Here is a 72,089-nt window from a genome sequence, read left to right as displayed (position 1 = left end):
GAAAAATACATCACTGCCAATAATGAATCAAAGTAATGCGAGTATAAAGGCTGGGGAAAGGTTGGGAGGAGGAGGGAGGTGAGAAGACAGGATGAAATCAGTAGGATGGAAGTTGTGGAAGCAATGAAGAAAGTCAAAATGGGGAAAGCCCCAGGAATTGATGGCATGTATGGTGAAATGCTTGAAGCATGGGGCTGAGATAGTACGGTAGTAGAATGGATGTGGAAGATATGCAAATTAGCCTGGGAGGAAGGTAGAGTCCCAGAGGATTGGAAGTCAGGTATAATTATTCCCTTGTACAAAGGAAAGGGGGAAAAAGAAGTGTGTGGTAATCATAAGGCATTTGTCTTCTTAGTTTAATAGGAAATGTATACGGTAGGATCCTTCCTGACAGAGTTTGGGAAATAACAGAGGAATTAGTTGGAGAAGAACAGGGAGGCTTTAGGAAGGGAAGACGTTGTTTAGATCTGATACCATATTCATTCTTACATCTTTAGTGGAAAAGATTCCAGAGAAGGAAAAGAAGTTGTATGCAGCCTTCATGGATTTGGAGAAAGCATATGACAGGGTGGATAGACAAGAATTGCGGAAAGTATTAAGAATATACGGAGTAGATGGGAAGCTGCTGAATGCTATGAAGACTATGTATGAGGGTACTAAAGCCGCGGTGCATGTGGATAGTGATCTGAGTGAGTTTTTCTATTTGAAGGTTGGGTTGAAACAGGGATGTGTCATGTCTCCATGATTGTTCAATCTGTGTATGGATGGGGTTATAAAAGAGATACAAGGAAGAGCAGTGGATGCTGGAGTGGTCCTAATGAGAGAGGGTAGTGTTTGGAAACTCCCTGTACTGTTGTTTGCATTTGATATTATGTTGCTAAGTGAAGACGAAGGGGAGCTGCAAGGCTTGGTGGATGAGTTTGGGAGAGTGTGTACGAAACAACAGAATCTAAAGGTGAATGTAGGGAAGAATAAAGTTAAGGTCTTCGAGAAAGGTGAAGTCAGTGAATGTACAGTGAGGCTGGATGATGAGGAAATGGAAAATGTGAGTACGTTTAAGTACTTGGGTAGTGTGATGAGTAAGGATGGAAGTTTGGAGGGTGAAGTGCCTGAAAGGGTATGGTACAACAAGGAAGAAAGGTTGCTGGTTCCTTGAAGGCAGTGATAAGAAACAGAGAAGTGAGCATGGAAGTGAGAAAGATACTACATGACAGTATTGTGATACCAACTCTAAAGTATGGAAGTGAAGCTTGGACCTTGTTGGAGGGACACAAGTCAAGAGTGAGAGCAGTGGAAATGTTATTTGAGAGGAGTCTGTAGACTCACAAGGAGAGACAGACTGACAAATGAGGATGTGAAGGAGCACTGTGGTGTGGATGTGGATGTGATAGGAAGCATTAGGAGAAACACACTGAGGTGGTTTGGCCATGTGGAGAGGATGGAGAGTGAGAGACTGATGAGGAGAGTGTATGTGAGTGAGGTCGAGGGGGAGAGAGGGAGGGGAAGGCCAAGGATGAGATGGAGGGATGGAGTGGAGAGGTATATGAGAGAGGGGTGTGTGAACTGGGAGCAGAGCAGTGACAGGGTGACGCGAAGGCGATTTGTTTGTGGCTATCCTGTATAAGGGATTACGGCGTCTGGCAATAGATATGAAGATTGTAATATCCAATTATTTAGTATCATATTATTTTGAGTACATGGTGCATAATAGTTTAATGACAAGCTTGAAAAAAAAAGAAAGTTGCACGAGTATGGGCAACAGCCTAATAGATTGGCCTCCAATGCACTGATATCAGTCCAGTTTTGTGGTATTGGTATTGGTCAAAATTTTGGTATCAGTACATCTCTAGCTGGTACTTTCATAATGGGAGATATTATTAGTGCAGTACAGTACATGAGGATTAAAAATGAACAAGCCCATTTTGTTATATAACGGAAATATAAAACACATACAGTACCAGTACTTTCCTTTGGACACCCAGTACTAAATTTTCAAGATTAATCTTTTTAACCCTTTAGGATGAAACTTTTCGCTGAGATGTCTATTAAATGAATGGTATTACACCATTCAAATTCAGCTAAGTCATGCAATTTCCCCATACTGTATACAGTATACAAATCAAAGGGTAGTGGTGAGGTTATAACAGTAGTAGCCTAATGAAGGGTTGCCAAGTATAACCTTAAAAAAAAAAATAAAAATAAATTAAAAATATATTAATAATCATGTTACTGCACAAGTCATGCATTCCCCTTGTACATCACCCTATAAAGATGGACCTTTAAAAAAAAAAACTATCATAGTTATTACAGTGGAAACTCCTAAATCATGCATACATAATATGCGGGAAATTACACGAAATTCATGGACGCAGCCATGAAAAGTGACTTTTCCAATGCCTCGTGTAATATGTGCCACCATTACCTCAAGTCCACGCATCTACCCGGGCGTAAACCAATTGTGGTTAAGCATGGCAATTACTAAACCAATCATATTCAAGCACAGCACTTACTATATGCCAATCAAAACACTTCCCTCCCACATGGGTTGTTAGTGTTCGTTGGTAACCAGTTTGATGTGGGTTTTGGGATAAGGGAGGCAACTTTTCCGAGATGACAAACCCATAAGTAATTTTCCCCATTAGATTATTTCTAAATCGCACAATTCTCAGATTGCAGCAGGTGCTCAGTACCATAAAGCCACGATTTAGGAGATTTCACTGAATACAATATAAACAGCTGTTATCACATCAAAAACCAAAAATATGAGTATAGGTGGCAACTTTGTATATATTGTTGCAACACAAAGGATGGTGGGCTTTTCTCAATGTGCTCCCCAACATGCCTCAACTTACAACCATTGAAACATAAATAAGGATCAAACTGCCAATTGTTAAAATAATATATACTGTCCTGTATACCAAAGATTCAGCAAAAGATGATAATCCAGAACCCCAACCAGACTTCAGAATGTAAATTAATCTAAATGTTTTACCAAAAATCACTGGAAAATGTAGTGATTACAGTAAAGCTCTCATTATTACCCCTTTGTAATATGAAAATCTGGTCAAAAACCAAATGAGACAGTATGAAGTAATACTGTGCTTCTGGAAAGACACCATCAACTTACAATTACCAGTGTGGATAATGGCGATACTCTTTATGTAATTATATACCTTGTCCTGTAAAATGAAAAAAGTAATACCCAGGATGATGTGCATGTACTGTATTAGGTTGTTAGGTTATCAACCAACTTTGTCTGGAAAGGGGCAGTAAAGAACAAAACACCATCTTAATAACAACAGCAAACATCTAACCTATCCTTAAAAACAAAACTTCAATGAACCGAAGTTGGATTTTTTTTTTCTTACCTTGCAATTGTGATAATAGTGACGTTAATCCCTTCAACACCCCGTGCTACCTACAGGCGATTTAATTCACCTTATGAACTTCTCAAACTGGGGGAGTTAATGGGCTATAGCCTTCGATAAACCACTATCAGAGGCCTGTACTAATTCGAATAAAATCGTCTTGTGGTTGCAAGTCAAAACCGCCCAATTACAGGGGTTAAAAAGGGCCATAGGTCAGCAATATTTTCCCGGCCTTTCCAAAATACAAGTATAAACCGATCATGTGTGTGTCCGTACTGTAACACGATGTTTACACCTTACTTTCGTTGCAGTTATGATCTGCTGACACAAGTTTCCATGTCTCAGAATTAGGTTACTCACTGTTAGATGACAATATTACTCAGGTATTTCGATGCATAGCCTATACAATGTAATAACAATTTGATTACACCTGAAAATTCCTTCAAAATGTGACATTCGACTGTGGTGCACCATTGGAGATACCAGACCCAAAACTGATAGATAATCACTTAAAACAAAAGGGTAGATCACAAACCCATAGAGGAGAGCCACAGAATTCGGCCAACGCTCCTCTCACTTCCGACTGCATGATGCAACTGCCCGAAGATGAAGAGAGGAGGACTCGGGAGCCTGGGGATGTTTATCGTTCGGCTGGCAGTACAATTGTTAACTTGCCAATTTAGCAGATTTAAGCCACATCTATAGGATTTTTTTTTTCCGAAATTCAATAATATCCTATAAATTTTAACTTATTTCTTTACAATCTTCTAGAGATTTTTGTCCTCAGCGCTTCCTACCATCTACTGAGAGGAAATTTTGACGAATATTTTGGGGTTTGGCATCTCTACTTGCCAGACGACTCCGGCATCCTCTCAAGTTTGCATCATACATTTGCCAGACAAACTACTGTTAAACAAATACAAGGTATGAACTATTTCTCTATGTATATGTATATAATATCCTCAAAGGAAAAAGCAATTCAGTGCCTTTTCTTGACGTTTTTCATGCCTGTCTTCACGTTGCGAAACAACGATGACCTTGCTTCAGCTGAGCATTACTGGGAGACTCTGAGCTGAAAGGGTTCGTGTGGTGGTGTAATGACAGTAATACATAACAGTCGTGAGATGGTGCAACTATAATTTCCATTAATTCTTACCCTTAGTGAATGGCGGTGCAACACATCCAAGCACCGTTGAGATATATACCAAGAAAGATTTAACTTAGGGACAATAACAGAGCTCTACTCGTACAATCGTGATCGACGTCAACACGGAATGGTTTGCTCCTCTTCGCTTTTTTTTTTTTTTTTTTTTTTTTTTTTTTTTTTTTTTTGTCAGGAGGGCGCTTAAAGCAGATGTTGCTATTACTGCATTTACCTTAACTTCCTTTACGTCCCGCAATTCTCTTATACTCCATGAAGGACACCTGAAAGGATTTTTCTTATATGAACAGCTGTATTTTGTTTTCGGGGCAAGGTAATCATGACGCAACAGTTTTCTACTGCATGACTAAGCATTGCACCATTTCCCATTTTAAGCTGGCTGGACTGATATTCTAAACTCATTTACATTCTTCAATACTCCCATGAGAATCTAAAAATTCTGCTTTAGTCCGTGAACTTACAGAAATACTTGTGCTAATCCACTGGCGTTTATCAAAACCAATTGTGTTGCAATTGCTCAACATGAAGTTAACCCACGCCAAGGACGATGTGACCACTGTCAACGACATACATTCCACCAAAAAAGTAGGCTACCTGCAATGAGGCGATCGATGTTTTCTCATATGAACGTTGTTGCCATTCGCGAATCTTTACCTACTTCAGATATTTTTAAATGAAGTGTAATTCATAAATTGTTTAAGTTTTTGTCATGGTGTGTTGATCATAGGGGCATTTGTCTTCTTAGTATAATAGGAAAAGTGTATGGTAGGATACTTATTGACAGAGTTAGAGAAAGAACAGAGAAATTAGTTGGAGAAGAACAGGGAGGCTTTAGGAAGGGAAGAGGTTGTGTAGATCAGATATTCATTCTTAGATCTTTGGTGGAAAAGTTTCTAGAGAAGGGAAAGAAGTTGTATGCGGCTTTCGTGGATTTGGAGAAAGCATATGACAGGGTGGACAGACAAGGATTGTGGAAAGTGTTAAGAATATATGGAGTAGATGGGAAGTTGTTGAATGCTGTGAAGAGTATGTACGATGGTGCGAAGGCTGCAGTGCGTGTGGATGGTGAACTAAGTGAATTTTTCTCTTTGAAAGTTGGGTTGAAGCAGGGATGTGTCATGTCTCCATGGTTGTTCAATCTGTACATGGATGGGGTAATAAAAGAGGTACAAGGTAGGGTAGTGGATGTTGGAGTGGCCCTGGTGAGAGAGGATAGTGTTTGGAAACTCCCTGTACTGTTGTTTGCAGATGATACTGTGTTGTTGAGTGAAGACGAAGGGGAGCTGCAAGGCTTGGTGGATGAGTTTGGGAGAGTGTGTAAGAAACGGAATCTAAAGGTGAGTGTAGGGAAGAGTAAAGTGATGGTCTTTGAGAGAGATGAAGTCAGTGAATGTACAGCGAGGTTGGATTATGAGGAATTGGAAAATGTGAGTACGTTTAAGTACTTGGGTAGTGTGATGAGTACGGATGGAGGTCTGGAGAGTGAAGTGCTTGAAAGGGTACAGCAGGGAAGAAAGGTTGCTGGTTCTTTGAAAGCAGTGATAAGAAACATGGAAGTGAGCATGGAAGTGAAAAAGTTACTACATGACAGTATTGTGATACCAACTCTAACGTACGGAAGTGAAGCTTGGACGTTGTTGGAAGGACACAAGTCAAGAGTGAGAGCAGTGGAAATGAGTTATTTAAGAGGAGCCTGTGGAGTCACATGGAGAGACAGGCTGACGAATGAGGATATAAAGGAGCGTTGTGGTGTGGATGTGGATGTGATAGGAAGCGTTATGAGGAACACACTGAGGTGGTTTGGCCATGTGGAGAGGATGGAGGGTGAAAGACTGACGAAGAGAGTGTATGTGAGTGAGGAGGAGGGGGGAAGAAGGAGGGGGAGGCCGAGGATGAGATGGAGGGATGGGGTGGAGAGGTATATGAGAGAGGGGGGTGTGAGTTGGGAGCAGGGCAGTGAGATGGCGGGGGACAGGGCGACTTGGAGGCGATTTGTTTGTGGCCACCCCAAACGGGATTGAGGCGTCTGGCAAGATAGATAGATAGATAGATAGTGTTGATAAAAGAAGGAAACATACACATACATGATGAGTTACTGGAGAGTATTTTAAACTACCGTATTCGTCCACTGTTTCAAAATGCAAAGACATTTTTCCTCTCTCACTTGAGTTAGTGTTATACCCAAGAAACTCTTTTGCGTTACTACTTTGGGAGGTAGCCATAACGTGGATTAACGTGCTCCAACCGGATGCGACCCATAACGGTTTACACTCGAGCAATGGTTGGTTTGGGGTAGCCTATACCATGCCCAGGACCGTAATTTCCGGGGGGGGGGGCTAGGGGGGCTACAGCCCCCCCAATGTTTTCTGTATATGTCAAAACTTCAACTAATTTTGAGGGTTCGGTAAAAACTCACGAACTTCATCAAGTTTGTAAGGAAAGTATGATGCTATATGTCGAATATTATCAAAAACCTTGTTGCGTAACTTGGTGGTGTTATGATGTTTTTCAATGTTTACGTTGTGTGGCAATGCTGTTCTTGTCATTCGCCAAGTGTTGTGGAAACTTCTCTGTAGCTTTTTGGCTTGTGTTTCTTTTTTACCCTATCTATCTATCTATCTATTGCCAGACGCCTCAATCCCGTTTGGGGTGGCCACAAACAAATCGCCTCGAAGTCGCCCTGTCCCCCGCCATTTCACTCCCCTGCTCCCAACTCACACCCCCCCTCTCTCATTTTTTACCCTAATGTGTTTAAAATTATGTTTCTGTATTTTGTTATCGTAACTCTTGCTTGAAGTGGGGTTGGTGGAGGATTAGTGCCCCTCCCTGTAAAACAATTAACTCTAAGCCATTGGCCACCCCGTTTGGGATACATGGCGTCTGGCAATGAATGAATGAACTCTGCAGAATGAGAGACATAGCCTACTTGAGAACTATGACCCACAACCGGCTAAACTGGCTATTTTACCATCTCCAAAAGAATAAAGGCAAGGCGGTACATTTCTACCTGAATCCTACCGCAGGCATGAAAGAACAGTCTTGATAAGGGAGCAGCATATTGCAACAAAAATATAAAACGCCCAAATTATTAAACTTAATCACAGTTTGAGTTGAAAGTTCAGCTTGACAAAGTGAAGCAGTTTATTTAAGCACCCAACTCCATCACTAAACATACATGCCTCATTAAGCATCAACTTTTAAGTGGAATCAAACTGAATAAGATCTGATAGTCTACAAATTTAAGCATTTCGGTTAAAATTTAAGTTTGTCGTATGAAGCGCTCCAGTCGGATTGACTCTGTGCAGGTTTATATCCAAGGGGTGGTTGGGGTTTATTGCTCATGTAATGCCGCTCAGGGATGAGTGAGGCTGGTCGCTCTCATCTTAAATGTCAGGACCAACTTGCATAGCCCCGGGCTCGTACGCTCCTCATGGGGCAACACAGTATTGGATGATGGATGGATGGATGGAGTATGGAGGTATATACAATGGGTCTAGAGGCTCCAGCCCCCCCCCCCCAAATCTGTTGAAAATTACGGGCCTGATACTGCTCACATCACGCCACTCTGGGATGGCGCTGGTTACATCGTTTTAAATGCTGGAACCCAGTAGCGTGTTCCCGGTCTCCTATGCTCAGTTGTTGGGGTAAGGAAAAAATAACATGTAATAGGCGTTCACACTGAAAATGTGGAACGTGTTCGAGCGAGCGAGCAAGCAAGTCTCCAACCTCTGTCTCTTTGCCGCACTGTTGCCTCTATCTCTTTTCTATCGCAACTTTAATGGTCACTGCTCCTTTGAACTGTCTGCTTGCATCCCTCCACCTCTACGACGGGCGCGTAGCACCCGTCTAGCAACAAACTCTCATCCCTTTCCTGTCCAACTCTCTAATGCAAGAGTTAACCGTTACTCCCAGCCCTTCCTTTATGCAACAGGTCAACTCTGAAACTGTCTCCCTCTGTCTGTATTTCCTGCTGGCTATGATCTCCAATCTTTCAAACGCAGTGTGTCCAGGCATCTTGAAATGATCGGATCTTGAATTTGGCTCTCTCTTGTATTTTGTTTTTCTCTTGGAAGGAACAGTTATTGCGGGCTCGTGGCTTTTGGTTCCTTCTTCCTAGCATTAAAAAAAAAAAAAAAAAAAAAAGGCAGTGCTAAATATTCTCATGTGGCTCATCATCTTCCTCTGATTTCCTTACCTGGAAATACTAACAAAAACTTATTAGATTACACCAAAAATATTCCCTCACACTTCCTAAAACCAGTACTCCTCTTGTATTAATTTTAGGTCTAGGGCCAAACAGAAGGTAATATTTTAGAAAAGGCAAAACCTGGTTGCTCTCAGCAATCATCGGAAAATATTGCTGCGCTACGCAATCTTAGTGTTACGCTAGGTGCTAAGGGTCAGCTTCCCAGCCCTTGAACGCCTAGTGTGCAGCTGGGTTCCCTTTCTAGACCGGAGCTTAAACAAATAAGAGAGAGACAGGACACAAAAACTCAAGGCAACAACCTTACACGTGTATTGACTAATTCTATATCTGGAACAGGTAGATGTCACAACAACTGGAATCTGGGTAATTATAAGTCATGTACTAGTATCGTAGTATCGCACACGATACTATTTAGACAATAGTTCAGGGTAGAAGGTGAATGGCACAACAAATTGTGTTTATAGTATTTCGGGCAGGGGAATAGATCACTGTCACTTGGAAATATAAACTGTATTTAGGCTGGGCAATTATTTCACTGGTCTTGCAGTGCAGAGGAATTACACTATGAAGGCCGAGTCTGATGTTCACTGAAATCACTGCACTCTTATTAGATCTCTCTTCTTACTCTCACTATGTCACTGTTTGCCCAAATCACAATTATTTCACGTTACTAGGCCTTGGACTTAAGTTTTCTTAGATAATACACTGCCCGATATTCCAATCACTATTACACTGTCAATGCACTCTTCACTGTCACTCACTGTCGGTGGGGCGGCGGCGTGGTTAGTGGGGGGCGGCGGGAGGACTCACAGCCCGACTCCTGATGGGGGCTGAGTCTCGCCTGTGGCCTCTGTATCCAGCGGCCACGGGATCACTCGTAGGGGCGTCCTCTCTCGTCCGGAGCTGGGGGCGGCGAAGGGCCCTGCATTGCCAGGGCTGGGAGTTGGAGTGCGGCCCTCAGGGCTGGGGAAGAACAGCCTCCTGAAGCGCTCACTTAGGCGTCTAACGGAGGACTAGGGTCGTCTGCGTCGGGGTGGGGAGAGGCCTCACCATGGGTCCTGGGGGCAGCCTCGGGGGCCCAGTGGCTGTGGCCTCCTGCTGTCGGGTATGCCGTCAGGAGTGAACTGCGGTGTCGGTCGTCATCGGAGTCCATCAGATAGGGTCGCTCTGGAGCCAGCTGGGCGGAGTACAACCCTGGGGATAGCACAGGGCCTCTTCACAGGTCCTCAGGACTGGGCCCCTCCTCCTGGAGGATGTCACGTCGGGGTGTGGCAGCACCTGACGGAGGAGCGGCTGCTGGCCGTCTCCTGCTATAGGGCCCAGCTGCTGGCCGTGACCTTTTAGGGGCACGGCTTCCAGCCGTCTCCCGAAGGAGGGGTGAGCGGCTACTGGCCGTCTCAGAGGCACCTTCGGAGCGGCTACCAGCCGTCTCCTGAGGGAGGGGTGAGCGGCTGCCGGCCGTCTCAGAGGCACCTTCGGAGTGGCTACCGGCCGTCTCCTGACGAAGGCAGGAGCGGCTACTGGCCGTCTCCTGAAAAAGGCGTAAGCGGCTGCAGGCCGTCCCGAAAAGGGTGCGGCTACCGGCCATGACTGGGGTGCTGCCTGGAGCTAGAGTAATAGCTCCACCCCGATCCTGTGGAGGGTCGGCTCGCCCGCAAGGTAGTTGCGGTTTCCTGCTATGGTGGCGCCGGTCATAGGGGCGAGCGGCCCGGGCGGACTTACGTCCCTCTCGCTCTAAGCTGGACCGCGCGCTGTCTGCCTCTCTGTAGGCTCCTTGTGGGGGTGTCGTTTAGCCCCTGGAGCCTATACCCGGCATTTTACTAAGACCATTACCACTAATTGCGCAGCCGGCTGTTCCGCTAATCTGCCATATAAAAAATCGTTGGGAATTACAGGTTGTCTATGAAATGAAAAAAATTGAGGATTTTTATGCGATTTCCTAATTGGTGACTATTTTTCATGTAACTTCAAAATTAGCCGATATCCAAAAAAGTTCGCTACTGTACTACAGTTTTCCTCCCGAACCCTGTCCCCATTTCTTGCTGATACGATAAATCATTCGCCCGGGTAGCCTACATATGTCGGGGGTTCAAATTGTGACTAAATTTGATGTTCTGGCTCGCTTCCCTCGCTCGAACACTAATACAAACCTAGAGAGAACCTGTAGTCAATACAGATGGGAGATGGAAAGTCCACTTTACAGGACGACAGTCAATACAAATTCTCCAGTCATTTAATGACTGGGCTTGATAATGACCTACTTCCGTTTCTCAATATTGACTGGGAAAGAATGTCCCTGTCTGCAATAATAATTTTACGAAAAAAAAAAATGCCCATTCAAGTTTTACGTTATTTAGGACAGCCCAAATTACTAATAAAAAAAAAAAAAACCGTTTGCACTAATATGACGGAATCCAGGAATATTTTAGGTGTTGTCCGTATTTCGTAGCGCAGCCTAGCACACGTAACTGTACGTTTATTTATTTTTATAAAAATAATCCAGTGAAGAGTACGTGTAGACTGTCAGATAGCAGGCCAGGGATACTGTGCCACCGTGCCTGGAGGACAGGTTAATAATTCTGATCAAGAAATTCAACTGTTCATAGGCGACTAAAAAAAAAAAAAAATGAACAACTAAAAGAAACTGTCAATTTATACAACTGAAGGACAGACAAATTTAACGACAATGCATTGCTAACCTCACAATGCTTTTTTTTTTTTTTTTTTTTTGGCCAGATAATGACAATTTATGAACATGATAAGTCTACATTTATGTAATGCTACCTTCAGACGACTACGCTGAGTGACATGCCGTGTTTTTCTGCAAACCAGAGATAACCAACCATATACGAAGCATTATAGTTTAGTGTTACGACACTGCAACCATACAGAACAGAGGATAGTTGAGGTTTAACTTACTGCCCGCATAATGTACCTCAAGGGAAAGTGATTTACCACACCTTAAATGGACTGAAAAGCCTAGACACTGTTCCTTATGGTCATGCTGGAACCGGGAGATTTATTGTGCGTTGCGGGGACAGCCGTCACTGTTACCGATGTATATCCCCCTCCATTCATTAATTTCATACTCCCTGTCACACCCACAGCCACACAAGCAGACTGAAACATCCCTGCAATACATAAACCACCAACAGGTGAGTTTCTAGTGGAGCGCTATTTCAGGATCACCCTATAGCCTATATACCCAAAAGATACCTACCTCCTTGCTGTAGGGTGTCCACATACCGGGGAACTGGACTGTCTCCCAGTGTCATGTGGAGCGAACCATGATATTGTGGCTGACCCTAGCAATACAGTACAGCGGGTATTACATTTTTTCGGCCCCAATACCCCCTGGTTCAACTCCATGTCAACCTGATACCCTCTCTAATATTATTACCGTTTCACTTTCAATTCCCTGTAATTAAAGGGAGAAAAGAGAATGGCTACGAACAAAGATGAATTCTACGGACTCTTATTCAATAACATTCACACAGAAATTATTCTTAGTGTATGAATTTATTAGCGTACACGAAGTTTTTTTTTTTTTTCAGGATGCCTTTATGGATACCCCCAAGACCCCAGTTCGACATCCCCTGGGGTATCGAGGCACTATTTTAACGCTCTGCGGTTCCCTCCCCCCCCCCCTCCCAGCAGCCAACAGAACCCTTTTGCGGTCCTCCCCCCTCCCCTGCAGCCAACAGAACCCTTCTGCGGTCCCCCCCCCCTGCAGCCAGCAGAACACTTTTGCGATCCCCCCCCCCCAGCAGCCAGCAGAACCCTTCTGCGATCCCCCTCCTGCAGCCAGCAGAACCCTTCTGCGGTCCCCCTCCCCTCCCCTGCAGCCAGCAGAACCCTTCTGCGGTCCCACTCCCCTCCCCTGCAGTCAACAGAACCCTTCTGCGGTCCCCCCCGACAGCCAGCAGAACCTTTCTACGGTCCCAGCCCCCCCTCTGCAGCCAGCAGAACCCTTCTGCTGTCCCACCCCCCCTGCACCCAGCAGAACCCTTCTGCGGTCCCATCCACCCCTGCAGCCAGCAGAACCATTCTGCGGTCACTCCCCCCACCCCTGCAGCAAGCAGAACCCTTCTGCGGTCCCCCTCCCCCCAGCAGCCTCCAGAACCCTTATGCGGTCCCCCTCCCCCCTGCAGCCGGCAGATCCCTTGTTCCCCCCCCCTCTCCCTCCCTCCTGCACTGCCGCGCGCTCGAGTTTCTTCCGATCATTTTTTCACCCTGAAAGATTTGGATTGGAGGATTTGTTCTTATACCGTTGGAAAGGTGAGACTGTAAAATATGATGAAAGAAAAAAGAAAATGATACTGCATAAAGTAAAATAGTTATGACGTGTATAAGCTGAGAGCGCATATGAATCTTTTCACCACTTTTTTTCTAAGCTTTTTTTGGTCACAGTTTCGAATTTTCCCATGAATGACAATAGTATCACCAAACTGGAAATTCAATCAGGGGGAGTATTCTTGACAAACCCCCCTACCGGGGGTAGGGGGGTTTGTCAAGAATACTCCCCCAGTATCCCTGCTTGTCGTAAAAGGCGACTAAAAGGGTTGGCGGAGGGTTAGTGCCCCTCCCCGGAAAACAACTAACTAAAAAAACAAACAATAAGCCTCGGACAAGGACTGACCAAACGTTGACGACCAAGGACCGGACAAAGGACATTGCAATTGGAACGTGGAATGTAAGGGGAGCAAATGATGAGGTGAAAGAGAGAGAGATTGTTCAGGTGCTTGAGGATGCGAAAGTGGATGTATGTGGAATAACTGAAACAAAATGGAGAGGAGAAAGTGTGAGAGAATGGGAGTATGGATGGGGTATATGTGCAGGAGTAGGTGAGAATGAGAGGACAAAGGAAGGAGTATGTATAGTTGTGAGTAAAAGATGGAAGAGGAGCATAAGACAGTATGGATCAGTTGGATCAAGGATTGTGTGGGTAAAGTTGAAAGTTGGAATACAAATGTGGGCGATTGTGTGTGTGTATGCGCCAACGCAAGATCGTGCTAGAAGAGTGAGAGAAGAGTTCTGGACAAATGTAGAAGTGTGCATGGAAAAGTTTGGAAGGAATGAGAGAGTGTTTTTGATTGGTGATATGAATGGTAAAGTTGGGAATGTGAAGGTGGATGGAATAGTTGGTGAGTGGGGTGTGCCTGCTGAGATAGATGAGAATGGGAGTGCGTTAGTGGACATTTGTGCTGGGAGGGGGTTGGTGATAGCCAATACCCTCTTCAGGCATAAAATGATCCACAGGTATTCATGGCGAGTGATGAGAAGGGTGGGTGGTGAATTGAGTGAAAGGAAGGCAATGATTGATTATGTGTGTGTGGATGAAAGGATGCGAAGATGTATATTGGATGCAAGAGTTTATAGAGGTTGGGGGAGTGGACTTTCTGACCACTACTTGGTGGTGGCCAGAGTTAAAGTTCAAGTAAGATGGAGGAATAGAAGAAGGGAAAAACGAGAGGAAGGAGTAGTTGCAAGGAGAGTGGAAAGGTTACAAGAGGATGAGAAAAAGGCAGAGTATAAGAGAGAAGTGGAGGAACGATTGGGCAAATATGAGTTGGAGCAGATGGGGGACGTGGAAGGTGTGTGTAGAATATTTACAGAAGAAATATGTGCAGCATGTGATGTGGTGTGTGGAAGGAAGAGAAGACGGAGGGGGGGTGCAAGGAACAGCGTGGTGGACTGAAGAGGTGAAACGGGCTGTGGCACAAAAGAAGAAAGCATACAATGAATGGATGAGAAATAGGGGCGTGGAAGAAGTTGAGAGGCGGAAGAGAGAGTTATATGTAGAAAGAAAGAGAGAGGTGAAAAGATTAGTAAGAGAGAGTAAGAAGAGAGTGGATGAGGAATTTGGAAGGAATTTGAGTGTAAAGTGGAGGGACTGTAAGAAAATGTTCTGGAAAGAGGTGAAAAGAGTAAGACAGGGTGGAAGTGGAGTTAGCAGGGGAGTGAAAGATAAAAATGGTAGATTACTAATGGAGAGGGGAGAAAAAGTGAGCAGATGGAGAGAATACTTTAAGGAGTTGTTGAACGTGGAGGATGGAAGTAATGCGAGTATAAGTGGCTGGGGAATGGCTGGAAGGAGGAGGGAGGAGAGAAGACAGGAAGAAATCAGTAGGATAGAAGTTGTGGAAGCAATGAAGAAAGTTAAATCAGGGAAAGCCCCAGGAATTGATGGAGTGTGTGGTGAAATGCTGAAGCATGGGGGAGAGATATTAGTAGAATGGATGTGGAAGATGTGCAGGTTGGCCTGGGAGGAAGGTAGAGTCCCGGAGGATTGGAAGTCAGGTATAATTATTCCCTTGTACAAAGGAAAAGGGGAAAAAGAAGTGTGTGGTAATCATAGGGGCATTTGTCTTCTTAGTATAATAGGAAAAGTATATGGTAGGATACTTATTGACAGAGTTAGAGAAAGAACAGAGAAATTAGTTGGAGAAGAACAGGGAGGCTTTAGGAAGGGAAGAGGTTGTGTAGATCAGATATTCATTCTCAGATCTTTAGTGGAAAAGTTTCTAGAGAAGGGAAAGAAGTTGTATGCGGCTTTCATGGATTTGGAGAAAGCATATGACAGGGTGGATAGACTAGGATTGTGGAAAGTGTTAAGAATATATGGAATAGATGGGAAGTTGTTGAATGCTGTGAAGAGTATGTACGATGGTGCGAAGGCTGCAGTGCGTGTGGATGGTGAACTAAGTGAATTTTTCTCTTTGAAAGTTGGGTTGAAACAGGGATGTGTCATGTCTCCATGGTTGTTCAATCTGTACATGGATGGGGTAATAAAGGAGGTACAAGGTAGGGTGGTGGATGTTGGAGTGGCCCTGGTGAGAGAGGATAGTGTTTGGAAACTCCCTGTACTGTTGTTTGCAGATGATACCGTGTTGTTGAGTGAAGACGAAGGGGAGCTGCAAGGCTTGGTGGATGAGTTTGAGAGAGTGTGTAAGAAACGGAATCTAAAGGTGAATGTAGGGAAGAGTAAAGTGATGGTCTTTGAGAGAGGTGAAGTCAGTGAATGTACAGCGAGGTTGGATGGTGAGGAATTGGAAAATGTGAGTACGTTTAAGTACTTGGGTAGTCTGATGAGTAAGGATGGAGGTTTGGAGGGTGAAGTGCTTGAAAGGGTACAGCAGGGAAGAAAGGTTGCTGGTTCTTTGAAAGCAGTGATATGGAACAGGTAAGTGAGCATGGAAGTGAAAAAGTTACTACATGACAGTATTGTGATACCAACTCTAACGTACGGAAGTGAAGCTTGGACGTTGTTGGAAGGACACAAGTCAAGAGTGAGAGCCGTGGAAATGAGTTATTTAAGAGGAGCCTGTGGAGTCACATGGAGAGACAGGCTGACGAATGAGGATATAAAGGAGCGTTGTGATGTTGATGTGGATGTGATTGGAAGCGTTTTGAGGAACACACTGAGGTGGTTTGGCCATGTGGAGAGGATGGAGGGTGAAAGACTGACGAAGAGAGTGTATGTGAGTGAGGTGGAGGGGGAAAGAGGGAGGGGGAGGCCGAGGATGAGATGGAGAGATGGGGTGGAGAGGTATATGAGAGAGGGGGGTGTGAGTTGGGAGCAGGGGAGTGAAATGGCAGGGGACCAGGCGACTTGGAAGCGATTTGTTTGTGGCCACCCCAAACGGGATTGAGGCGTCTGGCAATAGATAGATAGATAGATAGTAGTGGTAGGTGGTGGCGACCATCATCCACTCACTTGATGTAGTGCTGACTACTTCTTCCTTAGCCTTTATCATTCTTTTTCTGTGCCTGCCCTCCTCTCTTCCTATTTCTCCCATCTTTCCTGTCGCTTTTTATTGCTTTTCTTTCCTTTACAGGTGGCTCTACATTGAGTGACAAGCCAAATGGTTTCCTGTAAGCCAAGAAACCATTTACAACGCTGGGTGGTAACCATTTAACCAAACCATACGTGATCCCTACGTGTCAACAAGTAGGTTGGTGGAGGGTTAGTGCCCCTCCCCGTAAAACAAATAACTCAGAGTCAAATGGCCATCCCTTTCGGGCTTATGGCGTCTGGCAATAGACAGATAAATAATATCAGACCAAATTTCAAGACGCTAGACGCAATTCCTGATTTATGGTGCATATTTCTTCGTTTGGAGGCGGATCCTCATCCAAAGAGCGGGTTGGACATGTTCAGGCCAAGACCTTGGTTCAGGCTGAACGCGGATCCGCGTCCAAATGCTGTACCGCAAAAGTGTTTAAGAACACCTGCGTTAAGAAATTCATACTAACTCAGGATGGAAAGCACAAACTTCGTTCCACCCTTCCCAGATGACAGGTTACTGCACCGAGTCTCCCCATCACAAAGGGAGGAGGCAGAATGTACTATTGACAAGGATAATTACTTAAGCAATGAATAATAAAATTACAGATTAATGAAGGAAATATGTCGACACCTTACTGTTATGATAATTATATATATATATATATATATATATATATATATATATATATATATATATATATATATATATATATATGAATAACATAATACAAGGGCAGACATGAATGAAGAAAAGAATCAACGCGCGCGCGCGCACACACACAAACCTATGTACCTATCTATATGAACTAAGCGCTCATTTCCCTCTAAATGCTTAATAATATTGCAACGAAGATATCTTACCAATCACCGGATAAAGCAAGTCATCTGCAACCCCTCGTGCAGTACTACATTGGTTATAAATTTGTGTGTGTGTGTGTGTGTGTGTGTGTGTGTGTGTGTGTGTGTGCAGCTACTCTGGTTATATTTGCTTCATTTGTCTGTCGAGCGACCTGGTTATGTGGAAGTCGTTTTTTTTTTTTTTTCTATTTCACAGGAATATACTTGCTTCTAGCGCTGATAGTAACATATAAAATGATATTCAGTTTTTATATACTTTTCCTTAATAAACTAAAGGTATTTTGATTGCTAGTATCAATCTCCTGCAATTCATCATAAAAAAAAAAATAATAATAATAAACAGACGGCATAACATTTTAACAATATTCCTCACGGTATAATCCCCCTCTTTACACCATGGTATTCCTGTTCACTGACACCAAGTCGAGATGTTTGCGTCCTCTCTATTCAGTTTTCTACATTCGTAATTACCAAGCACATCTTTTGTTGCTCTATTCATGCTATCCTCAGACGATTGTACTAACCACTGTCTAAAGACAGTGGTTAGTACAATCCTTTATTTTTGCTTAGGGAAGACTTTTCGAGTTGAAGAGGTTTAATATAGCCTTATTTAAAACCTTCATTACTTGCGGTCCTTCGTAACTTGAAAAAAATTGCATGGTGGCGGTTTGATTATTCTGAAAGACGTCCACGGGCTGGTGTGGTTAATGCTTATGCAGCTTGCACCACTAGTCTTCCTCCTTCCCTAACGCAGGTGTGACCATTTGTGGCGATGACTAATTCCACGAAAGAGGTTGTGTGTGTGTGTGTGTGTGTGTGTGTGTGTGTGTGTGTGTGTGTGTGTGTGTATTCAGTGGAGAAATCTGAGTGAGCGACTGACTATGTGTATGTGAGTGAGGTGGAGGGGAGAGGCAGTGGCGACTTTAGGGGGTAGCCTGGCGTGGCCACGGCCACCCCTGTGGCCATCCCAGATGTGACAGGTAGTTAGCCAAGTTCATCAACACAATAAGGTGGAACAAAAAGCAGGACATTTAACATCAATTTCTGCTTCCTGTTCGTTAGCCAGTTCCTGTACCAAACAGATATTTGTTCAAATACAGTGGTTGCCGCTAAATAAGCGGCCCCGTAGACCTCTAAACTTGATTGTTCTTGCATTTGGCACTTCTGCCAATGATCTGACGATTTTATTGTTACGGTGAGCGAGTTCCGTAGAGGGAGATCCCACGTGCCACACGATAGTTTGACGGTATCATCACTGGTGCAATTTCTAGCTTAAAAGTTTACATAACATTACTGTACACACTTTCTTTGGAGTTACGGTTTGTTTGGTTTAGGTTATAACTGTTTCCTTACAGTTTTCATATTTTAATTTTTACTTGAGGTCAGCATGGCATTTAATGTACCGGTATTCTAAATTGTAAAAAACAAAAATCTGGCCCTGCATACAAACATTACAATGGATTCTAACATGAGTTTTGAAGTTCATTTATGATTCATCTGTGCATGGGCTGAAGGAATTGCGATGCACTGAACATCTGTATTTACATATTTTGATCACCTGCCATTCATCAAGGTTCGGTATACCATGGCCACTGCACACCAACTCTGTGTCCAATCTTGGCCACCCCAGTCAAAATGTTCTGAATACACCACTGGGGAGAGGGGGAAGGGAAGGCCGAGAGGAGGATGAGATGAGGTGAAGAGGTGTGAGTTGGAGAGAAGGTAGCCTGACAGCGAAGGACAGGGTGACGTGGAGGCGATTAGTCTGTGCCCAGGCCTTGCGAGTTTGAGGTTTGGCTATACACAGACAGATAAATAGACAGACAAAAAGACAGACAGGTAGATAAGATAAACAAGTCCCAAGATCCTAGCATTATACGTTTTTTTTTTTTTTTTTTTTCATTTACTAGCCCAAAATTTTTGTGTATTCTGTATTAAATAGCCAACCCACAAGCACATGGTACACCGAGTCACCATTATGGCCTTTCTGTTGTAATATGGCGCAATCCTCCCACGTGCCTTCACTTCCCTTTCTCCCCGTCCCAACCTCACCGCTCATTTGACGATATATAATTCTTGTCAGGTTCGTATGACTCGGCAAATTACAATCGTCTTACGTTAGTAGAAGTTACGTTGATGCAGAGCAAGGTTTCCAGAGTAAGCTAGTAGTGCTTTTCCGACCATATGAGAGCTAGTGGTACCGATATTAATACGGTGGCTTCTATGACTCACTCAGCTGAATAAACTCGTCTGACGTTAGCAGGAATAAAATACTAGTGTTGCCACTACCATGAGAGGGACAACAATGTCTTTAAGATGCCTAGATAATGTTATCTGAATAAATTATTAGCTGACTCAAAAATGTCTTTTTAAATCAGCTTAGTTTTTCTTATATAAATGTCATCGGAATTACCAAAGATTAACTTGCATACTGCTACTGTGTTGGTGAGCAAATACTCAAGCTATAAAAATTCAAAATTAAATTAATGTCTTAGGTAGCAATGACTACCAAATATATCAGGTAAATTGTAACTCTCTGTATCTGCTTCAGTATTACCGTAATAAAATACCACCAGCTCATGAAATACGGTAATTCAAAATCTGATGTAGGTTACTCCAAATATGTCACCATGGCAACCAATGCCGCAACAAGGGGAAGATATGGCGGAGATCGAGAGGTTACTGTCCCCATCGGCACTCTCTGGGGGATGCGCTCCCACTTGGTGGCAAGTTAATACTTTCCAGGTCACGCTTTCTTTTTCAAGGGCCAATGAAGATGTCCTGAACCATTCTCTGACCTGCTTCCCATATAGTTCTGCAACATATATGGCCTCTCTTCTAACACCCTGTGCAACACCACATTTCCTCCTCTAAGCTTCACTTTTTTTCTTTCTTTTTTTCATCCCAGCTGTTTGAGAATAAACAGCAACCTCGTCTATATGCTTCCACACATCTTACCAGTCAAAAGCTGCAAGTACGTCTCCAACTACTCTCATGTTCCTTCAGTATAAATCTTTTGGATTCTCCACACTATCATAGCTAGCTTGCCAGTTTCTTGCTATAATTGTTTCTTGCTTCTCCCATAATTATACAATCAAAAATAATTTGAATATCTTCATTATTAGGCACAAAGCACTTTCAGTTCTTTAAAAGAGCTATAAATTCTACAAAAGCTAACTGCTCACACCACCAAATGTCTCTTCTCTCCATCGAAATATGAAAATAAGACGAAGGACACCTCTGATAGCCGCACCCACCCCTGCAGCATTGTAAGGGGATTTTTTTTTTTTTTTTTCGGAAGGATCACAGAGCGTCAATCACTGGCTACCCTGGTTTAAGAGTACGTGCTGCGAGCACTTGTTGATATTACCATGAAACCTTTTTGCTATTGAGCAATTACCATGAAATCTCTTGCTACTGAGCAAACTCTGACTGAAACGAGGAACAATGGAATTAAAAAATCATGCCCCATACTTTTGTCAAGGGAAATTCTCCGTGAAACCCCTTCATATGAGGGCGGCGCTGTCATCGACTGATACATGATTTTTCTACCTCACCGATGGTGGCAACTGACCAACAAAACTTGTCTGTAATGTATTTTTCGGCTTTGCTTGCAACGCAAAAGATGAGCAATACATAAGTCTCAATACACATATACAGGACCATAGCATAATAACTATCATCCAGTAACTCAAACAAAAGAAATAATAATATAATGGACTCGATACATATTAAACTGGCTCATCGTAATTCTGACACTGCCATCCCCCACAACATTAACGAATACTACTCAACAATGCGTACCATAACGTACGTGAAATGTAAAGTGATGAGAAATAAGAAAGTAGATAGCTATACGAACCTGTTCTTGTAGGCTACGGAGCAGAGCAACTGATTACAATCTAACAACATAATGAAGAACAGATTCGATATTTTTGCCTCCCAGAGCACAAACAACGAGTAATTTATTAAACGCTTAAGTATTTCATCGTCATCTTTAAAAATTCCTTCATCCCTCTCATTTTTATTGAACTTACACAACAAAACATGTTCATATAAAGGAAACACTTTATGGTTTGGCAGAGTTCACCTAAGCTGAAGAGGCTCCAGTTATATTTATACAGGAATATTTTCTAAAGTAAAGCTCCACTGGGCTCCGGTCAGCCTGGATGAATTTGGATATTAGGAGTCTGTCAACAGATATGACTAGATTAGGGCAAGTTCGTGCAGATTGCGTTAATGTGGAGGCTGATAACATGGTAGGCAAACATAAATAGTGGTTCGGCCATATGTATGAACAAAGGAGATACTTTCTAGGACATATAATTATAATGCACGGAGAAGATAAAGGAGATACTGCCTAGGCTGTATGATTATAATGAGGAAGAGATAAAGAGGATACTACCTAGGATGTATGATTATAATGAAGAGGAGATAAAGGAGATACTGCCTAGGATGTGCGAGTATGATAAATAGAGGAGATAAAGGAGGTATTGCCTAGCATATATAAGTATGATAAATTGAGGGGATATTACCTTGGATGTATGGTTATGAGGTGGAAAGAAAAGGAGAATATAAAACACGATGAGGGATGGACAATTATATGGGATTTAGTGTGAAGTTTGTAATCTTGCCGCGGCCACTGCAGATCAAAGATACTGCGCAACACATATATGGGCAGATAAACTGTGTGTGTGTGGGGGGGGGGGGTTAGTCCAAACTGGGATAAGTGTACTGCAAGGGGCATGCAGCACTGTTTAGAGGTGGACGGGAATGGTTACTTTCTTAAGGCCTGTTTGAATTTTACAAAACAATAAGCAAATCTCAGTCTACGAAAGCTGCAACAGAAGAGGAAAGGAGAGCACGAGGGTGAAGGGGCTGCAGGTGTGAGTGACGGGGGAGAGATGGGCTTATTGATCGGTGCTCCACTCTAAAATTTGATCAGAGAGTCTAGTGATTCAACGCTTCAGTCGGATGGGGCCAATAAAGGTTTACATTTGCTGAAGTATATGGAGGCTTATCATCGAACCCTTCCAAATCGGTGTCTCTCCGAAACTGTATAAAACTGTTTAATGGGTGCAAGGACGGAACTATACTCCATTTCACGTAGTCTGGCACCATTAGTGATGTCCTAAGCACCTGTAGCACTGATCAAGGTCCTCAGTAATGGACATAGCTTTTTGTATTACCTTTATATATTGGTTCTCAAAGTAATAAATACAGGTTCACCTAGTGCAGAGCATTGACATTATCACTGCAGGCACTGAGGACATCACTGATTGTGCCAGACTTCGTGAAACGGAGCATAGTGCGCGTTTGTTTGTTTTTTAATCTGCTAGACTGTTCTCACAACTTTATAATTTAATCGCGTTAAATGAAAATCGATAAACCTCGTTACTAGGTATGAATCAGTCTCCTTGGTTACTAGTCAGATCTGTCCTCTAGCCTTAAGTACACGTGGCTGTCAACTGACCTGAAAGGAGTTAGGGATCTTTGTTGTGTTAGTGTGTCTGCACGACAAAAGGCATCAGCAGATTACATGAACCATTTCAGTCCCATGACGTACTGTTGTCCTTGCTATCTGCGGACTATCTTATTTACCTATGGACAGACTTCGAACTATATGACTTAAATAGAGCATTCCTTAACCCCTCGCTCTGAAGGTGCTAACCTAAACTGAGGAAACTGATAGGGTTGCAGCAGGAATAAGCCTCGTGTACTGTAAACTCGTTTTCGGTGTCGCAACTTCACCTTGGATAAAGAGTTTGGGGCAGGGAATGAATTGTGAGGAAAGAACTAGCACCAAGTCTAGAGAGGCTGGGTGGAACTAAGGCAGCAAAGAATGGATGGCAATTAAATTACATGCAGAACACGCAAAGCAGAAAGAAAAGCAATAACATTAGAAATAGAAAAGGTAGGAGAATCACCAAGGAAATCAGCACGCAACGAGGGAGGGGTACTAGTGACAGGAAGAGAAAGCAGAGCGACGTTCGCGAAGTATGAACAAGCAGTTAGTCCAGGAGAGTGTGAGGTGAACCTTGCGGGTATATACAATTTTTTTGTTGTTGTTTCTAGTCCTCCTGGGTGTCCTAATGAAGAATCTGACGGATGCCACTTTGGCACCCTTGGGCGTTTGTTTTTATTAACAGAAATTCAAAATGGCGGCCGGACCATATTTATCACTGTGGTACTGTGCAGAAGATCAAGAGGATACCTGCTTTAAATACTATGTACAAGCTGTCACTGCTATTATAATAACGTGTATGAGTTTTATTCAACATCATACACATTCATCATGACAATACATGGACATAGTATGGGCAAAAAGCTACCAAAAGGTATAAAAATAGCATATAACAACAACAAAATGTATGATGCCAGCAGTGACTAATATTCATCAGTAAGTTCTCTAGACTACCCTTCACCAAAATATTTAAAATAAAGCTCTCTACACTTCACCACAATATGTATGCTTTAAGCATTTACATCCATAGCTCAAAACAGAGATCTATTCATACAGATCATCCTCACTTTCTGATTCAAAAGGATCATCGAACATCTGCTTAATTGCATGTTCATTGTTGCACTTGTCCTCTGTTTGGCAGCTGCAGAATGTGGTGCAAGACATCTTTGCACTCTTACAGCTGCACTGCTTACGACTACATGGTGTGCTGCTTGTGCATCCACATGCGATAACTTTCATAAGGTCTGAAGGTGCTTCAGGCCTATACATTGTTACTGGATAGGGGACCCCATCTCTGTTATGCCACCCATAGTCTTCTGCATTCACATCTGGGGGTTGCTGCTCATCAGCAGCTTTCCACAACATTGCCTGAAGGTGGGCTCGCTTCATGTGGTGAGTGAGTGCCTCGTCTGGTGGCGGAAGGGAGCGGAGATTGGAGCATTTTTCTCTCTTTGTGGTGAAGAGCATGTGGCGAACTTCAGCCACGGTTGTGCAGATCTTGGTACCATACAAGAGGCAAAACAGACGACGACCAGTCTCCATCAAGACTTCTTCAGAAGTGTTTGGTTGACCCACTGGAGTAAGATCAAGGTTGTCATGCTTCATCATGACATTAATGGCAGATACTTTGCCTTTCCCAAAGGGATATGAGACTGTGTCACACCCGGTAATCACATGCAAGGGCAAAAGCTGCAAGCTTTTATTTCCTAGCTTTCTTGCTGTAGCAGTTATATCGATAACTGTTCCATCAAATTTCCTCATTGTGACCCCCTGGGAGAGGTGGTGTTTCCAACAAAAGTACACCAACAGCACAAACACATCTGTGTCCTCACTCAGTACCTGAATGTGTTCCCTGCTTTCCTCTCTTGCCAAAAGAAGAGTGTAGCTGATGATGCTGATATCGGCCTCTTCATGTCCAAATTCTTCATCCTCCTGACCAATCATCTTCACATTCACATCATCATCATCATGTGCTGAACAAAGAAGGCCAATGAGTTGCTTTTTGTTGTTGACATTCTTCATGAGCACATTCCTAGCTGGCAGAGGAGTGGTCATTGTCATTTTGATGTCAGGGGGCAGAGCTCCAGATGTACGTCTCTCACGTTCATGGGACTTAATGGATCCCTCCTGGTACCGGTCAAAGATAACGTACACCTTATGACTTCGAGATACTGATTTGCTGAAGTTAGCTGCCAGCTGTTCCATTGTTGCATTCTTTGGCCAGGAGACGTGGTACAGCACTGCATTACCATCAATGATTTCAACCTCGGGCTGACTGGTTGAATGCTTCAATACTGCAAGATGGCTGACAAGAGAGGATTTGTTGCCTTTCCTCATTTCACCATATTCATCGAATAGACTGAATGGGATGGGTGCCAGTTCATAACTGAGGACATCCTTTAAGTCAAGGCCCCTGTGAGCACTTGTCACGAGCATTCTTGCATACAACCTTTCTGTGTCATACACTATCTTGTCTCCGACTGTGGCTCCTTTCTTCACTGTCACCATAGTGACCACCCCTTTTTTCACTGGTTCATAGAAACTACAAGAAAACTAAAGCACTACAATATACATTTAGACATACAAAGACAAGATATAAGACCTTGACATCTTCAATGACTTAATTTCAAGCAGATGAAACTAGGAGCAGTGTCTGAATATTACAACGGCTGACCAAATCGCTTATAAAGGAGGGGGTACTTATTTGCCACTATAAAAAATTTTGCCCAAGGGTGCCAGAGTGGCATCCGTCGGAGTCTTGTTCAGGACATGTGGGAGAGCAATAAACAACCAAAAAACCTTGTATATACCCTAAAGCAAGGTTCAGCTAAAAAAAAACCACCCGTCTCCTGGACTAAGTCAAGAAAAAGGTGTCTGATAGTTAAGGGGCAGTTATGGTGTGAACAAGGTGGCGGGGGGGCCACCACTCATTAAGTAACCGTGAGTGTGGGGGTATGACCCAAGCGAAGACGAGCAAGGACAGTCTCCCATAGACGATTGGGGTGAGTGTAAACAGACCAAGGAAGAACAGAAGATTTAACGAGATGAAGCTTACTGGTGACCTGGGAGTCCCAGGAAGTTTGCCAGAGGTCACGGAAGAGGCGATTAAAAAGAGGAAAACAATCAGGAACAGGAAAGGGTTGAGAAGACGTGAAAGACAGAGCGGCAGAACGAGCCAGAGAGTCTGCATGTTCATTACCTGCAATCCCATCATGACCAGGGACCCGGGAAAATTGAATTGGGTTCTTACGCACAGAAAAACGGAAGTCACTCTTGAATTTGGATAACGGGACGAGAAGAGATGAACGCACACCGTGGGAATCGAAGAAGATAACAAAAGAAGAAGAGGAACGAAACAGCCTTCAGAGCGAAGAAAATAGCATAAAGTTCCGCTGTGAGAACAACAGCAACAGAAGGAAGGAAACTGGAAAAAGAAGCCTCAGGGGAGACGACAGCAAAACCAACGAGAAGAGATTTGGAACCATCAGTAAAGATGGGAGTCGCAAAAGAGTGAGAAGACATGTGATCGAGAAAAACGAAGCGAAGAGCGACAGGAAAGAAGAGAACGAAAACAAGGGAGAACGGGTGAACTGACCACTGGAGGTGGTAGAAGCCAAAGGGGGACACAGAACGAAGAGGAAGAAAAGGTGGAAAGGTGAACCAAATGGAAGAACAGGGACGCAGAGGGAGAAAGAAAGGAGATGAGAGGCAAACTGAAAAGAACGGCGGAGGGAGGGAGCCATTTGTTAGAAGGAAACTGAAGCAGACGTGCATAAGACTTAACTGTAAGGAAAGAACGATGAGAGGAGGGAGGGGGGTATCAGCACCCTATGGGACAGGAAGGGGAGCCTTGGACATGACCACCCTTAAATATGGGTCCGACTGAGGTTGCGTAACATCGATCACAATGGGATGCTGTTCTCCCTGAGCTTTACATTCTCAAAAAGAGGGCGAATAGTTCTGAAATACCGTACCAAACGACCTATTCCAGTGACTACTTTTAAAAACTTTGCGTAGAGGCGGTGTTTGTATTGTAACCAATTAGGTTAAACTTTGTTATGCCTGTAGGTTACTGCAGCCTGAATTTTTGGGACAAAAAAAAATTAGAACTTAGGAACAAGTCGTTTACTTCATCGAACACTTACTTCAGCTTGACGAAATAATGTCTTCTGCTTATCATCACTAAAAACCTGGAACAAATTATAACCACCTATTTTTCTTTTCACTTGGCGCGCGCGCACACACACACACACACACACACAACACATCCGTCACCCATATATTGATGTGGGCAATAACGCACCTCTATGCAGTCCTGCAGCCACCAGACAGACCTTTTGTGTATCAAAGCTTTCATAGCACCAGCCCTGGCTCCACCTGATGTGCCAAAAAGTTTCACCACATACTGCAGTTTCAAATATACCTATCCGACAGAGTCAATCCGAATGCTGTCACGTTAAAAAGGTGTGCCAAGTCCCTGGTCATGCGCTTCTCCACACAAATTTCATCCTGCCAGCTCAATCTCTTGTCAGTCCCCTAGCCTCACCAACTTCCATACTTCTCTTCCCCACACTCAACCACCATATCCTTCCACCTTCTCCTTGGCCTACCTCGCCTCCTTCCTACTTCAGATTCACTTAGATATACCTTTTCCACCACTCTATTCTCATCCACTCTCCACATGACCATACCATCTCAGTACACTCTTCGATTCTGGTGTCCACAAACTTCCTCACTCTGCATCTTTCACAAGTCACATTATTTCGTGTCCTATCCACTCTCTGTACTCCACATACATTCCTCAACAGTCTCATCTCCACTGCTCTTATTCCTGACTTTTCATTTTCATGCCACACCACAGTCTCACACACCTATGTTAAAGTTGGCACTAACACTCCTTCATGTGAGCCTCGCACAGCTGCAACACTCAAACCTTTGTTTCTTATCATGGACTTCATAGTACCAGCTACTTTCCTTCCTTGTGACTCTACTTTCCACTCTTTTGCACATTTTCCTCTCTTTTCCATTACTGTACTCAGGTATCTGAACTCTATTCACTGTAACATCACACAGGGTCACCTTCTATCTCAATAACCACCACTTTACTCTTTTCTACATTTACTCTCAAGGCATGACACTCACAGATATCTAAAAAAAACTCTGCATTGTTCTACCAAGCTCTTGTCTGGTATTCGCATGTAGATGGTAGGGGGATGAATATAGTTTTGAATGGTGAGTTGCTTGAGGAGGTAAAGTGTTTTAAATATTTGGGGTCACATGTTGCTGTGGATGGAAGAATAGATGCACAAGTGAAGTTTAGAATGAATGAAGTAGGTAAGGTGCCGGGAGGAATGAAAAAGTGTTTAGATGTCGTTCGCTTAGAATGGATGTAAAAAGAAGGCTGTATGAGGGTGTTGTGGTACCGACTGCGTTATATGGGGCTGAAACAATGGAATATGGGTGTAGCAGAGAGGAAAAGTTTGAATGTAATGAAGACGAGGTGTCTGAGGAGTATGTGTGGAGTGACGCGTATGGATCGAGTGCGAAATGCGAAGTGCGAAGGAGAATTGGAGTTGTTCGGGATATGGCTGGTAGAGTTGAGCAGAGGGTGTTGCGATGGTTTGGGCATATGGAGAGAATGGATAATGAGCGATTGGTGAAAAAGATAACTTGATCTGATGTGAGAGGCGTAAGGCTGATAGGGAGACCACGAATAGGATGGATGGACAGTGTAAAGAGAGCGCTGGATGCGAGAGGGATGTCTGTTGAGCAAGAAAGAGTGGCTGTGCGTGACAGAAATAAATGGAGAGAAATTGTGAATGAATAAATGACGAAGCAGTCCTGAGGGGATATTCTCCTGCATTTCATCTGATCAGCTAGTCAGGTCAGGTGCGGGTAAGGGGATGGGTCTATTATGATGTGGCAGTGGTAAACCAGCTCTGCTGTCGGGCCCTGCTGCAGATGTCACTGATTGCACTGCGCAGTTGACCCTTGTGTGGTGTGGATCTGTCTCTTCTCCCCTTTGGGGTTAAGATGCAAATGAATGTGTTTGAATGGATGAGTAAATGGGGAGTGTGTCGTCCTGTCTCGGCTACCTCCCTTTCCTTGGGGGAAGCAGCCTAGGTGTATATATATATATATATATATATATATATATATATATATATATATATATATATATATATATATATATATATATACATATATATATATATATATATATATATATATATATATATATATGTATATATATATATATATATATATATATATATATATATATATATATATATTCGTTTTCGTTTTTAAAGGTTCCAACATGCTTGCATGTGTCGGCCTTGGTCACCTAATGGCGGCTCTCCATGCTGCACGATCCATTGCAGCCTCCCTGTTCAGTCCCTTAACCCTGAGGTCACACTTAATGACCTCGTCCCATGTCTTTCTCGGTCTACCCCTCATAACCCCACCTCCAATATTAACAATTCTCACCTTCCTCACCCAATTATCATCCCCCATCCTCTCCACATGTCCAAACCATCTCAATCTACCTCTCCTCATCACAACACCATTACACTCCATGCACATCCTACCTCTCAACGCTTCCATCGTAAACCCAGCCCCTCCAGGCCTTGGACGCAGGGGCGCACTGCACATCCACCTAATCATTGTCATTTCTGTACGTCTGAGCAGGCGAATATCTTCCTACTTCACTGCCCAGGTCTCACTTCCATACAGCATACAATCTCCACCTGCTCACCCCGACACGCCGTACACATAAAATCAGCATTATCTCGCAGTCTACCTCTGATACCACTACATCTCTTATGCACCCGTTTATCACAAACACCGCACAAGATGGAATTACTTCCCACGCCCTTGTGGCAAAGTGCACATGGCCACTCTCCCTCGTCTTTGACAGTACCGCCACCAACCCTAGATATCATAACTTTTGTTTTATCTGCATTTACCCTTAAGCCCTTGTGCCCTATACCATCTCTCCACTTCCTAAACCTTTCCTCCGCCTCCCTTTCGTTCTCTGCAATCACACCAAATCATCAGTGTACAACAACTCCCACGGGAGTCCGTTTCTAGTCACGTGAAAGGGCTTCAAGTACCATGATAAACAGCACGGGACTCAAGACTGACCCCTGATGCACACCAACATTCACGGAAAACTCATCACTCAAATCTCCATTCACTCTTACCTGGGTGTGAGCACCCACATACATAGCCATAACCACCCTAACCAGCCATTCCTCCAAGCCAAGCTTTCTCATTGCCCACTTCTCCACCTCTCTAGGGACTCTGTCAAAGGCCTTTTCCAAATCAACAAAAACAAAATAAAGATCCCTTCTCCTACCAATATATTTTTCCTGAAGCTGTCGAACAATGAATATAGCATCAGTGGTCCCCCTACCTGGAATAAACCCAAACTGCATCTCATCAATATTCACTCTTTCTCTAATCATACCTTCTAAAACTCTCTCTATTACCTTCATTATATGATCTAAAAGCTTTATACCTTTATAATTTCCTCTTTCCAGGGCATCACCCTTCCCTTTATACACATTTACAATTACACTCTTCAGCCAATCATCTGGGACAACACACTCATAAATAATCCTATTTATCAGGTCAGTGACTAACCTCACCCCTATATCGCCTGAGGCCTTCAACACTTCGGCAGTCAACCCAGACACACCGGCTGTCTTCCCCACCTTCATCCTGCCTATTGCCTCACTCACAGTAGCAGCATCAATCAAAGGCCAAGGGCCAGACACTGGATCTGCTGACTCCAAACCTTCCCTGTCCCAGTCAAACTCCTCTATTCAACAACCGGTTATAATGCTCTCTCCATGCATCTTTAATATCCTCACTGTTCACCACTATCCTTCCTTCATCATTCTTCACACACTGCTCACCTACATCCCGATTATCCCTCTTCACCTGACCTGCCACCCTAAATATCATATTTTTCCTTTCCCCATGATTTACGTTATCAAGTAATAGTCTCTGTGACTCAGACTTTGCCCTGTATACCTCTCTTTTAGCCCTCCGCTTGGCAGCCAAATATTCCTCTTTGCTACTACCCTTCCTCCATTCCCGGAAAAGCCTTCTTTTCTCCTTAACTGCAGCTTCTACACCCTCATCCTACCACCAAGTTACTTTATGTCTTGGTGGTCCTCTTGTTCAACCGCATGTTACATCAGTAACTCTCAAGAAATTGTTCTTGAGGGCTCTGTACTGTTCATTAACGCCACTGTCTACAGCTCCCTGTTCAGCCACCACTCTCCTCAACTCGCTATAGAAGGCATCCCTTACTACTTGGTTTTTCAGCTTCCATATTTTCCTCCTAGGTACATCAGTCCTATTTTTCATCACTTGTTCTTTAAGCACCATATCACAAATCAATAGTTTGTGCTGCTGCACACACTCCTCACGTCCTAGAACTTTAACATCCCTCACTAACCTCCTATCGGCCCTCCTAACCAGAAAATAATCTATCTGACTACTACTTCCCCCAGACTCATATGTAATTAACCTACTGTCTCTTTTCCTAAAATATGTGTTGCACACAATCATGTCCGTTGCCTCCCCAAACTCGAGTATCCTTTCCCCTTCTGCATTCCTTATACCATACGAACATCCCCCATGCACTCCTTCATAACATTGTGCTGCTTCATCTACATGACCATTTAAGACCCCTCCCAAAACCACTATCTCATCATCCCGCATACCACCCACTACACGTATTGTGAGGAGTAGACTGTAGCACCAGTCGAGCAGGGCAGTACTCCCGAGGTGGATGGAAAGCTGATGACAGGGAGTGCTGGAGCTCCCGTTTCATCAGCCCTCAGGACTAGTTCCTGACCATCCCCCTTTGCTGAACTTTTTCAGTGTCTCAGTTAAACAGAGAGTAGGCCAGCATGCTCTCCAGTACAAATTTCGCTAACTATCTACACCAAACTACATGCACAGTACACACTACACTTCCTATTCAAAAATTTAACTAAAATGGCGTCTCTTTACCAAGCCTCGGGGTCCCCAGGGGGTGGGGGACCATAAATGCCCCCACCATCCGCCCCTCTCCCGGTGATGACTCGAGGTGCCTGGAACCACTGTCTGACTCTCTTCTTCTTCATTTCTGCAACATTCGCGGCCTTTCCTCTAACTTTTGCTCTGTTGAGCACCACCTCTCCTCCTCTAAACCTCACCTTCTTTTTCTAACGGAGACTCAGCTGTCTGAGGCAACTGACAGCAAACCCTTTTCTGTATCCTCCTACTTTCTCTATACTCATTTCAAAGCCAAAGGTGGCTGTTGTGTATATATACGCAACGACTAATCTTGCTCTCGTGTTCCTGAACTCGATTCTTCTGAATTCTCTAAACTCTGGCTTCAGCTTTCCTGTCATTCTCTGACTAAATATGTCTGTGCTGTTTACTTATCCCCTAATTCTACTGACTATCAAAAATTCTTCGACTATCTTACTTCTACGATGGAACACATTCTATCCATTTCTCCTTTCTCTGAAATCTCCATTCTAGGAGATTTCAATGTTCACCACCACCTTTGGCTCTCCTCTCCTTTCACGGATCCACCTGGTGAACAAGCCTACATCTTTTCTATCCTTAATGACCTAGAGCAGCTTGTACAGCACCCTACCAGTATCCCTGACCGCCTTGGAGAGAGCTCCAACATACTTGACCTCTTCCTCACAACTAATCCTTCTGCTTACTCTGTTAATCTTTTCTCTCCGTTGGGCTCCTCCAATCACAACCTTATTACCTTAACCTGTTCTATCACTCCGGTACGACCTGTGGACCCTCCAGGGAAATGTCGTCTGTGGCATTTTGGAGCCACGGACTGAGAGGCCCTCAGGCAGTACTTCTTTGATTTTCCCTGGAATGATTATTGCTTCCATGGCCGTGAGCCATCTGAGTGTGCCTTGCGAATTACGGAGGTTATTCTCTCAGGCATGGAAGCATACATTCCTTTCTCATATCCTTTGACTAACGCAAGAAAGCCTTGGTTTAATCACGCTTGTTCTAATGCTGTCCGCAACAAGGAGAGGGCCTACAAAAGGTACCGAAGCCAACCCACCCCTGAATCACATCATCTTTACGTTTCTGCCCGGAATCGTGCTAAGTCTGTTCTTCGCTCTACTAAAAATAATTTCATCCATACTAAATGCTCTCAACTCTCCAACTCGAATTCTTCCCGCTCCTTCTGGCACCTTGCCAAAAATCTTTCTAACAACTTTACCTCATCATCCTTCCCTCCTCTTTTCTACTCTGATGGTTCTGTAGTTATTTCTTCTACTGATAAAGCAGATCTCTTTGCACAGACTTTCTCCTCCAATTCCACCTTAGACGATTCCGGTGCTGTTCCTCCATCACTTCCCCCCTCTGACTTCCTCATGGCTGACATTAAAATTTCTTCAGTTGATGTATTTTCTGCCATCACTGGCCTCAGTACTAACAAGGCATATGGGCCTGATGGGGTCCCTCCTGTTGTTCTCAAGAACTGTGCATCTGTGCTTACACCCTGCCTAGGCAAACTCTTTCGCCTTTGTCTGTCAACTTGTACCTTTCCTTCTTGCTGGAAGTTTGCTCTCATTCAGCCAGTCCCAAAGAAGGGTGACCACTCCCAACCCTCCAACTATCGTCCAATTGCTTTAACGTCCTGTATTTCAAAAGTTTTCGAGTCAATTCTCAATAGAAAAATTTTAAGGCATCTTTCCTATCACAACCTTCTTTCCGATCGTCAGTACGGATTCCGTCAGGGACGCTCCACTGGTGATCTTCTCACCTACCTTTCAGACTCCTGGTCATCCTCCTTTCGGGACTTTGGCGAAAGCTTTGCCATTGCACTTGACATCTCAAAGGCTTTCGATCGAGTCTGGCATAAATCTTTAATTTCCAAACTGCCCTCCTACGGTTTCTATCCTTCTATCTGTGCCTTCATCGCTAGCTTCCTTTCTGGTCGCTCTATAGCCGCTGTTGTAGACGGCCATCGTTCTTCTCCTAGATCTATCAACAGTGGTGTTCCTCAGGGCTCTGTCCTATCACCAACTCTCTTCCTTTTATTCATCAATGATCTTCTAAGCTGTACATCTAACCCTATCCACTCATACGCTGATGACTCCACCCTTCACCTTTCCATTCGGTTCCCGCAACGCCCATCTCAACAGTTACTTCAACAAACAAGGGATGAGGCTATGGCACACCTAATGTCTGACTTGGCTCGTATCTCTGACTGGGGTAAAAATAATATGGTTGTTTTTAATGCATCTAAGACTCAGTTCCTACACCTATCAACCTGACAAAATCTTCCACAGGTATACCCACTAATGTTTAATAATATTCAGCTTAATCCTGCATCATCCTTGAACATGCTTGGGGTTTCATTTACTCGGGACTTATCTTGGGAAGATCATATTACATCTCTTGTAAAATCTGCTTCCAAGAGATTGGGTATGCTAAGCTGACTCCGCTCTTTCTTTACCCCTGCACAATTGTTGACTCTATACAGGGGTTTTATCCGCCCCTGTGTGGAGTACAACTCTCATGTGTGGGGAGGCTCCCCACATACAGCTCTTCTCAATAGGGTGGAGTCAAAGGCTTTTCGTCTCATTAACTCTCCTCCTCTTACTGACTCCCTTCAACCTCTGTCTCTTCGCCGCACTGTTGCATCTTTATCTCTTTTCTATCGCTACTTTAATGGTCACTGCTCCTCTGAACTGTCTGCTTGCATTTCTACACCTCTACGACGGGCGCGTAGCACCCGTCTGGCAGCAAACTCTCATCCCTTTTCTGTCCAACTCTCTAATGCAAAAGTTAACCGTTACTCCCAGTCTTTCATTTATGCAACAGGTCAGCTCTGGAACTGTCTTCCTCTGTCTGTATTTCCTGCTTCCTATGATCTCCAGTCTTTCAAACGCAGTGTGTCCAGGCATCTCAAAATGATCGGATCTTGAATTTGGCTCTCTATTGTATTTTGTTTTTCTCTTGGAGGGAACTGTTATACTGCGGGCTCATGGCCTTTGGTTCCTTCTTTCTCGCATAAAAAAAAAAAAATCATCCCAAAATCTATCTTTCTCTGCTTCATCCAATCCTGCCTGTGGAGCATATGCCGATATAATCACAGCTATCTTTCTACCCAACAGAATTTTCACTACCAATATCCTATCGCTTATTCTCAAAACATTCATAACATATTCCACCCATTTCTCCGCAACCATCACACCAACACCTCCATATCCGTCTGTCCCCCCCTGCCAAAACAACTTATAGCAACAGTTCTTCCCAACAATGTTTCTGGCTGATCCACCCCTGTACCGGACTTCCTGCAAACATGCCACATCCACCCACCTCCTACTGAAAGCCTCAACGACTTCCCCCGCTCTTCCCCTCAAACTTCCCACATTCCATGAACCTACCCTCATCCCCTTGGGTGATTTACTGTCCTCAGGCTTGCTTTGAAACTTATTTTGTTTTGTCATCTTCAGTATTAATAAAGGGGGATAGACATAGCACAGGCCCCACTCACTGCACAATCCCAGGTCCAGGCAATGGATCTGGGACTCCTAGCCCACCAGCTTACCAGTGGCTGTGGTAGTGGCCTCGGGGCACCCTGCCAGGACAGCTGCAGGGACACCCTCCAAGCGCGCCTCGGCACTGCAACTATCCCCACTGATAGGGCAGCCTCCTGGGGCGCTACTCCCATGTTCGGGCCCCTCTCTATTGGGCGAAAGCGGCAGCCTGGGAACCGCAATGCCCTGTACCCTCTCAGCACAGGCCCGAGCCCCATCTCGCCCTGGACCCATGATCTATGCCGGTGGAACCCCCGCCACGCCTCCCCCCAGAAGTCCGCCACTAGGTAGCGGGGGCAAAGTTTTCTGGCAGCATGCCCTTGCTGGAGCCAACCCCCGTAACGTAGTGGGATACGTTGTGTGAAATATAAAGTGCATGTGGTGTAGTGCATAGATAGTTAGAGGAAATGTTTGGGAGAGTATGCTGGTCTACTTTCCATGTTACTGTCACACTGAAAAGGTCAGCAAAAGGGGGATGGTTATATAGCTAGTGAAACAGGAGCTCCAGCTCTCCCTATCATCAGCATTCCCATTCCCCTCAGGAGTACTACCCTGTTCGGCCCGTGCTACGGCCTCCTCCTATCTATCTATCTATCTATATATACATACTGTATACTGTTACTGAACAACCACGGGGACATCATACAACCTTGTTGCACACCCACACTGATCGTGAACCATTCACTTGGATGTTATTTTTAACCTTATACATGCCTCACTACCATCATAAAAACTCTTAATGGCATCTAGCAGTTTGCCATCTACACCATGCATGAGCAAAACCTTCCGGAATCCTTGTGTCTACTTTGTCATATGCTTCTTCCACATCCATAAATGCCATAAACACCTTATAGTCCTTCTCACAAGCCTTCTTCACTATGTCTCACTGCAAATATTTGATCCATGCATCCACTGCCACTCCTAAAGCCTTCCTTTCACCACTCACTAGGCCTTCTGATCTCTCTCTTATTCTATAACAGTTCTTCCATACACCTTCCCTACAACACTCAATAGACTCGGGCACCAATAATTCTTGCATTTACTTCGCTCACCTTTATTTTTGTACAACGGTACAATCACAGCCTTTTCCACTCTAATGGCACAGTTTCACTCCTCCAGGCCTCCTTACGCATCTCCAACAAGCACTTCATTCCGCCCTCTCCACTACACTTACATCACCTCTGCATACACCTCATCAACCTCAGTTACTTTCCCTTTTCCAGCCATTTTATAATGTTCTTCACTTCTGCTAGTTACGTTTCCTGGCACTGCATTCCTTTTCTGTACACCCCCAAAACCAATCATTTATACAGTCGCTTTGCTACCATTCCCATTCATCAGACTTCCAAAATACTCTTTCCATCTGGTCCTTACTTCATCCCTGTGGGTTAATAATCTGCCACTTAAATCCTTCACACTTTTCCATTTCTTTACACTTTCACTTCTACATTTCTGCACCTCTTTCCAGAATAAGTTGCTAATTTCAGAGTAATTTGCATTCTTTTTTTTTTCCCTAGATCAGCACTTAACTCCCTTTTCTTCTTAACTAGTCTCTTTACATGCTTTTTGCTCTCAATATATGCAGTTCTTATTTCTACTGAACCCTGTCCTGTATCCACTCTAGCCACTTCTTCCAACTTTTTCTTCACTGCTCTCTTAACCTGTTCATCTCACACTGCAGTACCTTTCTTCGTTGTTACTCTTGCCACACTACACACCACTTTCGCATTCCTAAGCAACCCCTATATGCAATCTACAAGTTGTCCAGATCTATTTCATTCCAATTCACTGATTCCAACTCTTTCCCTACTCTGACCCTCTATTCATCTGCAATTTCTTTAATCCTCAGCTTCTCGACCTTCAGTTTTTCTCCCTGACTGCCCCTCTTTCTCTTGGCCCACCTCACTCCTCTCATCTTGATCTTGCATACCACAGTCATATGATCGGACAAACTTCCACATCATCCTCTCACTGCCCTTTATCAACAACAATTCCCAGCATCGATATTTGGCAAATTCTAAACAACGAATGACAGGATGGAATGGAGACATATGAGGGAGACGTGAGGAGGGAGGGCAGTCTACTGGCAGAGGACAAACCGACATGGAAGCTATTTGTGGCAATTTTTTATGGCATTAAAGCATCTGGCAATAAATAAAAATAGATAGATGGATGGATTTATAGAGAGAAATTCTATAGACAACAGTGCTCAAACCCCTCCCATTCTGAAAGGGATGATTTGAAATTGGCTACTACCATGCTACTCAAAAATTAACTAACAAGAATGATAATCCAATTCATAGACTACTGCATGAAACACTACACTACAGAGCCAAGATTCAGAAAGATTGAATGGCGAATGTATGTGTGCGTAGCCCATTTCGTTGGGAATTCTGCTGATTCGTTCTCCCACTACTGTATTCTTTCCTTTTCCTGCCTTTCTGTACCTTTCCTACTCACATCTGCAGGTGGGAAAGAGGCAAAATGATGATGATGCTTATATCATATACCATTTTACAATAAAGGTATTCTCTATATTATTGCATTAAAAAGACTCACCAAAAACTTAAGATGATGGCTTAGACTAATTTCTAAAAACACAAATGAATGCACTGTCTCACAGACACTTTTCAATGCATCCACTATAAAACTAGGAAAATACATTCTGTTCCCACATGCTGACACACACCTATATACCAGTATTACAACATGACTTAAAAATTTTAGTAAGAACTGTTGGATCCAATGACAGTTTATTTTGGCTGTCTGCAGATGATCACGTTCAGCTTCGTGTAATACACGTGAGGCTACCATCGACCCCAAGAGGTACTACCCTGAGTGAAACATGCAGGCTTGTAACTAGCTAACACAATCATTACTCAAGCAGGAAGCATTCAGCAAGAAGTAAATAGTCAAAGTTCAAGATGAGACAAAGACTGTTACAAATCTTATCAATCATCTGAAACTTCTCTTTTTCCATGAGTTTCCAGCAATTGTTGGGAAGTAATCAGCTGGTTTTGACAACTGGTTTAGCTACCAATTCATACAAACTTTGGCTGCACCATGAACAACCTCAGTTCAGAAATTCCTTTAAGGAGGTATGACATCATTCAACTGATTGATAGGGAGAGAATTAAGTTGCAAAGGGGCTAAAGGAGACTGTTCTCAACCCCAACACTACAAATGGTCTCAAGTTAAGACAATCATAAGGAAGTAGCAAGAATAAACTCTGACTGCCACTGAATAGAAGAGGTTAACATTTTAGAATTACCAAGACAATGAATGGTTAGCAAATATACTATTATTCTATTTTTCTTAAAGGATTTTTAAATACAATAAAAGCAAGTTCTGATTTTGAAAACTTAATACCAGACACTTTTACCACTAACTGTTTTTACCGGTCTCACTTATTTAACTAATACAAGCTTAAGATTATACAGTAACAGGGATAAGGAAATTGTGTTAAAACTAAAGGATACTTTAATATATCTCCTTATATCTTAAATAAAAATTTCACATTAAGTTCTTTTACGGTAGTTTTTGAGAAACAGTAAATCCATCGGTGCAATCTTAAACTACGTCCATGACTTGCCTCAAGTTACGATCCTCTGCAAAAAGAGAATGGGAAAAGTTACCAAACAAGTATCTGGTAATTCTAATTCATATATACAGTAGTATCTATATCTATCTATCTATATAAGGTGTATGTAATATATATATATATATATATATATATATATATATATATATATACTGTATACACACACACACACACACTCAAACCTCGATTTAAGTGACTAAATGGGGAATCAACTTGTCCCTTACTTGAATGTCCATTGTTTTACCACATATAAAGACAATCTTATTATGAAATGCATTTATTTCACTTATCTTACTTATATGATTAGGAATATTATTTTTACAGGTACTGTATAAAGAAACATATTAATACTTCAAGCAGCGGACTTCTTGAATGGTCCTGTCCGTTTGTCATGTAGAGTATGGGGTCCCTTAAATCCGAAATCCATTAAATGGAGGTCCCTTAAATTGGTGCGAGCGTGCGTGCGTGTGTGAGTGCATGCGTGCGTGCGTGTGTGTGTGAACATATATATACCCATCATCAATCCTATGTTGCCCCATGAGGTGCATAAGAACTCAGGGCTAGGCAAGATGGTCCTGGCATTTAAGATGAGAATGACCAGCCTCACTCATCCCCGAGTGGCATTATGTGAGCAAAAAACCCCAACCACCCCTTGGATATAAAACTGTACCAGCTTAATCCAATTCGAGTGCCTTCATTACTCACTAAACTACCAAGCACCATAATTTGGTTATATGGTTATCACCCAGCATAGTAAATGGTTTCCTGGGGTATAGGAAACCATTTGACTTATCACAGTGCAGTCACCCATTGGCAGAAGGATGAGGAGAGAATGAAGTAAAGACAGACAGAAGAGGAAGAGAGGATAGGGCAGACACCTAAACCTGCACTACATCGAGTGAGTGGATGGCGAGCGCCCCCACCTACCAAATATATATATATATCCATCCATCATCCAATCCTACATTGTCCCATGAGGAGTGTAGGAGCCCGGGGCTAGGCAGTTGGTCCCGACATTTAAGATGAGAGTGACCAGCCTCACTCATCTCTGAGTGGCATTACATGAGCAATCAACCCCAACCACCCGTTGGATATAAAACTTCACCGGCTCAATCCGACTGGAGTGCAATAATTACCCACTAAACCACTAGGCGCCAAAATTTGGTTATATGGTTACCACCCAGCATAGTAAATGGTTTCCTGGTATTAAAGAAACCATTTGGCTTGTCACTCAGTGTAGAGTCACCCACAGGCAGAAGGAAGAGGAAAGAATGAAGGAAAGAAAGACACAAGAGAGAGGGTAAAGTCACCCGTAGGCAGAAGGACAAGGAAAGAATGAAGGAAAGACAGAAGAGGATGGAAGGAAAGAAGATGGAGGAGAGGAAAGGGCAGACACCCAATAGCAGCACTACACAGAGTGAATGGATGGTGAGCGCCCCCACCCACCACTATATATATATATATATATATATATATATGAAAGACTGACTAAGAGGGTGTATGTAGGTGAGGTGGAGGGAGGGAGAGGGAGGGGTAGACCGAGGATGAGGTGGAGGGATGGAGTTGCGAGGTATATGAGGGAGGAGGGGGTGAGTTGGGGGGAGGGGAGTCAAATGGCGGGTGACAGGGTGATGTGGAGGCGTTTTGTCTGCGGCCACCCTTTGCGGGATTAGGGCGTCGGGCTATAGATACTGTAGATAGATATATATATATATATATATATATATATATGTATATATATATATATATGTATATATATATATATACATATATATACATATATATATATATATATATATATATATATATATATGTATGTATATATATATATATATATATATATATATATATATATAGAGAGAGAGAGAGAGAGAGAGAGAGAGAGAGAGAGAGAGAGATGAGGGATGGGGTGGAGAGGTATATGAGGGGGGTGTGAGTTGGGAGCAGGGCAGTGAAATGGCGGGGGACAGGGTGATGTGGAGGCGTTTTGTTTGTGGCCACCCCTAATAGGACTGAGGCATCTGGCAATAGATAGATAGATTGATATATGTATGTATATGTATACACAGCGATCCCTCAATTATCCAGACGTTCATTATCCGAACGTGTTCAGTACCAGCACGCTGGGCCTTGGCTCTATTGAACAATTATCTGCATTTACTTGCTATTATCCTGGCATAAAAGTGCCCGAGAACTCTGGCCGGCCAGCCAACGTGTCTAGTCGGTATCGTGGCCGCTGGGCTCTAGCCGTGAACAGGAAGTACTGTAGTCTGTAACCCACAACCAAAGCTAAAATGTCCATCTGACCCCATACTGAATGGTCAAAATTACGTGCTCGTCCTATCACTCCCAACAAACCTCCAGCACCCGAGTAACAGGACTGCAACCCACAAGTGGTGTCAAAATGTCCGAGCACATTCCCCACCGAATGTCTAATGTCGCGCGGCCACAGGGTTTAAGTCTTTCCCAACCGCCACCTCCATCAAACACAGAACACAAGCCACGAGTATAGCTCGGCGAGAGCAGCGGTCTGCCTCTCTATCGAAGGTCGAAAGTCTCCTGGTCTCAATGCGTTGTGTTTCCGCATGGCCACTCGGCATCTAACACACCACAAGCCAAGCATAAATGTATTGCAAAAGCCCCTGTCTGCCTGTTGACAGGGGTAGACTCCTGCCCACAGCCTCGTCTCTTACCCCCCCTCCCTTCTCTCCTCCATACCCTCCCGGCTCCCCCTTCACTCCCTCAGGACCCTCAGCCCTCAGTCTTTACTCTCTTCTGTGGTGATAGCATTGACTCATGAGTTTTCAAGTTTTTTGCAATTTATTTGACTACTATTGGTCGTATGGAAATTCCATGGCAACCATGAGAAAGCTCATGAAATTCCATATCAAGATATATGCTTAACTCTTCGAAGATGCTGGCAAAATTTTGAATTAGGATGGTGGGAAGTTATATGAAGATAAGTTTTACTTGAACACTTTACTCCTGCTTGAATTTCATACTCTTACTTGTCAGTTTTATGTGTTTTTATTAGCTTACAGTATAAACCCCAGCAAAGAAGATGGTATACGATTTATACCATTATATCTAATTTACAGTGGAATATTTGGCCGTGCAATTTTTTTTTAGGCTCAGGAGCAATCACTCATCACAGACAACAAATTTTCAAACTGTTGTCAGTTTTCTTGTGGATTTTTGTTGTTTATGCATCGTTTTCATGATGTTTTGCATTAATATGAATAATCATGTGTGTTTTGATGTCTAATATGGCAGACTGACCTGAAAACTGTGCCAAAATTAGGAAGGGTACTGTACTGTACATACAGTGGTATAGCTCGGGCGTTTTTTTGTTTTCAGTGTTTTTTTCTTCATGGTTTTCTTGGTGTTTCACATTACTTTGGATATTTGGATATTCCTGTGTGTGTTTTGATGTCTAAATATGGTAGACTGACCTGAAAACAGTGCCAAAATTAAGAGGGGTACTGTACACACAGTCATGATTAAGACTTTTTTTTTTTTTTCTTTTCAAGGTTTTCTTGGTTTCGCATTACTTTGGATATTCCTATGTGTGTTTCGATGTCTAAATATGGCAGACTGACCTAAAAACAGTGCCTAAATTAGGAGGGGTACTGTACATACAGTAGTGTAAAGGTAGGAAGTTTTTTGGTTTTCAATGGTTTTATTGTTTTTCTAGGTGTTTAGCATTGCTTTGGGTAATCCTGTGTGTGTTTTGATATCTAAATATGCCAGAATGACCAGAAAATACTGCAACAGTAAACAGAGGTACTGTACAAATAGGTTAGGCGTAAGTTGGACGTTGGGTATAGGCAGGGTCTGGGTAATGTAACCAGACATGCCTTTGGCTCTATTACGTCGGATAAATTGAGGGATTACTGTACCGTACCTATCTGATAGAGCCAATCTGAACCCTATCAGAGTACAAAGGGGGGCCAAATCCCTGATCATGCACCTGTCACAACATTCATCCAGCTAGCTTTATCTCTTGTCAGTCCCTTAGCTTCACCAGCTTCCATACCTCTCTTCCACACACACTTATCCACCATATCCCTCCACCTTCTTCATGGCTTACTTCGCCTCCTCCCTCCTTCAAATTTGCTCAGATATACCTTTACACCATTCTATTGTCATCCATTCTCTCCACATGACCATACCATTTCAGGAACTCTTCAATTCTGGTGTCCACAGACTTCCTCACTCCGCATCTTTCACGAATCACATTGTTCCGTATCCTATCCACTCTCTGTACTCCACATACATTCCTCAGCACTCCCCACCTCCACTGTTCTTACTCTTGACTTCATTTTCATGCCACACCATAGTCCCACATCTGTATGTTAAAGTTGGCACTAACACTACTTCATGTAGCCTAAGCCTCACACAGCTGCAACATTCAAGTCTCTTTTTCTTATCAAGGCCTTCATAGCACAAGCTACTTTCCTTCCTTGTATTACTCTACTTTCCACTTCTTTTGCATATTTTCCTCTCTTTTTTATCGCTGTACCCTGGTATTTGAACTCTCACCAATTCTAGTCTCTCTCCATTCACTAACATCACACTGGGAGTCACCTTCTCTCTCAATAACCATCACTTTACTCTTTTCTACATTTACTCTCAAGGCACGATGCTCACAGACATCTACAAAACTCTGCAGTTATAAAATAAATAACAACAACAATATAGTGTACACAAGTTCACTCCACTAAAAACTATCACATCCACAAATAATTTCCCACAATGTTATCATGAAAAAATGCCAATTCATACAGTATGCATACCATTTCTCTAACCTGATCAGTACCAGTAGCTATGTCTAATGACCTATCCTCATTCAAATTTATAATTATTTAGCCAGACTGTCTGAAACTGGAATTCCCATTTTAACAGCTGACAATGAGAGGGTTTGTGCTGTGAAAGAGAGAGGGGGACCAAGAAAGAGTGGATGGAGAGGGTGGAGATTCTGTATGTGCTGATGACTTGGTGTTGATTGCAGAGAATCAAAGGGAGGTGGAGGAAAGATTTCAGAAAGGAAGAGACAGAATGGATCACAATGGTTTGAGAGTAAATGCAGATGATGGATGATATCTAGGGCTGGTGGCAGTACTGTCAAGGCAGTGTGTGTGCAGCTATGTGCAGCTTGCCTCAAGGGTGTGGGAGGAAACTCCACCTTTGGGGAAGGCAGTGGCTGAATTGGTTGAGAGGCAGCCTGCATTCCTAATGGACCCAGGATTGAATCCTGGCTGAGGCAGGGAACAGTTTAAGGATTTGAATTTCATAAAAAGCAGAAGACCAGCTGATGTCATAAAAATACACCCGCTAATACCACTACATTCGTCCTGTATGAGACAGCCCTAGCATGTATTCAATATGGGCTGGGAGTGTTAGCACCAAAGTGGTGACATGTAGAGGTATGTAGGACGGCTACTGGGCCTTGGGATAGGCCTTGAAGCCTTTGTCCAGAGTCGGATACACTAAAAGAAACATCTTGAGGAGTGTTTGTGATAAGTGGGTGCTAAGAGATGCAGTGGTATTAGAGGTAAATTATAAAATTATGTTAAGTTTGAGACAGGCCCTGAAGCCTTTCCCCAAAGTCGGACACATTAAAAAAAAAAAATTGTGTGCAGTGCTTGTGATAAGTTGTAACATAGGAGATGCACTGGTACTAGGGATACACTGCAAAATTATGCTGATTGCATGTGTGCAGTGTGTTGGAGAGACCATACAGTTTGTCAAGCATTAAATGACTGATCTTGCTGGACAGTCCCTCTTGTTATTTTGGGGGACATGTCAAGTGCTGAAGGTGGGGTTGGAGCTAGCTCTGTGGCTAGGGTAAGGGGGTGGTTGGAGGAAGTTCAGTGAACTGTTGTCCTTCCTAACACAGAGGCCTCTCCCTCATTTCTATCTACACGTCACTCACTTTTAATACAGTGCAAGCATCAAAATATTCATAGTGCCTGTATCTTCTGCTGACAATAAAATGCTTAGCAACATAATTATGCATGCAGACAACACCAGCCTGTCTCCTTTGTGTAATGTATGAAGCTAGTCACCTGTTTTCACCTCTACTCATTTCCATTTATGTATCTCTCTTTTGATAAATGAAACATTCTTAATGTCTGCAGCTCTTGTGGAAAGTATCAATTTACTGGCACTCCATCTGCATCCCAGTTTTTCTCCTACTCCCCTCCCCCTGCAAGGTATGGCAAGTCTTGGTTTAAAATTTAAGATGCACTTGATGACACTTAAACATCTTGAAACAATGAGGGAAACTGCTAATGTTTCAGGCATAACTTCCCTGTATGAGAGTATAGGAGAGCAACCAGAAGTTCATGTAGCTACTTGCGTAGCATGACATGCAAGGATGAGGTCTGAAGGCAAATAAACCTTCTGAAACTAACAGTCCACTGATTAACTTAGTGAAACACAAAGGTACTGCATGTCTTCCCATGAAACATAGATAGTTAACCATGCAGTACAATAAGTATAATTCTTTGTATCATGATATATAATGGGCAGGGTAACAAGCACAGCTATATCGAAAGTGTACTGTACTAACAAACAAGTGATGCAGTATGTTTGAAACTGGAGTCAAAAGGGGTGGAAATGAACCTACGGAAATATTCCGAGTTCTATTTTTAATATCCCATTTTCCTCCAGGACATTAATCCTTGTATCCATAATTTCGTTTTTGTCTGAACTTCCGCTCAAAATATGGTACCCTTATGAACAAGTAGGGCCAAATGTGATGTACTATCGCTCAAAAGAGTATCCTTACTCACGTGAACACAGCACTCCACAATCAGTAGAGCGACTGGAGCGGTGTCAGTATTCCACATTTCCTCGACTGTTGTGCCAAAATAATTCGGGCCACTTTAGCAAGGATGCTTTTTTGAGCAATAGTACATGCTCATTAGCAAATGTGGATAAAAAATGCTGTTAATAACATCCTATGGCAAACCTGATGATCTAGTATGTTCAGAATCACTACTGGGCATGCTGATTATGTAATCTGACAACTGTGACAAACTAATGCTAACAATAAAATTTAAAAATAAAAAGAAGCATTGGTACAAACTATGAGATGGAAAAGTATCTAAACAATATTGGTACTTGGCTTGGAAGGATGAAAAATGTACATTAATTGACAATACAGTACTACAATATTCTATTAAGGTGTCTACTACAGTACTGTACTTACACAATGATGTTATTGATGGGGATGTGAATGAGTTTCACAAAGAATCCAATGAAGCCCATGATTGCAAAGCCAATTGCAGTTGCCATAGAAATCTTCTGGAACTCTTTGCGATCAGGCTTAGTGCAGCGCTTGACCAGGCGCATGGAGTCCTTGCTGAACTGCCGGGCAGGTTCCACTAGCATCATAACCTGGTCCATGGTGCTGTGGAAAAATGGCAATTATTACTTCCTGAATGGGGGAGAGAGAGAGAGAGAGAGAGAGAGAGAGAGAGAGAGAGAGGGGGGGGGAGTGGGGGAGAATAAAATTTAACTTGCGCCATTAAGAATGAAACAGAGAGAGAGAGAGAGAGAGAGAGAGAGAGAGAGAGAGAGAGAGAGAGAGAGAGAGAGCAAATGACTGGATCCCGAGCAATGGAAACAGAGTAACAAGCTTTGCCTATCCCTTGAGATAAATTAATGAGCTGCTTAAAAACAAATGTTGCCATAAGCTACTTTTCCATAATGTGACATGACAGCTACCCTCAAATGGCATATGACAATATTGCCAGACGCCTCAAGACAATATGACAATACATAATTAAAATATAAGAAATGTTTTCCACAATGCAAGACATCAATCTGATGTCATCTGTTACAATACATGGCTGATCCTCCATACCAAAGCTAGTAAGCAGCAAGCCTCAGTCTGCGTTCTAGACGGCTATAGATTATGTCCTGCAGTCTGGGCCAGGTTTAGGCATGAGGGCTTCTCAAAGGGGCCTCTCAAAATCAGATTCTTTTACAAAAAAACTAATTAACCCACTATCGTTTTGGATCTTGGGGACATTCTTGTCAAGTTCAGTTGTTACACAACCTTTGCTCTGCAAACAACTGCAAAATATGGCCTCTACAGCTTTCCATGGCTTAAGGGCCTCCCAATGTCTAAATCCAGCCCTACCTACGGTTGCTAAAGTGACCTGCAGGTGTCTCATACAGGCAAAATTAAGAGGATGGATGTGTTGCAAATAAAACCACGCTGCCATTTATAAATGACGGAGTTGTTACCTCTCTTAACACTGAGAGGGCTCTCCTTTGTGTTAAGGAATCCTTGTCTGTGGCATGTGTTAGTAGAGAAATTATATGATTGTGACACCTGGGCAGCAAAGGAAGAGGATATCCATTTGCTCCAACGTACAGTACAGAGATGACAATGATTAAATGGATGTGTGGTGCATCCTTGGATGCGAGGCCTGGGGAGCAGGGGCTAGGACTGCAATTGAAGAGTTGACAGGAAGGATGGAACATGAATGCACTGATGTTGTGATGAGGAGAGGTAGATTCAGATGGCCTGGACATGTTAAAAGGATGGAGAATGACAACTGGGTGTGGAAGGTGATAGACGTGATCAACGAGGGTAGGTCTGCGAGAGGCAGACCAAAAAAGACCTTGGATGAGATCATAGTGTGTGACCTCAAGGATCTATTCTATTTATCTATTGCCAAACGCCTTAATCCCATAAGTGGTGGCCACAAACAAATCACCTACATGTCACCCTGACCCCAACCATTTCACTGCCCTCTGTTCAGCTCTCACCCCCCTCTCTCATATACCTCTCCACTACATCTCATCCTCGACCTTCCCCTCCCTCTCCCCTCCTCCACTCACTCACATGCTCTCTCCTCATTAGTCCCTTGCTCTCCATCCTCTCCACATGGTCAAACCACCTCAATGTATTTCTCCTAACACTTTCTATCACACCCACATCCACACCACAATGCTCTTTCACTTCCTCATTTGTCAGTCTGTCTCTCCATGTAACTCCACATGCTCCTCTCAACTCATTTCCACCAGGGGCACCCAGAAATTTTCTATGAGGCCCCTTAGTGAGGTGAGGTGAGGTCAGGTATTCCGATAATTACAAGAAGGTCACATGTACTGTAGGTTTAGTGTCAGGGTTCTGCTGGCTCATGTGTTACTCTTTGTTTGTACCTGCCAATTTTTCATGTTTTGCTGTTATCAAAATAAACATTTATAAATTTTTAAAGGACCTAGAGAGCTAAGGGGGGGGAGGGGGGGCAGGCCTAGTGGCCTCCCCTGTGGGTGCACCCCTGATTTCCACTGCTCTCACTCTTGACTTGGTGTCCTTCCAACAAGGTTCAAGCTTCACTGCCATATGTCAGAGCTGGCATCACAATACCATCAAGTAGTGACTTACTTCAAAGCTTACTTCCCCATTTCTTATCACTGCTTTCAAAGAACCAGCAAACCTTCTTCCTTGTTGTACCCTTTCATGGACTTCATCCTCCAAACTTCCATCCTTACTCCTCACACTACCCAATGACTTAAATGCACTAACATTTTCCATTTTATCAACACCCAACCTCACTGTACATTCAGTGACCATTTTTCTCAAAGACCATAACTTTACTCTTCCCTCAAGGATAAGGGACTGAATAGGGAGGCTGTCAGTGATTAAATAGTGTAAAGTGGCACCATCTGATGAGAGGCACCAATGAATGCATGTTGGAGCCTTTATAAACAGTACAATATGATACGAAGTTAGGGTGAATTAGTATAGGTGTTGTTAAGTTAGGCCTTAATAGGTTAAGTTAGTATGGATGAATGATTAGTGACACACTGGCTTTGGAGCCAAATCAAACTGAAAGTCCTACATGGCAGGTGACCACTTGCCACGGCTTGCATGTAAAGCTGATCTGGTTATATAACTGATACCTTCAAAATTAGGTATTTCTGCAACTATTAAGATCTACCAATGATCATTATGTCTTTATTGAGAAAATAATATAAATGCAAATTTTATGCATGGGAGCTCTCCAGCACTTTAAATAACTTCAGAAATCTCTGACAAAATTTGTTAGCTAGGTGTACTGACCAACTCTTCCTTAATACTTAAATAAAACCTCATGTGGTAGGTTTGTATGAAAATACAATACCTCCAAAACAAAGCATGATCACATATGCCGACGATACGGCTACAAAGCCTACAGGGCTACAAGCTTGTGCGGCATGACTATACAGCAAGTACAGCAAATATTTGAAAGGAAAAAAAAAAAATCTTATTAGAACATTCAATAAAACTATCACACAAGCAGAAATTCCATGTCTTCTAACATTCTTAAAGAATGCAATTTTAGTACAATATGCAACAGTTAAAAGCTTGTATATTTTATATAACAAAATACACAACAAATTTTGGAAAAACTTTACTACATGGGCACAGCAACTGCAACAGTCTTCTTTCTTTGTCACAATCTTCATGACAGTAATTTTAGTGCAGTATACAAAAAATAGTTAACCGATCAATTTTCGCTACAAAAACTGTAGAGGAAATATCAAGGTTAACACAAGCTTTATTTGGGGCAGTAGAAGCACCTTACCAAATCAGTTCTTTCTGACAGTCTTATATTTTTCTGATTATTCTTGGGGTGGTAAATAAACATTTCATTCAAAATTTGCTTCCCCTTCGTTTATAGAGGTTCCTCTGAGACAACTGTTGTTTGAATCATCAGTGTAATGGCAGAAGGAACTGTCCTAACGTAAGTGTTTAACAAAATCTAACCTAGCTTACCTGTACCTAATTTATAATTTAACCTAACTTAAGCTCCATTTGGGATACTGGGAAACAATATCCACTTTGAAGTACACTGAGTTTTTTCCACTATGCCGGAAACAAAACAATCTTACGAACAGCTTAAGGAACATGACGATAAAAACGGGGAATTTTTGGGCAAGAGAAAGTAAATTTTCTTGCTGAGTTTTTTCCACAATGCCGGAAACAAAACAATCTTATGAACAGCTTAAGGAACGTGATAATAAAAACGGGGGACATTTTTGGGCAAGAAAAAGTAATTAACCACCCTGATAATACAAAAATATAGAAACAAACTGGAGGAATAAGAATAGAACTGACAAGGTCCTTCTACTGTCTCAAGTACAGCGTATATTTACCAAAATAAAATACTGTACCTATTTTTGGACATCTAAGGAAGCTGCCAGTTTACCTGTAACTGACTGGATGTGATTACCGACGATCTTGCCAAGGGGGCGCATCGGTGCAACAATCATTCAAAACTATAGGAAACGATCCAACATAACCTAACTCGGGGGGGTAATGCCCTCCAGTACTATTTTACGGTATTTAAGGAAGCTGCCTGAATGCTCACAGCAGTTAATTTATTGACTATCTCGCACACCTAACCTAACAAATGGGAAGCTTCATCCCTCGGATCTGGTACGGTATGATTCTAACCACCTAGGACAATATATATTTAGCACAAGCCACGACTGGAATTAAAGTCATTTGAAGTGATTTCTGTTTACATCTCACCACTCGCTGAAACCTTTCTTTTAGGAAACTTCCATCGCCAATTAAGTTCTTCCCTCCCTTTGGGTCGCTAATAATTCCTTGAGTCACTTGCCACAAGTGCCAAATGTGTTAGCAAATGATAATACAGAGAATACTTTAAAATACTTAAATTCCATTTGTGGCTTCTGCTAAATAGTATTCCCTACGCTTCCCAATGACCTACCTGTATGCCCCTCAATTCCTCAAACCAAAACTTCTACCATAACCTGTCCTAAACAACTTGTAAAAGATCCATTTGAATAGGAAATCTCGAAGACCTGCGCCCGTGATAAACTATTAATGAACATTCTTTGGAAACAACAGATGCTAATTCAATGGGTTTAATACACATGGAAGGTCATACCTTCACTCTTAGTGATTCAATCAAGTTCGTCTTAAGACCAACATTATGGTTAGCCATATCAGGTTCATTATACATCAAATCAAAGTAATGTATTACTGCTAGTTTCACTGTTCTCATCACCAGACAGTACGAAAGACTGTTACCTGGTAGTTGATGACTACGAACAAAGACGAAATAAGGCAAATCCTCACGACAACTGCCTGCTTCCTACTCAGCTGCTACACTGAAGTGTCAGGGATGGAGGCTACATTACGTCACATCCGCCACGTCACGACAAAACTCGCCACCTCTCCACCAACTCCTCACCATAGTGCATTTATTTTCAAGCTACTCCGTTCATAATTGTGTTATTAATTAGTATAGCATATTTACAAAATATGACAGCTTTACCACTCGCTGTGTTGGAGTGTGTGCAGAAAGAGCAGTTATTGAAAATATTTTGTTTACGCAAACTATGAAAATTATAATTTCAAAATAAAACTTCAAAGTCAGTGAATTTTGACGTATAAAGCAGTTCTTCAAACACTCCTGTGGAACTTCAAAATTTACATTGACGAGCATCGTTTTCGATTGTCCAGAATGGCGCGTTAATCAATTTTTTATCTTCTAAAGTTTTCATAAAATCTCTGTTTTCATGGGCTTAAAGTTACACGTCTAGTAACGCACCCATATCCACTTCTTACACTTAAGGAGTGGTAAATGAGTGCCCACCATCCATTCACTTGATGTAGTGTTGCCTATAGTTGACATGTTTAATGGTTTCCCGTTACCCAGGAAATAATTTACAATGCTGGGTTGAAACCATATAACCAAATAATGTAGCGATGTGGAGCCTACTATGGTGCCCCTGTCGACTGGGTGGAGACAGGAATGTGGTTTCCACCCATTAACCAAACTTCCATACTTCCCTGTGCCAGTAAGGTGCTGTCTGCTGTAATGGACATAAGTTCACGGCACAGAACAGCCCTGCAGAGGTGACTGCTTGCCTGAGGTTGATGGGTCAGCTCAATTGGACAGATCAGAGTTACTTTACTACTACTATACACTTCTTAATCTTAAGGGAAATTTGCTGTCTGCTTAAACTCTTAATTCATGCCATCTCCTGCCAGTCATCTTAGATTTTTTTACATTCATGAACCTTAGTTAGGTTTCCATTTCATCCCTGATTAAGTATCCCACTCTTCACTTACTCTGAGCGATATGTTCATCCATTTTGTTTCATTAATAAAGGCTCTAAAATCCTTGCATGCATCAGTCCTGGTCACCTAACGGCAGTTATCCATGCTGCTCGATCTCTACCAGCCTCCCTATTCAGTTCCTTATCCCTAAGGTCACACACAATGACATCGTTCCAGGTCTCATTTGGTTTGCCTCTCACAATCCTACCCTCAACATTCAAAGCTCTTGCCCTCTACACCCAGATGTCATCCTCCATCCTCTACATTAGCCCAAACCATCTCAATCTACCCCTTCTCATCACAATACTAATACATTCAAGTCCCATCCTATCTCTGAATTCTTCATTCACAATCCTAACCCACCCACGCCTGTCATTCGAAGACGCATAACAAATGTTTGAGCCAATGAATATCTACTTCCTTTACTGCCCAGGTCTCACTACCATACAGCAATACAGTTCAAACACATACTGTATACAAGGACCCTTTGGCACAGAGGAAGAGCCTTCTTAATGTCAGGAGAGGCTACAGGTCCCTCAACTTCGTCCAACCACTCCTTATTCTAGCTACAGAACTAGCTCGAGTCCCACCTCCAGCACATAACATGTCCCCTAAATAAAAAAAAATACTTCTCCACACACTCATGAGCCTTTCCAGCAAGGTCAATCCTTTCCTGCCCGTTAGTCCCTGCATGCTCCCCTCTACACACCACAAATATGAAATCAGCATTATTTTGCAGACTTCTCTAACACAGTACCATTACATCTCTTCAACCCATTTATCACAGACCAGAAATATGTTTCACTTGAGACATTTTGTCTGCAGACACCCTAGATTATCGGTAATGACTGACTGTATATGAATATGGACAATGGAAATGAAAATACAGTTCTGTACTGAGGAAAGTGCACGAATTGTGGATAATGTAAGAAATAATGTGAATTGTGAAAAATGTGTAGGAACTCTGCTGACAACAGGATTAGCCAAAAGTGTGTGCTTAACTTAAATGGTCATATGTTGAGAAAGGATGCAGATTAACTTGCTATTGCTATGGCCCCATGCTTATATGGCTGTGAACCCAATGAATGGCTGACTGAAGATGTCTTTCTGCACTCCACCATTCTCCTTTTGTTGGAAAGGGAGGGAGCTGAGGGATGTCTGTATAACTGGATAATGGAGGGCTACTGTATGTAGGTGCCACCAGGCAAAGGTGTTCCTATCCAGCACCCAACGTGGTGATAAAAAAGAGGGTGCCACCATGTAAAAATGTCCCCAACCAGCACCCAACATGGTAGTGAAACAGATGAATGTGAGTAAATCTAAAGATGGAAGGAGCCCTGGTATGCCAAAAAGTAGATGGATGGATGGATATGGCAAATATGTGTAAACAGATATGAGGTATGGAAGTTGATGAGGACAGAGGAGTTAGTTGGATAAACTATATACAGTGGTGCACAAGACATGGGTCCATCATGTTTTCAACTTAACAGTCAATGCACTGACTTACCTGGCAAGTACTGTACATGTAATGTGAAATGCATCTACAATGGGCACTCACTATACTGAAACTTGTTAACCCAAACTCTGACTATACTGACCTCTGAAAGTCTACTAAACATCCTTCAAACCCTGTATAACAAACAAAAAGTCAATTTATCATGGTGATGTGGCTGCCAACACGAAAAAAAAAAAAAAAAAAAAAAATCTGTACTGTTTCTTAGGAAGGGCTGAAAAATACTTCCTATAGATGTATACAACACAAAATTGAAAGAAAGAGGTGAACACATACAATTCTGTTGGGTTTTGGCCAAACAAGATTTTGTATAAATCAAACCTGGGATTATTATAATCCCCTTAAATGAACATTAGCTATATCATCAGCCACTCCCCTCAATTACAGTATTTCTATATATTGAAGGTTTACTGTACAAAGAAAAATACAAGGAAGTATGTACAGATGGTCTGGCCTGAGAGAGATTCAGGATACTGGGGGCTTGAATCATGAGTGAATAAATGTCTTACCCTTTTCTCTGGCCTTAATGTTGATGGTCCTTCCTCTGTCTTGCCTTCTGAACCCTGCAGTACTTCACTCCACCCTTAGGTGGGTTACAAGACCAGCATAATAATGATTATGATGAAAGAAGAGAATGAAGCACTACACTGGAGAGAAGAATGTGGAAGAGGAATAACTGAGAGTTTGATGTTCCTGTTGAGCAACCCCAGTCTGTCTGGCTACACAGACCCATCAACCACAGGCAAGCAACTGCCCCTGCAGGGCTGTTCCATGCAAAGAAGCAATGTTCTAATGAGACATGGAAAACAGTGTGAAGGTTAGGTTTCCAGTTGGATGCCACATTTGCATCTCTCCATCCAGTTAACAGGGGCACTATAGTAGGCTTCACATCACCCCATTATATGGTTATATGGTTACCACCCACCACTGTAAATGGTTTCCTGGGATACAGAAAACCATCAGGGTTGTCATTCATTATAGAGCCACCTAAAGTAAAGGGAAGAATAGCAAAAAATGACAGGAAGGGTGGAAGAAAATGGAAGAGAGGAGGGAAGACACTGTAAATGAATGATAAAAGGTGAAGAAAAAGTAGGTAGCAAAATATCAAGTGAGTGGATGATGGTCACTATCACGTACCACAATGACTGAGAGTACTGTAATGTGATGACAGTAGCCAGGGGACAGTTCTACCATATCCAGGTGTTTGATAACATGGGATCTTTGTACAGTGCGCAGTATGTATGTATACATATACCGGTATATATGTGTGTGTGTGTGTAAATATATACAGGTATATATATATATATATATATACAAACACACAGAAATGACAATGATTAGGTGGATGTGCAATGCGTCCCTGAGTGTGAGGCATGGGGTGCTAGGTTTGCAATAAAGGAGTTAAGGTGCAGGACGGGACTGAAGCGTATTGGTGCTGTGATGAGCAGAGGTAGACTGAGATGGTTTGGGTATATGGAGAAGATGGGGGATGATAACTGGGTGCAGAAAGTGAGAAGTGTTAATGTTAGGGGTAGGGCTGAAAGAGGTACACCAAAAAAGACCTCGGAGGAGGTCATTTTGTGTGACCTCAGGGATAAGGGGCTGAATACGGAAGCCGCCAGAGATCGAGCAACATGGAGAGCCACCATTAGGTGACCAAAGCCGATGCATGCAAGAACGTTGGCCAGGAGCCTTAAAAAATGAACAATATATACCTGTATATATACAAGATATACAGTAAATATAAATATACACGCACGCGCGCATGAACACACACACATATTCTTTGACTACCTTACTTCTACAATGGAACACATTCTATCCATTTCTCCTTTCTCTGAAATCTCCATTCTTGGAGATTTCAATGTTCACCACCACCTTTGGCTCTCCTCTCCTTTCACTGTTCCATCTGGTGAACAAGCCTACACCTTTTCTATCCTTAATGACCTAGAGCAGCTTGTACAGCACCCTACCCGTATCCCTGACCGCCTTGGAGAGAGCTCCAACATACTTGATCTCTTCCCTACAACTAATCCTTCTGTTAATCTTTTCTCTCCGTTGGGCTCCTCCGATCACAACCTTATCACCTTAACCTGTTCTATCGCTCCGGTACGGCCTGTGGACCCTCCAAAAAAACGTCGTCTCTGGCACTTTGGAGCGCGGACTGGGAGGCCCTCAGGCAGTACTTCTTTAATTTTCCCTGGAATGAGTATTGCTTCCATGGCCGGGAGCCATCTGGGTGTGCCTTGCGCATTACGGAGGTTATTCTCTCGGGCATGGAAGCATACATTCCTTTCTCATATCCTTTGATTAATTCACAAAAGCCTTGGTTTAATCACACGTTCTAATGCTGTCCGCAACAAGGAGAGGGCCTATAAAAGGTACCGGAGCCAACCCACCCCTGAATCACATCTTTTATACATTTCTGCCCGGAATCGTGCTAAGTCTGTTCTTCGCTCTGCTAAAAATACTTTCATCCGTACAAAATGCTCTCAACTCTCTAACTCGAACTCTTCCCGCTCCTTCTGGCACCTTGCCAAAAACCTTTCTAACAACTTTACCTCATCATCCTTCCCTCCTCTTTTCTACTCTGATGGATCTGTAGCTATTTCTTCTACTGATAAAGCAGATCTCTTTGCTCAGACTTTCTCCTCCAACTCCACTTTAGACCATTCCGGTGCTGTTCCTCCCTCTCTTCCCCCCTCTGACTTCATGGCTAACATTAAAATTTCTTCAGCTGATGTATTTTCTGCCATTGCTGGCCTCAGTACTAATAAGGCATATGGGCCTGATGGAGTCCCTCCTGTTGTTCTCAAGAACTGTGCTTCTGAGCTTACTCCCTGCCTAGGCAAACTCTTTCGCCTTTGTCTGTCAACTTGTACCTTTCCTTCTTGCTGGAAGTTTGCTCTCATTCAGCCAGTCCCAAAGAAGGGTGACCATTCCCAACCCTCTAACTATCGTCCAATTGCTTTAACATCCTGTATCTCAAAAGTTTTCAAGTCAATTCTTAATAGAAAAATTTTAAAGCATCTTTCCTATCACGACCTTCTTTCTGATCGTCAGTATGGGTTCCGTCAGGGACGCTCTACAGGTGATCTTCTCACCTACCTTTCAGACTCCTGGTCCTCCTCCTTTCGGGACTTTAGCGAAAGCTTTGTCATTGCACTTGACATCTCAAAGGCTTTCGATCGAGTCTGGCATAAATCTTTAATTTCCAAACTGCCCTCTTCCGGTTTCTATCCTTCTATCTGTGCCTTCATCTCTAGCTTCCTTTCTGGTCGTTCTATAGCCGCTGTTGTAGACGGCTATCGTTCTTCTCCTAGATCTATTAACAGTGGTGTTCCTCAGGGCTCTGTCCTATCACCAACTCTCTTCCTTTTATTCATCAATGACCTTCTAAGCTGTACATCTAACCCTATCCACTCATACGCTGATGACTCCACCCTTCACCTTTCCATTCGATTTCCACAATGTCCATCTCAGCAGTTACTTCAACAGGCAAGGGATGAGGCTATGGCACACCTAATGTCTGACTTTGTTCGTATCTCTGACTGGGGTAAAAATAATCTGGTTGTTTTTAATGCATCAAAGACTCAGTTTTTGCACCTATCAACTCGACAAAATCTTCCACAGGTATACCCACTTATGTTTAATAATACTCAACTTAATCCTGCATCATCGTTGAACATGCTTGGGGTTTCATTTGCTCGGGACTTGTCTTGGAAAGATCATATTACAGCTCTTGTAAAATCTGTTTCCAAGCGATTGGGTGTGCTAAGCCGACTCCGTTCCTTCTTTATCCCTGAACAATTGTTGACTCTATACAGGGGTTTTATCCGCCCCTGTGTGGAGTGGAACTCTCATGTATGGGGGGGCTCCCCACATACAGCTCTTCTCAATAGGGTGGAGTCAAAGGCTTTTCGTCTCATTAACTCTCCCCCTCTTACTGACTCCCTTCAACCTCTGTCTCTTCGCTGCAGTGTTGCATCTTTATCTCTTTTCTATCACTACTTCAGTGGTCACTGTTCCTCTGAACTGTCTGCATGCATTCCTCCACTTCTATGACGGGCGCGTAGCACCCGTCTAACAGCAAACTCTCACCCCTTTTCTGTTCAACTCTCTAATGCAAGAGTCAACCGTTACTCCCAGTCCTTCATTTATGCAACAGGTCAGCTCTGGAACTGTCTCCCTCTGTCTGTATTTCCTGCTTCCTATGATCTCCAGTCTTTCAAACGCATTGTGTCCAGGCATCTCAAAATGAATGGATCTTGAATTTGGCTCTCTCTTGTATTTTGTTTTTCTCTTGGAGGGAACAGTATTTCGGGCTAATTGCCTTTGGTTCCGTCTTCCTCACATAAAAAAAAAAAAAAAAAAATACACACACACACACACACACACACACTGCAACAGAATCCATGTATTAGTTAGAAGGGTGATCATGCATCTTCTCACAGACATGATCAAGCCTGGCTGGCACTTCTGAAGGGCTGACTCATAAGTTATAGAAAGGCTGCAGTGTGATAAGGTACTCAATGGTGTTTGGTGTTTACATTCCTCCCCCTTCCCCCCATCTGACTCTGGGCTTAGGACTGAACAGCACATTCCATGATGCCCAGTAGTCCTTCTACGCACCACACACCTCCATGTCACCACTTCTATAAGTTGTGACTTATAAACTTGGGAGCCCAGCTAGCCTATAAGGCTGTGAGGTGACCCTTTATCTAACTGTCATGCTAATTATTCTCTACTGGTCATGCCTCCTGCAACATAATACTTCACAATGTCAACCACGCTTAGTTACAACCAATTTCAAACACTGAGGTAATGCTAGTAGCTGATTTATTTAAAATACCCCTGTATTTACACAGAGCTTTCAAAGTCATCTCACAAAATACAGCTGGAGAACTCCTTCAAAATATTTCATAGTTACTACACTACAGAGGAACAAATTACCTGTTCATGAAGTAACAAATTGACAACATACTGTATACCATATGTGACATTCTACAGTATATCCCTACTGACAATAATACTGCGTAAGTCTCAGGCCAGAGCCAGCTGTGCACAAAGACCCTGCACTTCAAATCCAAGGAGTGGCAGGAAGTCTATCATCATCATTCAGACCTCTTTTTCCATCCATCATCAAATCCTATGTTGCCCCAAGAGGAGTGTAGGACCCGGGGCTAGGCAAGTTGGTCCTGAGATATATAATGAGAGTGACCAGCCTCACTCATCCCTGAGTGGCATTACATAAGCAATAAGCCCCAACCTTTGGATATAATCTTACACAGGCACAATTCGACTGGAGCACCATAATTACCCTTTAAACCACCAGGCACCATAATTTGGTTATATGGTTACCATCCAGCACAGTAAATGGTTTCCTGGTGTACAGGAAACCATTTGGCTTGTCACTCAGTATACAGTCACCCATAGGCAGAAGGAAGAGGAAGGAATGAAGGAGAGAAAGACAGAAAAAGGAGTTTAAAGTCACCCATAGACAGAAGGATGAGGAAAATATGAATGAAGGAAAGACAGAAGAGGAAGGAGGGAAAGAAGGAAGGAGGAGAGGAAAGGAGAGACACCCAAGAGCAGCACAACATCGAGTGAGTGGATGGTAAGCGCCCCCACCTACCTCTTCTTTCACCAAAAATTTGGGTGATGTACATTCCAGAGAGCAAGAAAACCTCTGACAGTAGACCTAGAAAAGACTGCCTAATCAAATGGGCACATATTATCACTTGCTCATCATTCAAGACCCCAGAAGAATGACTCCATCTCACAGGCATAAACATCCACACTCATGCAAAACATCTTAGCTATCAGCTAGAATCAATCCAATATTCAACAAATAACCAGGAAAAAGCTGGGCTGCCAATGCCTTGTTATATACCGTACTTTACTCCTCTGCAGCTACAAAACTCCTCCAGTCAGCTTAATCCACTACCAGATCCCTTGCCTCACCAACTTCCAAACCTCACTTTCTCACACAGTCATTAACCAACTCTATCCACTTTTTTCTTGGCCTACCAAGCCAATCTCACCATCAAACTCGCTCAGCTATATCCTTCTTATTATCTGTTCGCATCCATTCTCTTCAGATGACCACACCATCTAAGAACACTTTTTTTTACCATCTGAGATACCATCTTAGATCACTTTCTTTGTCTCTGGTGTCCATAGACTTCCTTATTGCACATCGTTCACAAATCACATTATTCTTTATCCTATCTACTATCTGCACTCCACATAGGCTACATTTCCCAATAATCCCATTTCTAGTGCTGAAAGCACTTTCTTTTACCATCTGAGATACCATCTTAGATCACTTTCTTTGTCTCTGGTGTCCACAGACTTCCTTACTGCACATCTTTCACAAATTACTATATTCTTTATCCTATCTACTATCTGCACTCCACATAGACTACCTTCCCCAATAATCCCATTTCCAGTGTCCTTGCATTGGCCTTGGCCTCCTAATTATGGCACTCCATGCTAATTGATATCTAGCAGCCTTTCTATTCCATAGCTGGAAAAAATAAAAAAGATGAATCAGACCACACGTCCCACTTGCACAGTTCCAAGTCCAAATGAGGTAATGCTGGTGAAACCTGTCCCATGCCTCCCGTCATGTCTGCCACTAGCTAGAGAAGGCAGTTTCCCAGCTGCATGCCCTTCCTGGTACCAAATCCTGTGTCATGGTAGGATACGATGTACGGTGTGCAAAGTGCATGAAATGTAGTGCACACTAGACAGCCAGAGAAATGTGTATGGGAGAGTATACTTGCATACTCTATGCTAGTGATACTTGGAAAAAAGTCAGCAATGAGAGATGGTCAGAAGCTAGACCTGAGAGCTAAAATGGGAGTTCCAGCTCTCTCAATCACCAGCATTCCCATCCTCCTCAGGAGTACTGCCCTGATTGGCTGCTGCTACGGTGTACTCCCTCATAATGTTGATACTATAATAGAACTCATTTATGCAAGTCTCTCCTTGCCATTACACTCAGCTAATTTTTCTCTTATGAAGGCCTTAATAGTATCTACCTCTCTTCTCTATCAATGCATCCAAGTATTAAACAACTTAACCAATTCAAGTCTCTCCTTCTACCATTACATCATATTGTGAGTCACCCTCTCTTTCAACAGTTATTAAACAACTTCACCAATTCAAGTCTTTCCATTTACAATTATATCATATTGTGAGTCACCCTCTCTTTCAACAGCTATCACTTTCTATCATGTAAAATTCTGCCTGGAATGCTGTCTATCTATCTATCTATTGCCAGACGCCTCAATCCCGTTTGGGGTGGCCACAAACAAATCGCCTCCAAGTCGCCCTGTCCCCCGCCATTTCACTCCCCTGCTCCCAACTCACACCCCCCTCTCTCATATACCTCTCCACCCCATCTCTCCATCTCATCCTCGGCCTCCCCCTCCCTCTTTCCCCCTCCACCTCACTCACATACATTCTCTTCGTCAGTCTTTGACCCTCCATCCTCTCCACATGGCCAAACCACCTCAGTGTGTTCCTCATAACGCTTCCTATCACATCCACATCAACACCACAACGCTCCTTTATATCCTCATTCGTCAGCCTGTCTCTCCATGTGACTCCACAGGCTCCTCTTAAATAACTCATTTCCACAGCTCTCACTCTTGACTTGTGCTGTGCAACTGTGTATGTTATGGTCCAGGCTCATTTGGACCTGAACTAGAGTTACCTCCATTCTTCAGTCCACAATGGGGTATAAGGAGGGAGTTGCAGGACATTAGTATAACCAGGTAGTGAAGCCACCCAGTTATATCAATGGCACCACATGAAGGCATCCCTCTCAAGCACCAAATGTATGACAGCGTCCGGTTTAAATGATATGGACTGTACCAACCTAGCCTAGGGCCCTCCTATGCCCAATGGAGGTAATATGGGATGAGCTGTTACAGCTTTTTTGCTAACTTAAAGTACTGCTCTCATGTACTGTTGTTTTGCTAACTTATATCATATCAACAGCTTTTTATGCTTAGGTATAGTATAGCTTTTTACATCTACATAAACCAAGAACAACGAACCAGTGTATTCCAGCAATAACAATAATGTCAATCACAGACTCAGATAAATCTAGTCTAGGCTTTCCATGCTCTATGATGTAACAAATGTGCAGCCATGAACAAAGATTCACTGACATTTCATGGCCAGATATAGCAGGGAAAGGTGTTATATCAGCTATTTTTGAGTGATACCAGTACCTTTGAAGCACATGACAAATGAGTATGAGAAGGAACAACATTACCTGACATATGTCATTTGGGGAGTAATGAGAAATATGGAAGGCAGAAACAATGCTGGAAGAGGACTGTTGGCAAACTTCTGCTCATGGCTGTACAACCCAACATACTGTACATCATGCACATATGTAAGTGATATATTCAACATTCAATACAGTGCAATTCCCAAAATCCGAATTCCACATTTCCAAAAATACAGTACTAGTTTTCCAAGAATCCTGAGTCAATTTACTTGACAGAAAAAAAAAAAAAAAGGGGGGGGGGGGACATTCAGTCACATCTGGGTATGCGACTGGGTTGCATCGTGAAAACTCATAGTGATATGATCTGCTGTATACCAAGGTCAATATAACATGGGTTCAATGGGGATAGGGAGGGGGGAATATGTACCCTAAAATCTCAAAAAATGTACCATTCTGGGCTTAAATCGGCGCCGTCGGTAGCATCATGCTTTCTGCTACAGGCATCATCCTTGCCAGATGTGATTTCCATGCCACAAGTTTCAGTATTTACACACACACAAGTTATTACTCCACTTCCTTGGTGATAGAAATGGTATTTCAATGGCCCTGCACACATGAAACAGGAAGAAAAGGAGACAATCACAGTGAATGTAAACATTGGATGACCATCTTGGCTCAAAAGTCTGACACGGTTTGTGTGGGAGGCACTGTGTACCACAGGACTGTCATATGCGGCCACCACAATCATCATATACTGTACATATATTTCACTACTGATACTGTGAAATTGGGTATAACTTTTAGTTCATCATTCTATCGATTTACTGCATACCAAAATAACATAAACCATGGACTGACTGTATTTACAGTCCTATAAATAAACTCCTGGTACTAACTCTTGGGTTGCTGTTAAATTGAAAGTATCACAGCAGTTTACAGCAACCAGACTAATCTCTTAGGCTGAAATCACTTGAACCATGAGACTGACTGCATTATATTCTGTTCTGTAATTCAGTCTCTGTGGGCAAATATACTGTATATTCATTGTTCATTGCTGAGTTTTCACACCTCAACCACCAAAACCATGATAGGATAATAAATATGAGCATGGATACAGTGAATAACAAATGGAAGGCCAATTAGGTGGATGGCTATTCATACAACTGATGGTAATTACAGATTTTTCAAAAGTCTCCTGATTCCAACCATTTTGGATTTTGGAAATTGCACTGTATTAACCAATTCAAGCCAATTACATTTTTCAATTTATTCTAGCAAATGCAATATGATTTTACTCAGCTTAAGAAAGAAGTGGAGGGGTTAAATGTTGCCTTAATCAACTCCCTCAGAAATAAGACTGAACAAAACTGTCATGTGAGGAAGAATAAGAAAATACTCTACTGGACTGAAGGGCTTAGTCTAACTACCGATTACATGACAGTACTGGACTGTTCTTTATGATGAATCCTACACTCAGATTGTCAACAACTTTCATGTTGTCAGGCAGATAACAATTGGATGTTTCTAACAAGGTTCTGACCTCCTGCAACATGGGTACACTGCAAGGGATGATGTGAACATTTGCATCATCCACCCAGCTCCCAGTCTGTTCATCTTCACCTTCCTTCACCTCATACATAAGCTTCACTGCATACAAAGACACAAGGTTCATTTTTATTTCTCTTGTGCATACTCTCTTCTCAGGCACTGGATCTAATTTCACATCATGATCAGAAGCTCTATAATCATTACCATTTTTAACTTCATAACAATAGCCAGATTTATGTACTGCTGTATTGCTCAAGAAACAGGAATCTTCAGACACCAATAATTTCTGATTTGTGTTCATTGTTACCAGGTACAGGTGTTGCCTTGGTGCTGTTTGTGTCTGAAGAACAAGTCTACAGTTAACTCCAAAATTGTCCTTGTCAATATTGTGGAGGAGAGAAAGCAACATTTCATTCACATTCCTTTTGTAATGGACAGTACCACATTCCCCAAGCCAATTAACACTGTGAGTCCAAAGCTTCAGAGATGACTGATTTCCTTTTGCACCAAGAGGCAGCCTGCACCTGGGACAAAGTATACTGTTACCTGACTGTTCATCCTCCATGAAGCTCTCAACTAAGTCACTGTGTAGCAGGAAAAAGAGCTCAGTGAAGAAACACTCATCTTTAGCAGGTAAGAGTGCCTGTGGCTTGAGCTTTTGGCCATCTGTCTCATGGAGGTGACAGAACCATCCTTCAGAAGCCTGGTCCCAGTCTACGGATGGCAGGGGCAGTACACGACGGAATTTTACCTTCCCTATAACTTCACTTTTACACTGCTTACATTGAGCCCACAGTTGAGTGTCCGCTAAAGACAATGCTGGAGAAGCCTCTTCACATGTCAACATGTCATTTAGGATGTCCCCTGAGAGAGCACTTATCACTGATGTTCGTTCATCCATTTGCAGTCTGGCTGTGAGAATATTTTCATCCTGCTTTACACTTATAACAGCATCAGGAATCAGACACACACCTCTTGGCAGTTTCAAAAAGAGTTCTGTGCCACATGAAAAATGTAATGTGCACTCTGATTTACTTACACTTACTGTCTGGTAAGAGGATAACTCTTGTGGGAGCGAGATAAACATGTTGCACATGTTTATGTTGGGAAGTACTTCCACTATGACTTCACACATGCTTCCATTAAACTTGTCCCTTTCAGTCTGAAAATTTTGCATAAAACTTCATCAAAAAATAATCCACGAATAAGCCTAAAGTATGGTAAATTATAAAGTCTATGTGTACAGTAGTCCATCATCCGACATAACAGAACTAAAGGAATGTCCGGGTAGTGGCAATATCTGGATAATGAACAATATCCCCCCTACTATACCCAGACCCTACCTATACCCAACCTCCAACCCATACCGGTACCTATCAGCACCTATGCTTAATTTGGCAGTGTTTTCCAGTCCTTCAGGCATATTTAGACATCAAAACACACATAGGAACTTCCAAAGTAATGCTAAACACCAAGAAAACCATGAAAAAAAAAAACAATGAAAACCAAAACACACCCTACCGTACCTATACACTACAGTACTGCATGTACACTACCCCTACTAATTTTGGCACTGTTTTCAGGTCAATCTGCCACATTTTGACATCAGAACACACATAGGAATATCCAAAGTAATGCTAATCACCAAGAAAACCATGAGAAAAAAAAAAAGAAAAAAAAACACCCTACCTACAGTATGTACAGAACCCCGCCTCATTTTGGCATTGTTTTCTGGTCAATCTGCCATATTTAGACATCAAAACACACATAGGGTTACCCATATTAATGCTAAACACCAAGGAAACAATGCATAAACAGCAAACATCCACACAAAAAAACTCATAACGGTTGGAAAATCAGTTATCTAACACCAGTGATAAGCTGCTTCCAGGCAACAAAAAAAATTCCCCGGCCAAATATGCCACCGAAAATTGGTTAAATTGGTATATATGGTATACCATCTCTTTGCTGGTGTTTATACTATAAGCTAATAAAAACACAGACGACTATTAAGTAAAAGTACAGAAACCTTCCAAGAGTTAAGCATATGTGTAGATGCAGAATTTCATGAGCTTTCTCGTGGTCACTTCAGAATTTCGATACAACCAACAGTATGCGAGAAAAAAAAAAAAAAAAAAACACGAGTCAGTGCTATCAGCGCGAAGGAGGGGAGGAACTGTGGGAGTGAGGGGGGAGCCAGAAAGGTATGGAGGAGGGACAGGAGAGGGGGGAGAAGCGAGGCTGTGGGCAAGATTTTCACCCCTCTGTTACGAGGCAGACAAGTGCTTTTACCGTACACTTACTTGTGGCTTCTGGACTGTTAGATGCATGGTCACCATTTGGGAATATAACTCCTAGTGACAGGGCGACTTTGGACATTCCGTAGAGAGGCGCACAGCCGCTGTCACAGAACATGTACTCGTGGCTTGTTGTCCATGTCTGACGTGTTGTGACAGTTGGGAATGACTTAGCCTGATGGCCGCGTGACTTTGGACATTCGGTAGGTATGTGTACAGATGTTTTGACACCGCTTGTTGGTTACAGTCAGTATTACTCAGGTGCTGGAAGTTCACTGGGAGTGATCGGCCCAGTGCACAACTTTGACCATTCAGTACCGTACTGGGGCGGACAGACATTTTGGCTCTGGTTATGGGTTACGGCCTATAACCAGCTCACGGCTCAGGCCCAGCAGCCACGATGCTGAATGTTTTAACAGGTCAGCTGGCCAGCCAAAGTTCTGGGGTACATTTGGGTCCAGATAACAGCAAGTAAATTCGGATAATGGTTTAATAGAACGAAGGTCCAGTATCCAGATAATGAACATGTTCGGATAAATGAGGGATTAATGTATTGGTAGAGGTTTGAGCACACACCTGCCACATTAGATATTACATTATCAGAGGCTATATTTCCAAAGTGCAACAACTTTTGGTAAACTTTTACAAGCTGCCAATACACCCCCCAGGTTGTGCAGTATAATTTCTGGTAGTTTTTGATGAGATTTGAGTGCTTTTGACCTTCATTTTTGTCAGAATTGCTTCATTTTGCCTCTTTTCCAATCATTAACTTTGGATGAGGAGGTGAAATGAAGCATTTTTGACAGCAAATAAAGGCAAAATTCATTCAAATAACATCAATAATCACCAGAAAAATATACTGTTTGCTGATGATACAGTATTGTTGAGTGAAGATGAATGGGAGTTGCAAGGTTTGGTGAATGAATTTGGGACAGTGTGTAGGAGGAGGAAGCTGAAAGTTAATGTAAACAAAAGTAAAGTTATGGTGTTTGAGAGGAATGAAGTCACAGAGTGTGCAGTGAGGTTGGATGGTGAGGATATGGAGAATGTGAGTGCATTCAAGTACTTGGGTAGTGTGATGAGTAAGGATGGAACTTTGGGGGATGAAGTACGTGAAAGGGTACAGCAGGGAAGAAAGGTTGTTGGTACACTGAAAGCAGTGATGAGAAATAGGGAGGTGAATATGGAAGTTAAGAAGTCACTGCATGATGGTATTGTGATCCCTACCCTGACGTATGGAAGCGAGGCGTGGACCTTGCAAGAGGGGGAACAAGTCAAGAGTGATAGCAGTGGAAATGAGTTACTTAAGAGGAGCATGTGGAGTGACATGGAGGGACAGGTTGACGAATGAAGAAGTGAAGGAACGTTGTGGGGTAGATGTGGATGTGGTTGAAAAGATTAGGAGAAATATACTGAGGTGGTTTGGACATGTGGAGAGAATGGAGAATGAAAGACTGACCAAGAGGGTGTATGTAGGTGAGGTGGAGGGAGGGAGAGGGAGGGGTAGACCGAGGATGAGGTGGAGGGATGGAGTTGAGAGGTATATGAGGGAGGGGGGGGTGAGTTGGGGGGAGGGGAGTCAAATGGTGGGTGACAGAGTGACTTGGAGGCGTTTTGTCTGCGGCCACCCTTTGCGGGATTAGGGCATTGGGCTATAGATAGATAGATAGATAGACAACCGCTTAACCTAACCTAACCCAACCAAACAGACCAATCCTAACCGACAGAAAACGAAGGCAAAATTCACTCAAATCGCATCAAAAACCACCAGAAAAATATACTGCACAACTGGTTAACCTAATCAGACAAACCTAAACTAACTAAACCTAACCTAGCCTAACCTAACCTAATGTGCTGCAGCAGAATGCTTACCTTAAAGATATGGTGGTCTAGGTTGTGAAGTATATTTTTCTGGTGGTTTCTGATGCAATCTGAGTGATTTTTGCCTTCATTTTCTGTCAAAAATGCCTCATTTCACTTCTTCATCCAGTTGAAGTTCATGATAAGAAAAAAGACAAAATGAAGCATTTCTGACAAAAATGAAGATGAAAATCACTCAAATCTCATCAAAAACTACCAGAAAAAATACACCATGTTTTCTCAATAACTCAACGGCTTCCTCCGGTTCCAAGTGGAAACAGTAACGAGTAGATAAATCAATATTACACCCAGTGCACAGATCACATGAAAAGTATGCCTACGAGTGGGTGACAATGACCTAGCAGATGCATGCGCTGTCAACAGGAGAAACACACATACAAACGCACACATTTTTTTAACACGGACTGGCCATCAAGATCCAAGGTATAGTTTTTGGTGGAAATTTTAATTAAATTCATTATCTCTGTATATATTGATTTCCAAATGGGGTTATGGGAGTTCATTAGCATTCTTGGGTAATACACTATGCATTTATGGTGGTAATATCCCTGAACTGCATATTGGCAAGGACAGTGTATGTGAGTGTGGTGGAAGGGGGGAAAGGGAGGCAGATGCCAAGGATGAGATGGAGGGATGGAGTGGAGAAGTATATGAGGGAGGGGGTGTGAGCTGGGAGCAGGGCAGTGAAATGGTGGGGGACAGGGTGACATAGAGGCGATTTGTTTGTGGCTACCCCTTACGGGATTAAGGCATCTAGCGATAGATAGTGAAATAATACTGCTTAACTGTACCTAATAATTTAACTTAACCTAACCTACAGCTGGGAAATGGGAAACGAAATCCACCTTCAGGTTCATTAAGGTAAATTTCCTCCATTACGCTGGAAACAAACAATCGTTGGTAGCTACAACTTAAGGAACCTGATGATGATAACTGGGGAGGGGAGGAATTTTGCAGGAATGGGTCATTTACCACCCTAAAAATAGAAAAATACAGAAAACAAACTGATGGAACATGAATGAATATGATCTTTCTGCTGCACAAAGTACAGCTTACTTTTACCCAACACTTTACAAAGACATTTAAAATCTCCTACCAACCTTCAAAATCAAGAGATGCAGAATATTCACATACCATCACACACGACACCCTCAAATTTACTCAACATGCGCCACGTTCGATTGCGTTACTGCGAACGAAGATGTGTGTCTCTCTCCATTCAATGTGACATTTCACTCAGCAATATAAGTTACACAGTCCTCAACCTGATTCCAGGAATAAAAAATGTCAACAGCTGTAAATATGCTTCTATGATGATGTAACCTAGGAAATCAAACTGAAATACGTGACACGGACAACGGACTACAATGCTAGTTCGGTTCCACTGCAAATAATAATAACAGTTACCAGGAATAATCACAAAACTAAAAACTGCCTGAAGACGTTGCATGAAGCTGAATGATGAATGATACCGTCCTGAGTAAACACACCCGAAACGTCATTATGCGACCTGCGTTTTCCCGCTCATTTTGACTTTTTTCCAATCATATTCCTCCCTCATTAGAGAGATGAGCATTCATTCAATTTCCTACATGTGCTTGCATATGTAGGCCAATTTAACTATCATACGTATAACATGGACTGTTCCATGTTTGCTAGCAGGTCTTCTTATCTGTATTCATAACCATGCAGGAAATATGTGCCACTTCCCAGTAAAGTAGGGCAGCCATGTCATTCATTCAATCTATTCTTATCCATAAGGAGTGCAGGGGCTTGGGAGTAGTTATGAGGATGTGCCGTAAGGTACAGAAACTCTAGTTCCTTTGTTACAAGTCAGCTCTTGTAGCAGATACTGAACTTCTGTCCCTAAGAGCTTCATGACTAAAGCAACCACATAAACGTTAACTGTAATCTGGTTACGTGTTTTATATTCTTTTTCCTGTTGCCTTCAGATCATTTGTGGAGCATAGGAGAGATTTTTAAAGCTGGATGGGTTAGACTTTGATCACTTCGAGTGTCCTTTCTTAATCAAAATGTGGATGCAGCAAGAATAGAATGTATCACCCACGATATATAGATCACCTAACTGAAAGGGCTAATGTCAGATGGGTCCACCATGTAGCTCAGTTCCTAAACTAGCAGATAACTCATTAAAAGATTATTATCATTCCTATGATTTCTCACCCAGGAAGTGTATGTCTGCCTGTGGGATTCAAGTCACATCAATCACATTTCTTCTTGATAGTTGTTTTTAAAAAATTTTCTTGGAAAAAAGTAAAGATATGAAAAGAAATAAACGAGATTCTGGAAAAAAAAAAAAAAAACTTTCTAAAAAAAACTGAACAAACTATAATGCCAAATTACAGAGCAGTTCATTCTGAGATGCCTGGACACATTCAACTTTAAAGGCTGGACTGCAAGAAAAACAGACTGCAGGAGACAGTTCTGGAGATAACCAGAACCATGCTCTGAAAACAGAAAATCTGTTAACTCTTGCAGGACAGAGCTGAACATAAAAGCAGTGAGAGTGTGTAGCTGAGTGCTGTGTGCCCATCATAACAGTAGACGAATGTGAGCATGAAGTTTAGAAAACTTACTAAATGAGTAGCGGTGTGTGTAATTCACCGCGTCGGTCAGGATCAGGATCACTTGATGGTCGTGATCGTCAGCTTTTACCCTCCCAGAAGGGAGCTGAGAGCTCATATAGTCCAATCTAAGGGCAAGGCTGTGACCTTTACACACGCACACACCCGTCCCCTTGCTCCAGGGGGACAGTAACCACCCACTTCGTCAGTGAAACTTTTCGCAACCTGAGCGAGGCGCGAACTCCCGTCCACCAGTTGGCAAGCGAGAGCGTTACCACTGCACCAGCGAGCGGTGTGTGTGTGTGTGTGTGTGTGTGTGTGTGTGTGTGTGTGTGTGTGTGTGTGTGTGTGTGTGTGTGTGTGTGTGGCATGTCAGGTGAGCAGAGGAGAACTGATGAGAAAAAGTTTTTGCTCCACCCTTTTAAGAAGTCCCATACTGTATGTTGTGAGTCCATCCATGGCTTGTGCTATAGGCTACCCCACAATGATGTAAAAGGGACCTGTATGAAGTCAGCACCTGAGAGGGATAAAGAATGCATAAAGTCAGTGCAGGACACGAAAACTCTATGGAGCTGTTTTTGCTCAATACACTAATATTATCTTTCTAAAATAGATCATCGGAAAAAAAACTATCCATCTATGGCCAGGTGCCTCAGTCCTATATGGGTGGTCACAAATTGCCTCCATCTCACCGTCCGCTGCCAGTAAGCTGCCCTTCCTTCAACTCACACCCCCTTTCTATGTCTTTCAATTTCATTGTTTCATCTCATCCTGTCACCCTCTCCAGCTCATCACATATACTCTTCCAGTCAGTCTCTCATTCTCTATCCTCTCAACATGGCCAAACCACCTCATAGTACTGTACAGTATATACAGTACTGTTTTCCTCTAATGCCTTCAGTCACATCCACATCAATATCACAATGCTCCTTCACTTGTCTGCTGTCTCTCCATATAACTCCACATGCTCCTTTCAAATATCTCATTGCTATTTCCTTCCAACAGGGTCCAGATTTTATTTCCATACATTAAAGTACGAATCACAGTCCTGTCATGCAGTGACTTTTTTACTTTCATACCCATTTCCAAATTCCTTATCACTGCATTCAGTGAAACTGCAACCTTTCTTCCCTGCTGTACCCTTTTATAAACTTCATCCTCTAAATTCCATCCTCACATATCATCCTACCTACATACTTTAAGGCACTCACACACTACAGATACTGAGAGATGATGAAAGACTGAGTTGTATGTTGTTGAAGGTAAAGGGAAAGTCATGTGGAAGATTTTCTCAAGCTGAAAGATTAAGGACAAACTTTTTCAGGCATTAAAAGCAACAAGCTTTTGGATCAATTAACAATACAGAGACATATCAGAGGTCAGTGGACATGCAAAAGCAGGACAAACACTTTTGCTTAACAATCCAAGACTGAGGCAGTTCTGTAGTAATAGTCACTGCAAACCCAAGCTCATTTGAATGTGAATTTGGTGGACTACAGGATGTTGCCATTTTCCTGCAGTCCACCGTCCTCCTTTTGGGGAACAGGGAGAAGTCATGGTATGTCTGCACACTCAGGCATCTTTACTGACAGGTCATACTGATGCTATGACTAAGTCTTGAAGGCATCCCTCTCCTGCAACAAAGAAAACTGTAGGACAAGAGAGCAAGGTGTGGCCATGGGACTGACGACAGACAAAAAGCTGGAATACCAAAACCATGGCTATAAAGGTTCATCCATGCATCCACCATCCAATCCTTTATTGTTCCAACAGGAGCACATGGGCATGGGACAAAGTTATTTGGTCTAAACAGGACATGTGAGTAACTAGTCCTCTGCCCTGAATGGCATTGTGTATAATAAACTCCAACCAT

The 72,089-nt window shown here is 42.7% G+C and overlaps 2 protein-coding genes across 3 annotated transcripts; both read right to left on the bottom strand.

Annotated features, from left to right (window-relative positions):
* Positions 1-38,907: 38,907 nt before the first annotated feature.
* On the bottom strand, positions 38,908-51,231 carry LOC145399978 (protein transport protein Sec61 subunit gamma). Of its 2 annotated transcripts, none has more exons than XM_080272476.1 (3): positions 51,110-51,231; positions 46,259-46,459; positions 38,908-39,049 (listed from the first exon to the last, which is right to left on the bottom strand). In XM_080272476.1, the coding sequence occupies exons 2-3, from the start codon at positions 46,453-46,455 to the stop codon at positions 39,040-39,042; spliced, it is 207 nt and encodes a 68-aa protein (XP_080128602.1). In that variant the 5' UTR covers positions 46,456-46,459; positions 51,110-51,231; the 3' UTR covers positions 38,908-39,039. The 2 variants fall into 2 exon arrangements, with proteins under 2 accessions (XP_080128602.1, XP_080128601.1); XM_080272475.1 differs by lacking the exon at positions 51,110-51,231 and adding an exon at positions 50,224-50,252.
* Positions 51,232-63,328: 12,097 nt separating this feature from the next.
* On the bottom strand, positions 63,329-68,813 carry LOC145400294 (E3 ubiquitin-protein ligase E3D-like). The gene is made up of 3 exons (XM_080272852.1): positions 68,766-68,813; positions 63,658-64,615; positions 63,329-63,618 (listed from the first exon to the last, which is right to left on the bottom strand). Exons 1-3 carry the CDS (start codon positions 68,766-68,768, stop codon positions 63,329-63,331), a joined length of 1,251 nt encoding a protein of 416 aa, XP_080128978.1. The 5' UTR covers positions 68,769-68,813.
* Between the last annotated feature and the right edge of the window lie 3,276 nt (positions 68,814-72,089).

The sequence above is a fragment of the Coenobita brevimanus genome, chromosome 51 (genome assembly GCF_032717465.1).
Source record: "Coenobita brevimanus isolate Jiangsu-jjx chromosome 51, ASM3271746v2, whole genome shotgun sequence".
Taxonomy (NCBI): domain Eukaryota; kingdom Metazoa; phylum Arthropoda; class Malacostraca; order Decapoda; family Coenobitidae; genus Coenobita; species Coenobita brevimanus.
This window is presented reverse-complemented; position numbering and strand designations above follow the sequence as displayed.

Bases quoted from the DNA above. Each gene is read 5' to 3' on its own strand.
- LOC145400294 (XM_080272852.1), bottom strand. The intron at 63,619-63,657 runs GTAATGATTATA...ATGTGAAATTAG, and splicing joins TTGTTATGAAGTTAAAAATG to ATCCAGTGCCTGAGAAGAGA.